Consider the following 72,089-nt stretch of genomic DNA (forward strand, 5'->3'; position numbering starts at 1 on the left):
GTTCTAGGAACTTTTTCTAAGGAGATAACCGAACAAGGACAAAAAGCTGTTCACTTGAGTTGTTCTGCAAACATTTACTGAGGACCTACTATACACTGAGCATGGAGCTAGGTACTGGGCAGAGTGTGATCAAGCAGCGGGAGCATGTGAGTGTGGATGGTGTATGTGTGCATGGCGGGGGCGGGGGGAGCACGGCGGTTATGAGAACAGAAGCCCAGCAGCAACCTGAAAGTCCATCCATGGATGGCCCACGCCACATTCTGATAGAACAGAATACTAAGCAGCCATTTAAAACGTTGCTGTGTTATCTGTAGTCACTGCTGGAGGAAGCTCTCTGTGACACTGTTGAATAAAAAAAATGCAAATTGGGAAACAGAAAATGTCTCATTATGTCAAGTGACACATAAATGTCTACATGAGTATATACATAGAGAAAGGTGTCGAAAACTTCACTGTCAGATGTCAGAATGTTCAAAGGATTTGTTTCTGGCTCATGGGGTGCTGTGTATGCTTCTTTCTACCTTTCTGTATTTAATTTTTTTACACAAGCTGGTACACAGAATGCAAATACTATCTTTGTAAACAGAATGAACAAGTGAATGAGTGAATGAATGAGTGAACGAACAAGGGAGAAAGCAAAATAGCATCAAAGCTCAACCAAAGAACCCACTGCCTGGGAAGGCAAAACCCTCACACTCCGCCCTGGAAGGATCTGAGCTCCTGGAGGGTATGGACTAGGGTGGCAAGTGGTAGGTGTGCATTTGTGTAGCTGCCGCCCTTCTCCTGTGTCCTAGGGTGACACTCTCACCCCAGAGAGCCTCACGGGTCTTCTCTCCTCCGACAACTATTGGACCCCATGATTTTCCTGGGCCTCTTCCACCTGGGAGGCTCAGAAAGGCTGCGACCCAGACAACAAGTGAAATAAATCCAGGCCCCATTGGGCTGGAGTTGGCTGGCTAGCCCCGGGTTGTTGTTTCTTATCTGCCGAGGTTCCATTGACCTGGCTGAGTGACAAGGCACAGCTGAGGCGGTTAAATCATCCCCGGCCACACATGTGCTGTCAGGATTATCACAGTGGCTTCGGTCCCCTGCCCGAGACCCCTTTTCCCCAAAGATACCCTTCCAAGCCCGACGCATGGCTAATAAACCCATACCCAAATTGATCTCCCAGCTGTTCTTCAGACGCGCTGCCAGCACCCTGATCCAAGCCAAGCTGTTTGGGCTTGCCACAAATCGGGGCCATTTTTCATCCGGGGCTTTTCATCAGTTTCAGAAACTGTTCTCAGTCAGCAAAGTCTTTGTGTTTAGGGTTTTTTGTTTTTAAGATTCCATTTTTTTAGAGCAGTTTTAAGTTTACAATAAGATTGAGAGGAAGGTGTAGAGACTTCCCATACATCCCCCCTTATCCCTCCACATGCATTGCCTCCCCCATTAGCAACAACACCTATCAGAAGGGTGTATATATATATATATATATATATATATATATGTATATATATATATATATATATATATATATATTTAGTAAGGATGAACCTACGTTGACACATCATAATCCCCCAGAGTCCATAGTTTACCTAAGGGTTCACTCTTGGTGTTATACATTCAGTGGGTTTGCACAAATGAATAATGACATGTATCCATCATTATGATATCATACAGGGTATCTTCACTACCCTAAGAATCCTCTGTGCTCTGCCTGTTCATCTCCCCCCTCCCCACCTCCACCCCTGGCAACCACTGATCTTTTTATTGTCTCCATAGTGTCAGCAAAGGCTTTTCAGTGGAGACAGTAACACATGTTGGCAACGTCATGGGTTTGGAAAACTGGTTTTCTCCTACCACCAGATATGCTGGCAAAAAAAAGACCCTCTCTATCTGTTAACGTAGCTTGGTTCTTCCATGGCTGTGTGATTTGCTCATGAAAAAGAAAAGGGCACAGTGAATGGCCCCTTCCCACAGCTTCCTTCCATCAAATTGAGGCAGAACTTCAAACAACATGGCCCAGATGTGAGAGGGAGGCTGGAAATTAAACACCATTGAACTGCTCAGTGCTAGGCCACTGGGGAAAGAGGAGAGGGGTGGTTCTTTGGAATGAGGTGTCTGGAGGTCCGTGAGGACAAGAGCTGCAGACCACACTAAGGCCAGCAGTGGTACAAGCCCTAGGACCTGTAGCCACAGTGGTGGTGGTAGCAGTGGTGGGAGAAGTAACAATTATAACAACACATATGTATGTAGAGCTTGACCTTTCATAAAGCGGGTGCCCATATATATAATCCCATTAGCTTCCATTGCAAAGCCAGGTTTTCCCTTAGATGCATAGCACCCAGTGGCCATGCAGGGTCCATTTATTCATTCATTCATTCCCTTATTGACAAACACTGAGCTCCTACGTTTTCCCAAGCACTCTGCTAGGTAATTGTATTATCCAGGGTATGCCAGAGAAACAGAGCTGATATGATCTTTATATATAAAGGGAGAGGTTTATTTTAAGGAATCTACTTATGATTATGGAGGCTGACAAGTCCAAAATCTGAAGAGTGGACAACCAGGAAGAGCTAATGTTGTGGTTCAAGTTTGAAAACCATCTGCTGGCAGAACTCCCTCTTTCTCAATGGATGTGAGTCTTCTGTTCTAGTCAACTGATTGGTTGGGGCCTTCAACCGATTGGGCGCGGCTCACCCACATTATGGAGGGCAATCCACTTTACTCACTGTCAACTGATTTAAATGTTAATCTCATCTAAAAACACCTCACAGAAACATCCAAAATAATGTTTGACCAAATATCTAGCACCATGTCCCAACCACATTGTCATCACATAAAATTAAGTATCATACTAATGAAGGCACTCAGCTGAGTAAACTCAGCCCTCAAGAAGATCATAGACTAGTAGTAGAAGCAAGAGTATGTACTAGAATAGTAGTGCAAGATGGGAAGTGATACATGCTTTAAAAGAGACATAGATAGTGCTAGAAATTGGAACTGCATTTCGTTTGGCCATGGGTAAGAGGTAAAGGAGCAAGGGGTTTACAGAAGGCTTTCTGGAGTAGGAGAATTTGAGTGGGCTCTTGAAGGATGGGTGGACTTTAGATGGGTGCACATAGAGGGAGGAACATGGCACTAGGTAGATGGAAGGGCATGAGCAAATAAAGAGATTCGAATCTGTTCATGGAGCAGCTAGGAATGGATTACAGGGGCGTAAAGAACTAACAAGCAATATTGCAATCAAGAAAGCAAAGGCATTGCACCTTGTTTGAAAGTGTTCTTTCTTGTCCCTTTCTGCCTTCCTGTTCCCTGCAATGACTTCTTTCTTTTCAGAGTTATAGGTAACTATGAGTAAGGCAGGCTGTGGGAGGCAGGCATCCACTGCTTGCCCCAGCAACCGCAAAACCCCACCTGCGATTCCTCTCGAGGGAACACTCTTCTCCAATCTCCAGCCCTACTCTTTAGCTCACACTCTGCCATTGGCTCTGAGACGGACCATCTGACCCAGTCCTGAACCAATCAGAGCCCCACACTCGCACTGCTAGAGTGATTGGTCAAGAATGGGCATGTGACACCACTGGGCCAATTATGCCTTGTGGGCGGGTTTCACTCTTAACTCTCAATGTGAGAGGCAGTGGGAGTGAGCCGAGGTTCGGGTGGAGGCTGAGCCTGAAGCCAGCACACTGGTGGGCAGCGCAGAGAAGGGAGAAAAGACGGGTCCCGGCACCTCCAAACACAGTCCTCAGAACACAGAGGAGGCTTCTGCGGGACAGACCGGGAGCTCGAGGTCCACAAGCATCTGGCAATGATGAAAAACCCTCATAGACATATGAGAAACAACGGTTTATTGAACACTTAGTGTGAGTCGAACACTAACACAGTCTGTCATTTAATCGTCCCACCCTTGAAAGGTAGTTGGTCTCACCCCCCATTTTATCGCTGAGAAAACAGCCTCCAGAATCTAAAGAACTTCCTCAAGGACCCCCATCAAAAGGTAGCAGGAAAATCAAGTTTCAAACCCAGGTCTACCCGGCCTGGAACCCCAAGCTCTTGCCTCCTCAGTGGTTCAGAAACACCTGGGAAGAATCTGAGAAAGTATAGAAATCCAGGACACACCCCCCCAGATATATGGGTCACTTGGCCTGGAGGGGGGCCCCTGGCACCCCTACCGGGCAGCCACTGCATGAGATCCTGTAGGAGGCAGTTCCTATTGCTGGCCATTTGCACAGAAGCATGTGACCCTGACCTCCCAAACTCCCAGCAGCCCAGGGCGACCCTAACTTTGACTAAGCACCGCCCTTTGGATTACATGATTCCAGTCACCCCCGATTCAGAGAACTGCCGTGTCATCTAGAGGGAAGTGAGGGGTGGGCAGGGGGTAGGGGGGTAGTGCTAAAACAGGAGACTGCTCCTTCTTTTTAAAATTGCCCTGTCGTTTTTAGAAAATAGGCTGTATATCCATGAAGTAAGGAAAAGCAGCTACAGTGGGAAACTCGGGGACGCCGGCTCCTGGCTTGTCACAGCTATGATCCACGTTCGGTTCCACTCCACTTACAAGCACAGATGTCCCTGTGATGTTCTGGGAGCAGGGTACACAGCTGGTCCCACCACACACATACCACCCAGAGGGCCAGGAAAGGGGCTGGCTAAGGCAGGGCATGCGCCTGACTCCATGTCTGGGGGTGACTGGGATGTTTAACTGTCGGGCAGGAGGGATGGGGGCGGGGGCGTGAGATGGGAGAGAGGTCAGGGTTGTTTGCTTGTTTTCTGGAGTTGGCCAAATGTAATCATTCAGGACTTCTTTTCTGAACATTCCTCTTGCTTAAAAAGAAAAAAAAAAAAAAAGCCTGGATGGCAGTTTTGCTTTTATGGCCTCTCCCATGGGGCCAGCTTTTATTTCAAGAGTAAAACCCCAGCACAAAGGGTAAGGAAGCTTACAAACCTTCTGAGGATGGCTGTATAGCATGAGCTTTCATTAAAATGCTTCTGTAACTCCCGTGTTATCAGGAAAAGACCTTTTGCATTTACTCTAGAAACTCCGGGTTCTTTCTGGTTTTATGATCCTGTGAGTCTCTTGTGCCTAGCACAGTGCCTGGCACATGGTTGGTATTAAGCAATTTTTTTTTTTCAAAGAACAAGAGCAGAAAAGAATTTTGACCAACTGGCTTTTGTCTTTGTCAGCAAGTTGCCTCAGGGACTTCAGTAGTACATGAAATGTGAAATTATTACCAAACTGAATTTTAATGAAACATTTCACCATTGGGGGAAATTTTAAGAAAAATGCAAACGCAAAATTATCCTATGTTTGTTACTACTATTTTAACATGATTTTACAAACAAACTTTAAAACAATGTTCAAAGGGGGGGGGGAACCAGAATAATAGGAGTAGTGCTGGAGAGCATGGTATCTATTTCTAAAATGCAATAGAGAGATGTTTGGACCCAGGACTCAGCTCTTAAGACCTTCCTCTCAAACTGGTCATTATTCAACATCCTTTGGCTACAACCAAAGACAAATCAACCTATCCGTGCTGTATAGCCAGACCACATTTCTTCTTCTTGTCCAAAAGGCTGTCGTTAGGGTCTCTGATAAATATCTCACAAGATCAAGGTCTACCAAGTCTTCAGCATTTCCCAGATCCATATTAATCCCAGCCCCAAAAGCCTTGGAGTGGGTTTGGCATGACTTGTTTACAGTGAACCCATAAGAGTGTCAGGTGATCACTTCCTTCTTCTAATCCAGGGATGCCCAAAGTGTCTAATATTTTTACAAGGGATTGTAATCCTACCAGTCTGGAGTTTCTACAATTTACCCTTTTCTCCTTAAAAAAAAAAAAAAAGAACCAGAAAAACCCTTTCCATTCCTGGCTCTCTCCCACTACTCCCATATCTTTTGATTCCTCACAGGATCCCAACAGCAGCTCTATGGCTACGTCAGCAAGTTTTTCAGGGTCCTAGGGTACAATTTAGCTGAGTCTTGGGAGTGGCACTAAAGTAGCTCCATATGCTTTCACTCTCTTCCTGGTCTTTAGAATCAGTTCTGTCATTCCCTGGACAATTGTTTAAAGGTAAGCCTCTCTGAAGAAGCTAGAAACAAACTAAGCGTGGTCATGGTCTGTTCTGGGCTTCCCCGCATGCTCACATTCTCTATAATAACAGCTACATCTGCTGAGGAACATGCAACATGTTGGACACTGTCCCAGGGGCTTTACTTACAGGCTCACAAGTGATTCTTTCAATAACTCAATGAAGAAGGTACAGTTATTAACCTTATTGTGCAGATGAAGAAACTGAAGCACAGAGAAGGTGAGTAATTTCTCCAAGGTCACACAGCTCAGTGGCAGAGCTGCTACCCAAACCCTTGTCCTTACCCACTATGCTATACTGATCTGTCCATTCTTTGTCACCTTTTCTGAACTTAGCTTTAAAAACCCTTTATATGATGAGATTATGGGAGATGATTTTCAGTTTTCTGTTAAAATTTTTTTTATCTGATGAATAGTTTATAAAGCCTGTTTAGGTGACTCTAGTATCACTGAACGGCCCTGCCTTTATGGAAGCCTGGCCCATCAGGCTCCTCTTCTGCCTCCTGCCTCATGCCCTGTCCGTCCTTTCAGGAACCACAGCCCCAGAGTAAGATGGTGGCAGGGACAGAAGTCTCTTCTCTGGAAGCATCAGCCACAAGCAAAGACTTGATGTTATGGTTTGAACTGTGTCCCTCTAAAATTCTTACGTTGAAGTCCGAACCCCCAGTATTTCACAAGGTGACTGACCTTGTTTGGATGTAATTAGTTAAGATGAGGTCAGTGCCGGAGTAATGTGGGCCCTAATCCAATATGACTGCTGTGCTTATAAAAAGAGGAAATTTGGACACAGACACACACGGGGAAAATACCAGGAGGGGGCTTAAAGAGGAAGACAGGGATCAGGGTGATGTTTCAGGAACCAAGGAATGTGAAGAGTTGCCAGCAAGCCACCAGAAGCTGGGAGAGAGGCACGGAACAGATTCTCCCTCACAGCCTCAGAAGGAACCCACACAGCCAACACCTTGATCTTGGACTTCCAGCCTCCAGAACTGGGAGACAATACAGTTCTGTGGTTTAAGCCCCCCACTTTGTGGCACTTTGGTACAGGACCCCTAGCCAACTACTACACTGAATATCAAACAATAAAGAGGGATGAAGGACATCCAGGTGAATGAAACGCTCTGACTCCCCACTTAGATGCCCCCTCTCTCAGGAAGCCTTCCCAAGGTCCTGACAATGGTCTACAGAAGAGGTGGGCTGGGGGTAGCTCCCTGGCAGAAGAGAAGGCCAGGGGATGGTGTGGAGGTGGGGTTGCAAAGGGTAACGTGCTAGCATGTTTATTTGTGGTGACCTTGGGTGGAAAGATGTGAAGACAGGGGTGGGGAGTAAATCACCTACGAGCCTCCCACGTGGGCTCCATCCCCCACCCCCCAGACTGGGGGAGGTACTCCTCCCACACGCTCCCATATCACCCCCATATTTGCTTTTTGGCTGAAGTCAGGCCCATACCCACACAGCCACTGGGACCTGCGTGGCCAACCACATGCCTGGCCCACAGTGTGGACTTTGAAGGTGGCTGGGTGGTGCTGGTGTGCATGGGGCGGGGGGGGGGGGGGGGGAGAGCCATAGAATAAGAATATGGAAAAGTAGAAAGTGGAGGAAAGAAGAAACAAGATATTTTTTAAAGGTAGGGGGCAAGAAGGGGGAGAAAAGAAGAGTCAGAAGAATAATGTTCAGCCATTTTCCTGATAGGGATCCACAGTTCTTTATCTGATACTATCAGAACCAGATGTTTTCCATACTCAGAACTGTGGGGTTTTAAGAAAGATACAATGGCTCTCTCCGCCTTTAGTGCCATCTTCTTGGAAACCATGCGAACCCAGCAGAGGAAGAAGCGAATGCCCAGGCTAAAGCGGAAAAGAAGAGAGGACGCAGAGGTCCAAGTAAAAGGCTGGCTTGTGCAGCCATGGAAGCCACAGGAGCAGAAATAAGGAAAGCCTGAGGCCAGGGACTGCACGCCTATTTTCTAGAACTTGATTCAATGGATCTAGAGCATCCATCACCATCTGATCGAATGACCACCTTTGAGAAACTCACCTTGCTCAGACCAAAGCAGTCCATTTTGGTCCTTTCCCCTGGACCTGTGATTTTTGGGATTAATTCTTTTTTCCTCTGTGGCTACATGTAATGGGTGTATAGTAAATCATGGATTCTGTTGTCTTAGCTGAAGAAAAAAATGTAAAAAAAGATACTGGGGGGCATAGTTCATGTGGGGTAGCATCCTGTATGCAAACATATGGATATCTCTGGAGCAAAAATGGATGAGTATTCACACAAAATGGAATAAATGAAGACTAAGAAGAGCCCTACATTCAAGTCAAGTCAGATTTTTTTAAGATTTTATTTATTTGTTTATTTATTTGAGAGAGAGAGAGAAAGCACAAGCAGGGGGAAGGGCAGAGGGAGAGGGAAAAGCAGGGTCTGCTGAGCAGAGAGCCTGATGTGGGGCTCGATCCCGGGACCCTGAGATCATGACCTGAGCCAAAGGCAGACATGTGATCGACTGAGCCACCCAGGTGCCCCAAGTCAGATTTTTTTTAAACTTAGGATTTTCAGAGATTCCGGGTCTGGGATGATGTTAATGGAGTGTGGCTCTGTTGTGGAGCAAAAGCCAAGCCAAGACTCACGCTTCTCATTTCAAAGAAGGGAGAGTGCTCGGGCAGAGAGCCTTTCCCTTGTCTCTGTGTTCTAAGGTCATAGTCAAGGTGTGCTTGGGGTGGGGTTCCCAGAAGCACCTATTGAAGACAAACCATTTGTTCACTATATAAAAAAGACAGTGCTTTTGTTCTCAATCAAAAGATGAGAGGCAGGGACAGAAGTCTTCTCAGTGAAACTCAAATCTTTCCTTTAGTTCCAGACTCCATCTTTCCTTCCCTAATAAACCTCATTTCCCTGGGAAAACGTTCTACAGACATCTTCCCAGCTCTGCAGAGCCCAGCTGTCCCAAGCTGCAGATGGTCTGGGCAGTATCTGAATGGAGCACTGGGGAGCCCACAGGGCAACTCCCGGGACCTGCTAAGCATTGAGAATGCTCCCCTCCTAGAGGATTTGCCCTTGAACCTGGCTGAGCTTATTCTTGCACGACTGAGGCAGCTGTCCACATAGATCTGCTGTCACTCAAGGATCACAAAGCTGGTCCAAGCTCAACTTCCTCTACCTCATCAAGGGGTGAGGGTTAGGACAGGGCAGAGGGAGGAAAATAAGATTCAAGGCCAGGCAGGTTTGGCCCTCAGGCTTGACCTTGCCACTTGCTTTGTGACCTTCGGCAAGGGACTTAATCTTTCTAAATTTCAGTATCCCCCCTCTGTAGAAGGGGAATAATGATTTCTCTTGTAGGATTGCTGTGACAATGAGACCAGATGGTATATGATAATATAGGAAAAGCCTAGGCCCTTAGTTTATAGCAGCTATTCCTACATTTGCTGTTCTGTGAACCACCCAGTGATATTCCTGGAACCAGTGGCCCACTGTTGCCCAGGTGGTGTGAGGGAGGTGGGGTGATGGGGGTGGCGGGCTTGGAAGATGTTTGGAGCAAGGCCCCTAGCTTCTCCTGCCCTGGTCCATACTCCCCAAACCTCAGACAATCCCACAGCTTTGGAGACCGTCGAGGGACTCTTCTTAGAAGGTTGTTCTGGGTTTAGGTCTGGTTCCTAGGTCAGGGTTTGGAAGCAGTCACTGATGCTCCCACCAGCACATCTTCGGGTGATCTTGGCTCCCTGGGGCTGGTAGACCTCTACACCTGGCCCTGCCCCAGTGCTGAGCACCCCACAAGCCTGGGCACATCTGGGCAGGGCACAGCCCCTCTGTTCCTACCAAGTCAGCCGGTGCAACGGTTGGCAGTTCTCAGGTCCATCAGCGTCAGGGAGGGGATTCAGCCAACACTGAGCACTGGGGTGGATGCCCAAGATAGCACAAAGTCCTCCTCAGCTTCCAATCCATGTTCGGTTGGGTTCTGGAAAGACTGACCACACATGTCCCTCTTGTCTGTGCTGTGCCCTCCGCTCCTATATCAGTTTAGATCAGTTTGGGCTATATGTAACAAATGAATTCATGACAATAGTAGTTTTAAAAGGTAGCAGTGTACCTGCCTCTTATGAAAAGTGCCTGGAAGTGTATAGCCCAGGGAAAGTTTTGTGAAGCTGTCATCATCAGAGGCCCAAACTCCTACTTAGCTACTCCACCAGACTTCGTGTGTCCACTTCATGGCTCAAGATGGTTGCTTGAGCTCCAGCCATCACATCCGAATTCTGTGTTAGGAATAAGGAAGCACAAACATGTGTATTGCTTCCCTTCCAACGAAACTTTCCAGTGGTCCCACACAATAGCTCTGCTTACCTCTCATTGACCTGACCTTTCTATGTGGCTACACCGAACTCCAGAGCAGGCATTGGAAGGGTGCCATGATTCCCAGTTAAAATTGGGATTCTAGGGGATATAGAAAAGAATATTGGGAATATTGAAAAGAAACTAGCAGTCCCTGGCCAATGCTCAGTAAATCTTAGACAGATGGATAAATGGTGTAGCCCTTTCCAGCCATGCCCTTGGGAGCCCCACCGACCTGAAGGCCAGTTGACCTGTAAATTGCACAGGGTATGACTACGGTCTGAGTCAGAGTCAGAAGGTCGGAGGCAGGCTCAGGAGAGAGGGTGCTGTGGCACACCCCCTCCTCCCCATAAGTAAGGTCCCCCCAGATCACTGCCAGAACTATCCCTGGGCACAGAGGAGGTGACTGTCTGGCAAGAGGCTGTCTGCTGGAGTGGGCATGGCCACGAGCTGACCTTCCTAACTTTCTCTTCACCCCAGGACTTCATCTGCTTGGCGACCGATGGTTCACCATCTACCACCCCAGGAGGCAAAATGTCACCGTGCAGCATGGTGTGCCGGGGTCCCCTGGGTACAGGAAGACGTTCCAGCGGACGAACAGGGAGCTTCAGGCCCAAGAAGGCAGACACTCCACTGAGTCTCTTGAGTCCCGAAAGCCCTGCTCTCACCTCTGGAACTGCATCCTCCTGGGCTCAGAGGTGTAGAATCATCTGAGCAGGTTGGTCTCTAGAGGATTCCAGAAATGGATGCCAAGCTGAAAGCCTCTGCTTCTGAAAGGGGAGGGGGGGCAGGCTTTGGGCAGATCTAGGCCAGCCGCCCACATGCTGAGCAGACAGACTCGGGACTTTTTCCTGGATTCAGCTCCTCAGCAGCTTTCTGTGCTCACAAGCATCTTCTGCCGGCCTCCATCCCGGTCTTGTCTGGGGACGCCAGAGCGCCATAGACGATGACTCCTGGCCTGGGTCTGAATTCTCTGGGTGATAAGATCAGAACGCTATTCCCAAAGTTCACACCCTCTCCGTCCTCAGGAATCAGAGGTGCATATTTGGCTAATAGACAATCCACCTACCACCCCACCATCAACACCAACCCTGGTCTATTCGGAACCTGAGCTTGGAGGTGGGCACTGATGAGGCACAGAACAGGGAGTTCACCTGCTCTGGAAGAGGGCTGACCTCATGCAAAGCACCAGCGTATGCACTTGACACCTATTATCCCATTTGATCTTCTCCTGGAGCCTAGGAGATAAAGACTATCATTATTATCCCCGTCTCACAGATGAGGACAGTAAGGCCAGAACACAGAAATCCCTTATCCTGGTTTCAGGTCAGGAGACCCCACAGGCAGCCTGTACTCATTTACTTTGCGCCTTTCTTGTCACTGATGAGAGGTTATTTTTAAGGGTCTATCTTTGGTTAAAAAAAGAAAGGAAGAAAGAAAGAAAGAAAGAAAGAAAGAAAGAAAGAAAGAAAGAAAGAAAGAAAGAAAGAAAGAAAGAAAGAAAGAAAGAAAGAAAAAAGAAAGAAAGAAAGGAAGGAAGGAAGGAAGGAAGGAAGGAAGGAAGGAAGGAAGGAAGGAAGGAAGGAAGGAAGGAAGAAAGGAAGAAAGAAAGAAAGAAAAAGAAAGAAAGAAAGAAAGAAAGAAAAAAGAAAGAATTTCTGTTCTGTGGGTATGTCTGGATTTCTCTTCAATACACAATCTTTCATTAGCACCAGGTGTGGAAAAGGCTGAGGTTGTGTGAAAGAGACAAGTAGATTTGGGGAGGACAAACAATTCCCCAGAATGTAGCATCATCGAGTTCTGGTACCTCCCATCCACCAAGGGCAGACTTCTAATGAACATTCTGAAAGCTTCACGGTCATGATGTTTCGTCGTCCAGTCCCTGCAGGAAGAAATCCTCATCTTTCCCACCTTGTAACTGAGGACACGGAGGCTTATCTAGATCATCTGGCCCAGATGACACACTTCATAAACGGCAGAACCAGCTCTAAATGGGCATCGGCACACCATGGCCCAGAGCGAGAGCCGAGCAGCCTCCTTATTTTTGTACAGCTCACGAGCTAAGAATAGTTTTTACACTTTTAAATGATTGAAAAAAAAATCCAAAGAAGACGAATATTTCACAACCCATGGAAATTATCTGAAATTCAAATTTTGGTGTCCATAAATAAAGTGTTATTGGAACACAGCCACGCACATCATTTACATATTGTCTGTGGCTGCTTTCGAGTAATTACGGCAGAGGCCGTATGGCCTGCAAAGCCTAAAATATTTACTACCCGTAAATTGACGGGAAAAGTTTGCCTGTCCCTATTGCACGACCCTGTTTGAAACCCCTGTTCCAAAGTGTCCAAGAAAGCTCTGAGGCTGGGGTCACAGTCCTGAGCGCTAGGGTTTCTAAGACCCTTCCCCTCAGAATGAGGCCACACAAGACATCTAAGTCGTCAAACTTCTCTGGGGCTTTGCAGCAAAATAAGGATCATCACGGGGCACCAGGATGGCTCAGTCGGTTAAGCATCCGATTCTTTGATTTTGGCTCAGGTCATGATCTCAGGGTTGTGAGATCGAATCCTGAATGGGCTCTGAGCTGGGCTGGAGCCTGCTTAAGATTCTCTCTCCCTCTCCCTCTGCCCCTCTCCTCGCTCACAAGCACACACTCTCTCTCTAAAAAAATAAAATAAAAAATAAATAAGGATCATCACCACGCCCTGCCTGGCTCCAAAGACTGTCAGAAGATGAAAATTCGATAATGTATGTGGAAGTATTTTGTAATCCGGAAGCACTCTTGAGAAATGGGAGGGATTACTGCGTTATTGGATTCAGAGAAAGGCAGTTGGTATGAGGGAAATAAGCCCGTGGGGTGGAGGGATGGGGGGGAGGGAAATCTACTTTGTTTTTGCATGATTCATTAATAAAACAGACCAAACCTGCTAGAAATGGGCTTTGTCCTAAAGCCCGTGCCCCTGGCTCACATGGTGGCTTGTTGGGCCTTGCCCAGTGGAATGAATCCACCCTCCGGCATTCATATCTGAGGCCGGTGCCCCTGCCCTGAAGTGGCTTCAGAGGGCTTTCCTAGGTCTGGCCTTCTCCCCAAGGAGTGGGCTTCCTCCCCAGGGGGCCTTAAGGTGCTAGGAAGACATCCCTGCCCCCAAAGATGCCCTGTTCTTTCTGCTCACTGGTTTGCCAGATTTCACAGAAATTCACTCCTATCTTTATTCCAAACTTGTTAAAACGTTGAACAGGCTAACAGTCAACCCTACTGTTTATTGCTCTAGTGTGAGCAAGTCAGTTGATCATCTGTTCAACAGATATTTACCAAAGCCCTCCCATGTGCCGAGGAAAAGGAGGAAAATGTCCGAAGTAGATCAATGACCGCCCGCCCCCCCCCCCCCCCCCCCCCCCCCGCAGAAAGGAGGCAATCCAGGGTACGGGCAGGGGAGGCTGGGAGGGCGAGATTGAATCTGGTGCGTCACCACTGTGTGCTGAATTGACCCCATTTCTCAAGGTTTCTAAGCAAGTGAAAGGCGGAGAAGAAAGTGCATCAGGGGTCTCAGGAGGTAGGGTTAGGCTCGAATAGTTTTGTAATACAGAAAGGCGAGGGCATGAGCCACATCTTGAGTGTGAAGGGCTATTTGGGGCTCCTGGTAATGCCGGGGTGGGGTCCATGGCTACAGGGAGCCCCCTCCCATGTACAGGAAACCTGCTGCCTTGGAGGCTCCCACACAAAGGCCAGGCTGGAGCCCAACAGCAGCCCTGCTCTCCGATCTGCGACCCCCACCCCCCGCCTGAATCCCCCCTGGCACTGTGCAGGCCTGACACTCAGCCGATCTTTTAAAAGTGAGAGACAAACAAAACTGTGTGCAGAATTGGATGTTTATTTGCACCATCTGCGTGGCAATACAAGTTCAAGTTGTAATGGCATCCGCTCTCCATCAGTATTAGGGGACCATTTAAACATCCACAGCCATTTACTGATTATAAACACACACTAAAAAAAAGGCGGCAAGGGGCACGTGGCCCCCGCACCTGCTGCCTTTGTGTGCGTCAGTCAATTTCATGCCTAGGAAGTGCCGGGCCCGGCGGGATGGCTGTATATGCAGCTTGGTTGGTTGTGAGTTGTTCTGTTTTTCTTTTTTTCTCGGGGAACAGCATAAACCAAGTTGGCCCCAAAATACTCTTATTGCAAATAGATGGGAATAAATGGAAAATAGACAACAATCATAAATGTAAACCAAAAAAATAAAATAAAATAAACAGCTGAATTTCCTAATGTTAAAAGGTCCATTTGCTTGTAATTAGTAAATTAAAACTAGAGAGTATTTTTACTGGCTTTCAAGCAAAGTCCCAGGGGACTTTTCAAAGGCTCCTGTCTTCCGCCCTCCCACCGACCCCCCCCACCTCACCCACACCCACCCCGGAAGGTTTGAGTCACCGGGCAATGGCCAATGGGGCATACATTGGACACGGTGAGGGCAGGCATGGGAAATTGAAGGAACAAAGAGAACCTGATGCATTTTACAGGGAAAGGAAAGTTTACCCCAAAGCTGTGCAAATGTTCTCTGGATCTTTATGTCTTGCAAACGATTTCTCCACCTCCTTCAGACCCACCCCTGCCCAGTCATGGGTCCATCAGGGACTTCAGCCACAGTTCTGACCTTAATTAGCTGCATGATTTTGGGTCACATTCTGGAAACCTGTGTTCTTACTGGGGACAGCTGAAGGGGCTGGGGTGGGGGTGTTCCATTCGACCAGTGCATTCCCGGAGACCTTTGGATCTCACCTTTCCAGGTTAACTTCTCCAAGGAGAGGAGTTTTTTGTTTGGTTGGTTGGTTTTGTTTTGCTTTGTTCTGTTTTTGGGGTCTCCCCGCGACAGCTTCCTAGCTGAAAGTACTTTCTGCATTTGTGGTATAAAGGACCCATTTATTGCCTAGGACCCGAATTTTTGGAGGGGGGAGTGTAGAAAAGCAGCACTCTTTCAGCTTCTTGCCAGGTCAAAAACTCCAAGTACTTCCTAAGAGTTCCTTTGTCTTTTCTGATGTCATACAGGAGGCACATGAAACCCAGGCCAACTATGGCCACCAGAGCATCACCCTCACTCCTCTGATCAATGCCCGGGGGCTTGTCTGCCTCCCTTTTTCTCTGAACGCTGGTTTTGGATGGCACCCTAGTTCCCACTGCTCATTGAGCCTGGCCGGCTGGAGCCAGCATAATGGCTCACTTAGCCTTCGATACATTTATTTAGAACAAGGCTTCCCTCTATATATCTAGAATGACGACCCCCACTGCCCTGAAGGCCTAATGCAGTTGGGGTTCTAATTCACAGCCTCATGCTGAGGAAGCTGGCGTTGAACTTGTACACGCATATGGACGGAAGTCCATTTCTTAGGTGAACCAGCAAAACTGGGAGCAGGTCCAATCGTAACTTCTCCAGCGTCCTGGGACGTCTTTAGGAGCCCACGCGGAGCACGAATCTCCTCCATGACTCCAGCATCATGTGTCCATGGAAAAGTTGTTAGAAAAACACCATCTCAAGTGTTTTGCATCTCCTCTCTCTGCACTGGTCACATTTTCACTGGTTCCTCAAGCTCCTTCTCACCTCTTTGCCCTTTTCCACTAAAATCTACCCCCAGGAAATCTTATTTGGATCCTGACTCAAATGTAAAAAGAAAGGTAACTAGAAAAATGGGACACTGGCTGCATATTTGATGATATCAAGATATTATTAATTTTTTAAAAGTGTGATAATGGTACTGTAACTTTTTAAAAAAAAAATGAGTCCTTTACTTTGGAGATACATATTGAAATGAGCTATCTGTGAAATGATGCCTGAGATTTAATTAGAATAAGGTGGTGTCGGGGACACAAAATTAGACATAAGTTGATAAGTGTTAAAGCTGAGTGACAGATGTGAGGCTTCATTATATCGTTCTCTCTGCTTTTTTATATGCCTGAAATTTTCTATAATAAAAGGTTTCTTTGTTTTTGTTTTAAATAACCCACTCCCTGGGGCGCCTGGGTGGCTCAGTCTGTTAAGTGTCTGCCTTCAGCTCAGGTCATGAGTTCAGAGTCCTGGGGATGGAGCCCTGCATCAGGCTGCCTGCTCAGCAGGGAGTCTGCTTCTCCCTCTCTCTCTGCCTTTCCCCCCCACCCAGCCCCACCCTGCTTGTGCTCAATCTCTGTCAAGTAAATAAAATCTTTAAAAATAAAATAAATAAATAACCCACTCCTAGGAAACATGTGATAAACTCATCTACACTAAGATGTTGCTAACTGATAAGGACAAATGGCAGCTATTTCTTGATGCATCTGCATTTTATTAAGATTTTATTTATTTATTTTGAGAGAGAGAGTCCATGCGCAGCATGAGGAGCAGAGAGAGAGAGAATCTCAAGGAGACTCTGGGTGCAGAGCCCAATGTGGGGCTCGATCTCACGACCCTGAGATCATGACCTGAGTGGAAATCAAGAGTCGGATGCCAACCAACTGAGCCGCGCAAGCGCCCTGATGTGTCTGCATTTTAACAGGAGAAAACAGACTTAAGACAGAGCAATGAATACAACAGTGGCCGGTCGGGCAGAAAGCAAAGAGCAGGCCACGAGGGAAAAGGCCATGTGAACCAAGAATTCAGAGTGCAGTTGGTCTCGATGTTCTGGTTTTCATCTGACCAAGTAGGATTTAATAAAGATCAGGGAAGCAGAGGCTGAGACAGATCCCTGCGTTTTGTACTTGAGTCCAAGAGGCTGATGGGGAGTAAGGCGCTTCAAAGATGAGCGGGGGGCAGGCTTTGGCAGGGAGAGCCAGCAGACTGCGATGCAGACCCCACCAAATTCAGCCCGCCCTGTGGGGGCTCTGAAGCAAAGACAGCCCCTTCGAAGAATCGTACATCAGGTGGACTCAGGCCGTTGTACCACTGCCTTGCTCAGAAATGGGCCAAAGGTGTGCCTTTGGCTCAAAAACTGAGGTTTGAGCTAACCTTGACCTTAACCTCCCTCATGGCAGGGAGGCAGTCAGCTAAGCACCTTCCCTGCAGCTGGGTAGCCAGTCCTTTCTTGAAGGGAGGTCCGAGCAGGGCCTCTGTGCCGGCCACAACGAACAGGAGTTTGGGGGCTCTGTTCTGGACGGAGTAGAAAGCCACAGAAGAGTTTCGATCAGGCGTGATGGGATTTCATATATAGTGCCTACCGAATCATTCTGACCACAAATATCTGAGGGTCTGTCACGTGCCAGGTGCTCTTTGGGTGCTTGGGATACATGAATGGACGAAACAAAGATCCCGCTCTAGTGGAGCCTATGTTCTAAGCCGACGGACAAACAACAGGACACAATAAATATGTAACTACATAGTAGGTGGACCACCGCTCTTGTGCGTGGTCCGTGGGATCAGTATCACCTAGGGATTTGCTAGAAATGCTGGCTTCACCCCAGACCTACTGATTCTAAATCTGCATTTTAACGAGAACCCCAGGAGATTCTTAGGCACAGTAAAACTGAGGCTCCACTCTCAATTTTAAGACTCTTTTCAGGGGTACCTGGGTGGCTCAGTCATTAAGCATCTGCCTTCGGCTCAGGTCGTGATCCCAGGGTCCTGGGATCGAGCCCCGCATCGGGCTCCCTGCTCAGCGGGAAGCCTGCTTCTCCCTCTCCCACTCCCCCTGCGTGTGTTCCCTTGCTGTCTCTGTCAAATAAATAAATAAAATATTTTTTTAAAAAAAGACCATTTTTAGATACTGTTAAAGTTGGGGGGCGGGGGGATAACCATAGTATTAAAAAGGAATAGTCCGGAGGCATCTGCCTTCAGCTCGGGTCATGATCTTGGGATCCTGGGTTGGAGCCCTGGGATTGGGCTCCCTGCTCAGTGGGGAGTCTGCTTCTCCCTCTCCCTCTGCCCCTCCCCTGCCGCTCAAGTGCTCACTTTCTCTCTCTCTCTCTCTCTCTCTCAAATAAAATCTTTTTAAAAAATAAATAAAAATTAAAAAAAATAAAAAGGATAGTCTAGGTAGACATCACTGAAAAGGAAAATTTTGATTAAAAACACGACGCAGGGGAGGCCTTTAGCCAAGCATCTGGGCTGAGGTATTCCCAGGCAGGGGGCAGAGATATCTGGAACGAAGGCTCGAAGGCAATGTGTGCCTGCAGTGTTTGAGGAACAGCAAGATGGCCAACTGGGCTGGAGCGGACGAGGCAAAGGTAAAGCGTTGGAAGAAGCGTTAGAAAGATAAAGGAGGCAGGGGTAGCATGGCCACATGCTGTTGAACCTCTGGGGAATGCAAGGCCTTGGGCTTCTGCTCAGCAGCACATGCGGAGCCACTGCAAGAGCCTGAGCAGACAACTGACAGGATACGTGTCTTAAAAGGATCACCCTGGATATTGCATTCCCAATAGACTGCAAAGGGGCATGGATAGAAGACAGGGAGGCTCTTTGGGGGGACATGAGAAGGGAGCGGGTACTGCAATAATCCAGACCAGAAACGCTGACTGTTCAGATTTGGCTGGGAGCAGAGGAGGAGGTGAGGAGGGGTTAGATTCTGGATAATTATTTTAAGGTAGATCCAATATAACTTTTTGATGAGTGAGACATAGACTGTGAGAAAGAGAGGAGCAGAGAACTCCAAGGTTTTTGGACTAAGTAATTGAAAAAGCAGAAGTCTATTCAACTGAGAAGAGGAAGGCTGTGGGTGGAACAGGTTTTCTGGGGAAAAGATCAAAGAATCACCCTTGGCATGAGGGAGATGAACGTCTAGTACATCCAAGAGATGATCAGGCAGTTTCATGAGTGTGGAGTTGAGGAAAGAGGTCTACTAAAGATGTAAATTTGGGAGCTGTTAGTCATTCTACTGAATGTGGAAAGTCATCTAAGAATAGGACTAAATATAATGAACTGCTATGCTTGTGGGTCTGCTGGCTGATATGGAAGTCACTGTGGCACAAACCATTTCTGTACATCTCTCCTGAGTTGTGATCCAAGTTCAGGTGCATAAAACAGTGAATGCAGGGGCGCCTGGGTGGCTCAGTCGTCAAGCGTCTGCCTTCGGCTCGGGTCAGGGTCCCAGGGTCCTGGGATCAAGTCCCACATCCGGCTCCCCGCTCCACGGGAAGCCTGCTTCTCCCTCTCCCACTCCCCCTGCTTGTGTTCCTTCTCTTACTGTGTCTCTCTGTCAAATATGTAAAATCTTAAAAAAAAAGTGAATGCATTTTAAATACGTTTCTTAAAAATAGTTCTCAAGTGTAAATGCAAAACAAAAAGAAACTCATAGAAACCAAAATAGCAAATAGAAACCAAAATAGAAACTCTGAAAATAAAAAAAAGATGGTCATCTAAAATCAACCACATACTTTTTAATTTCCACTGGAGAAGGGACAAAAACCATTGATGACTCCCCCTCAAAGAGTTCTACTAAATTAACTAGAAAATGAATATATTTTTATTTAAATCTAGTACAAATTAACTTGATGTAGAACATCATAGCAGTTATTAGCAGAAAGTGCTATCTCAGGTACTGAGCTAAATCTTTACATGTATTATCACCTTATCTAATCCTCAATCCTGTAAGATTGTACCCATTTCACATATGATGGGACGGATATTCAGAGGTTAAATATGTGAGCTCACATGCTTAATAAGTACCCGTGCAAAGATCCAGCTCCAAATCAAATGAGAACTACTTGCAAAATTCAAACAGCACAATTTAAAAATGAAATCTGAAGAAGTAACATTATTTTATTTTCAAATAAAAGATAAAGTGTTTCTTTTAGAAAAGATGAAATGTTTCTATGCATCCAACTTTCTATAGTCAATAGATCCTTTGCAAGAGGTTGCTGGAACGTCATCTCCTTCCTCTTTAAACAACAATAACAAACTAGCCCCCAACCCCGTGATTCATGATTTCCATTGTAAATAGGACTTTTCTTGCTGATTGGTACTGATGACCGAATCAAAAAATGAGCAAGTAATTTGGTGTTCATTATCTGTACTTTCAAATTTGATCTGCAGCAATGATTAGGTAAAATAAGGAAATGCACTGTCAATGATTAAAAATTTATTTCATGTAATAAATTACATAATTTTTATTTTTAAACAGTCTACACCAAAAATATTTTTTGAAACATTTTTTTTCTTTTGGTAAAATGTATAGGGTAGCCGGCTGACATCAGCTTCAATTCCAGTAGGTCGAGTCCCCTCACAATTACACAGTGAAACATAGCTTTTCTTCACATTTCTCTAAAAGATCAAGTTGACACCGCTTGATAAAAACAAAACAGTATAAACACTTCCAGATTTTGCCTAAGGCCTTAGGTTGACCTGAATAGTAGGTGGGATATTATAAAGATATATTCATTAGCCCTGAACTCATCACCTGACATGTGTACACAGCATACGGCCGAAGGAGCAGGAAGCCAAGAAGAAAGGCACAGAGGGATGCGGTGGGGAGGTCTAAGACCTATACACTAAGCGCGGCTATAGAATCAACACGTGACAGGAGAGGAAAAGCTGCTTCCGGGAATTTTTTTTAACTGCTAACAGCATATATACAGTTTTTATCAAATTATTCAGAGGGTACCTAACTTCTGAGATGACCAGGCTTCTGTGTATACAAGCCAGATTATTTTTTCGTTCCAATATAAAGTCAACCTCATGAACGTAAAACCTAACAAAATCATTTAAGGGCCTGGGAGAACTTAGGACATCTTAGGAAATGGGAGGAGAAACCCCAAGCTTTGTGTGCACCAAACGTGTATGTATGCAAAAACCTTTCTCTGAGTGTTACACGAACGAGACTCACCAGTTTGCTGTAGTTACTGTCAACTGTTGGCTATTCTCCCCTTTGAAAGGACACAAGAATTTTACTCTCACGATGAGCTATTAATTTCAAGATTAAAGTAACATCGCTGGTTTAAAAAAAAAAAACTGTCTTTATTTCATTCAAATTGTACTAAAGCCTCTCATAGGCGTATAGTGTACAAATGGAAGCAAAGCCCATGGCTCAGGCCCGATGACAGACACAATGGGGCGCTTACAGAAACAGAACCCCAGGAAAGTCATGTGCTCGGGAGAAATAGCAGAAAAAACTTCATTTATATTTAAATTTACCATTCTGTGCATCAAGTGCCTATTGGCTGAACAGAAACTGTATTCAATAATTCACATTCTATAACTTCATTCAACTAATACAAAAAGCTAAATAGAAAGATTTATGGTTGAACACTGAGCTCCTGAGGCTGGTATCACATATCATTCCCTGATAGAGTGAGAATTCATCAACAGAGGACATAAGAGCCAAACTGAGAGCTGGATTTTAAAATACCTTTCCCTGCTGTGCGTATAAGTAACACATTGTGTAGTGACCTAAAGAATATTTTGTGTTATTCAATTTTCTTTTCTGGGAAGGCTACCACAGTCCAATGACTTTAAAAACCAAACTCCAAAACTCTACCTGAGAGCCTTAATAAGGGCAGTTGGATCATAAAGACAGGTCATCTTAGTCGTGATTGGAAACTGGATCGCCCTGTTGCCACTCTGCCATAGTTCAAGGGTAACAAAGGCCAATTACTTTTTTTTTTTTACCGATTTTACCGATCAGTACTAGCAATGTAAAATGAATAATTGTACGTACATACTTTCTTACACTTATATGTGGAAGTGGGCAAGAGTGAGTAAAAACGACCCTGGGGTGGGAGCGAAGGCAAGCCTGAATGTGCAGAACCTACAGCACCCCTTCAAAAACTCATGAATTCCAGGACCTCAAGGTCAAATTTAAACCATCAGGAATAGCGCTATTCCAAAACCCCTGAAAAGAAAGAATAATAAAAACTGCAGCTGATTTTATGTGCCAGGAATGAAATGTTACAACACATCTACCATTCATATGTGGGTTCATGTAATTTATCTTCAATTAGAATTATTATCTATTCAGCAGCTGATGCCCAAGAACTGCTGATACACTGCAGATGAGAAAACATTTGCTGGTCTCTTGGCCCCGGCCTTCTCAAGCTAAATGATGATCACAAGGTATAGATCTCTTGTTCCAGAAATCCGGCCTGGCCCCCGCGTCCAGGAAGCTGTGCCACCAGCACTTAGTATCTGCAACATTGCTCCATTCCCTCCGGCAGACTCGGGTCTACAACTCGGTCCCAAATTCACATAGAAAACCCCACACCACCTTTTAATCCAGGATTTACTCCTCTGGAATGTGCTGTTATAGCTATTAGAAAAAGACATCTAAAATACTGGAACCCCAAAGATACAATAGTTTAAAAGTAACTTTTACAATATTGATAATTAAGTACCTTATCTCAACAGTCTCGACGTCCAAGGTGGTCAAGCTAGTGTCAAGAGTATTTTAACTTACACACTGACGGGAGTGCTATCTGTCTGAGTTCATGTGTGACATGGTTTACACGACCAAATCGACAGGGAAAAACACAACCCAGAAACCAAGGCTGCATTCTCAACTGCAGTGTTTTCAAAATCATGTTCAGTGGGATGTCACAGTAAGTATTTAATTGAAAAAAGGTTCCACCTTTAGATAGGGACACATTTAAGTAGGTTTCCAAGGAATTCTCAGAGCCTTCAATATGCCGACAGGCAGGTTTACGAAGGCCCAAAATGATCTGCCCGTGGAACACTTTATCCCCCGTGCATCTCATAGGAATACCACTCCACCGAGCACGTCTTGAGAAATATAGCTTTGGCATTTTGGTGTACTCAAAAGCTTCACTAATTCCTCAGGCTTTGAGACATTAGTCTATTTCTTAAAAATAAGCAACAAAAATTGTTATAGCCAGTAAGTCTGGAATACCAGACTAAGAAAGTGAGCATGTGGGAGGGGGGAGGACGGGAATACACCTGTTTAGCCTACTACATCATTTTCACCTCCCTAGCAAAATATACTCAAAAATACTCAGGTTAAGCACTCTTGATAATGGCTGTGCTCAACACTGGAACAAACTAACCAATATGCAGAGCCCGCTTAAAGCAAAAACAGTAGAATAAAGTTTTCACTGGCCCAAATGGAAAAATGCACAAGTGCCATAGAATCTCATGTTTAGAACGGGTAGCCCTGGTAATCACTTAAGAATCCAACGCTGTACAATCTGATAACATTTATAGAGCTTTCTTCTTTGAAGCACTACTGTTGCTGCAGGAAACTTTACTTGAGGAGTTGGTTCAGAGTAGTACTTCCTTGACCTCAGTATTACTGAGATCTGGGGCTTCGTTCTGGGAAGTTGTCTCGTCCACCGTAGGATATTGAGCAGTAGTACCCCTGGCCCCCACCCCTAGATGTCAATAGCATTCCACAAGTTGTGACCACCAAAAATGTCCCCAGATGTTGCTTAGATATAAGCAAATCATCCCCAGTTGAGAACCACGGCCACAGAGTGAAAACTAAAGCTTACGCCTGGACTCTGCTTCCCTGGGGAATGTCCATTTCACAGGCAGACCGTGACTTACACACATCAACATCTTGTAAATAGTTAGCACTAGATCATTCTAACTTCTCTGTGACCAGAAACATATGTAATTTGTGAATGGTAGAGAACGGTTAGGAGGAAGCAGTTTACACATTTCAAAAAGAATTAGAAGTAACTTTACTGTCACATTAGTAAGAATTATCTGAATCATAATACTTAATTGACAAATATTCTAACAATTAGGAAAATCCTAATTATATTTTATCTGTTAAGGATCATAATGATTGAGGCAGTCTAAGAATAAAAAAACATAACAGTCATCAATGGCTAGCTCAGACCGCATTCTGTATCTTGACCAAATATTCTCCATGACATTCTCAATTCTAAAAGCACAAGCCTTATCTTTAAACTGCTTATTTGTACTGCAGCCTCATCACTTCTTTCAAATGATCAAAAAGAAACCTTTCACATGTCATGAAGAATTCTGGTACGTGTCAAGAAGCACATTATCTAGTTTTAAAGCCATCTCTTCAATACCCACATCTTCAGTTTTGTCGTAATTGTCAACCCCAGATGCATTACTCTCTTTATTTTGTTCTTTTCTTACTATCTTTAAACACTTGTCAAGTCTCTTCATGAACAAATCCACATCCTGTGTCTTCATTCCGATGGCCGCTGCAGCATTGAGGTAAGAGCAAGGGTAATGGTTGGCATGTGACATAAAGCCTCGGAAAGTGTGGCCACTCACGGTTTGCACAGACCCAAGAGGCACAACCCTGAAAGGGAAAAGATTGAGTGTGTCTGGTGATGTTAACAGGGTATCACCAAAAACAACAGATTAGCTGTGTTCCTAAGCTTCAGATCTACAGATAAAGAAGTTTAACAACAGTCCATAAACCATGGCCTATGAAAACAGACTGTGGCAGCCTTAAAATAAAATTACACAATACACGGCTATTCTCCGTAGAAGAGTGCTGCCTGGAGGTGACCATTTACTATCTTCCATTAAAGAGCTATAACTTCCAGGAATCAAAGATACCTTAGCACCTTCTTCAGAGAAAAAGGAAAAAAAACTTATTTGTTTTTGTACTAAATATGGAATCTGACTTCACACATATATCCTTCAATGGGATACTGAAATTTCTTAAGTCAAAGCACGTTGACTAACTGCCTTGTATCACCTGCAGTAATCAACAAGCTGGAACTATACCTATCTGATCTGTGCTGTGCAACGGACGGTTTTAAAAGCAAGGATCCAGCAAAACTTCCGTGACTGCGTACAGCGGTGTGGTGGTCAGTAAGCAGTGATATTTGGCAATGGCACATGCATTTTTTTAAGCTTGATTTCTTTGGCATACTTGATATAAGCAGATTTCTAACAGTACTTAAAAAAAAAATGTCAATTAAATCAACCTAAACAAAAAGACAAATAGTGGCAACACTAAAAGCAAGGCCAAGAAAACCATTTTAGAAGCGTCAAAACTATGCTGTATATGGATATAGTTCATCAAGATAAAAGCTGAATTAATCTAAGATTTTTTTTCTTTTAAAAAATTGTCCTTTGATGTGAAATTTCTAATCTCTGGTAGTCACAGAGAAATTCTTTAATAGAGGCACGTAAAGAAGAGTACTTAGAGCAAGATATTTCTTTTCAAGTCATTTTTCTCTGACCTCATCAAATATAAAATGAAAAATGAAATTCATTTTTAAGCCATGTACATATAAGAGCAAAAAGCACATTTTTCAAAGGCAGTACTTAGACAAGAATGGCATAACTTTTTGGTTCAGGAAATGGGCTTGTCCTTAAAAATGTTTTCATCTGAATTTAGTAATGAAGATGACTTATTTCTAGCACCACAATGTGACACCACTGAAGATGATCGAACAAAGGAAAGTAACAATAAAAATTTGTACAGAGAGGTGATGAAACTTTGTTTCTGTATGTCCATGAAAACAGACAAGGTCCCTGTCCTTCTGAGACTGTTTCAAGCACGGGCCTTCCACAGGTGGGCTATCACAGCTTTACACACTCTCCACCTCATTGTTCCTCACCCATGATGAACTCTCAAGCTCAGCATATACCTGGGGGACAATTGTTCAGGAAAAAATACTTTATTACAGTTAACTTTTTGGAAAAGCCAAATAAATCCAGGCCTCTTTCACACATACCTACCTGGCTCCAGAAACCTGTCTGGTAAAAAGCATTGAGCCAAGCTGAGTGATAGCTCTGTCTTGGTGTTCACCTAGTGTCTTAAGTGTCACAGCTGAAAAAGAAAAAGGGATCCCAATGTACCTTGGTTCACCAGCACAAAATCACTCAAAAAATAAATACTTAATGATGGAGACCCTACTTTTGTGTGTGTGTTAAAATACGCATACCATAAATTTACCATCTCAACCATTTTTAGGTGTACAGCTCAGTGATACTGAACACATTCACACTGTTGTGCAACCATTACCACCATCCGTCCCCGTAATTCTTTTCATCTTGCAAGACAAACACTGTACCTACTCAACAGTAACTCTCCATTCTCCTCTCCCCCACCCCAACCCCCTGGCAACATCCATTCTAGTTTCTGTCTCTAGGATTCTGACTACTCTAAGTACCTCAGACAAAAGGAATCATACACTTTTTGTAAATGGCATGGAGACATTACTTTTTATTCATGGTCAAGTGGCATGATTTCATTTTAATGTACCTAATAAATTATAGTAAGGATCTGTTTGCATGTCAGACAAAAAGATGTTAATACAAAGTAACCTACTCAGAACCAGAACAGAATTTCCCTCTCACCTTTCTAAAGAGTGAACTTTCCAATTAAAGATGGAACACTGACACGATCAATATGACAGTTTATTAAAATTCAACCATGTTTTAAGACCTTATAAAATGAAAATGTGGGATATTTTCAGTATATATGTAAGACTAAGTAAGATCAACTTCTGCCCATGAAAATGAGAACTATCTTTCTGAGGTTATGTGGGTAAACTATATTCTCACCACCACCACTAGCTACCATCTCCTGAGGATTTACCATACTAGATACTTTATAATCTCAACCATTTTGTTTTGTTTTTTTTTTAAGATTTTGCACTGAGTGCAGAGTCCAACCTGGGGCTTGATCTCACGACCCTGATATCATGACCTGAGTCGAAATCAAGAGTCAAACACTTAACCAACTGAACCACCCAGGTGCCCCTCACCCATTCTGTAACTATGTGAGGGATCATTATCTCCATTTTATAGATGCGGGAAAGGAGGTTAGAGGTTAGTACATGGCAGAGTTGGGATTCAAACCACACCGTATCATCTTCTACAACATCTACATAGATTATAAACCAGCAAAGGACTAACTAGGGTCGGCTTTATTATAAATCAGTGGTAAATGGTTTTCCATGGAAGCCGATTCCTGAAAAAGGCTTCAGTTACAAATGATTGATTCCTCACTTTCCTTAGATATACATAAAATATGAAATATGTTATACTGTATATATTCACAAAAGGGATAATCATGAAACTTAAAAGTTAAATAGGGGCACCTGGGTGGCTCAGATGGTTAAGCGTCTGCCTTCAGCTCGGGTCATGATCCCAGGGTCCTGGGATCAAGCCCTGCATCGGGCTCCCTGCTTGGTGGGGAGCCTGCTTCTCCCTTTCCCTCTACTGTTTCCCCTGCTTGTGCTCTCTCACTCTCTCTGTCAAATAATAAAATCTTTAAAAAAAAAAAAATTAAATGCATAAAAGTCAACATTCATATTACCTGTTTAGTAGCCCTTGTACTATGTGACAAAAATATATAGTCCTTATACAAAGGAAATTATCATAAATACAGAGTTCTCTAACATAAAGGCACTCAGGAAAACAATCATAGCATTAAAAACAATATAGATTTAATTTCTAATATTATGGTATTTTGCTAACTGGTAGAAACTTTTTAAAAATTTTTATAGAGTTCTTTACTAGTGACTAAATTATTTTGGTTAGAAGCAGGAGTTAAAGTGTAATTTTCTGTATATGCATTATAATACTTAATATTGATTTGGATTCTTTTCAGTGTATACTTTTTATCTCAGAAATACATTAAAGCATTCTTAAAGGCTAAACTTTCTCAATTTCCAGATTAATACTGTAATGAATTTAGAAATATCATTGTAACCAGAAAGAATCCATACTCTTTCTAGAAATACCAGCTCCCTGGGGAAGGTTAAGAAGCACTGATTTTTTTTTCCTTAAGAAAAATACATTACCTAAAGATATGGGATTGTGAGGTGTATGCAACAGCCTTTCATTGTAGTTTTCTGACAGCTTCTTTAGTTGGCTGGACAAGTATGAAAACATCTCCTGCAACAATAAAATGTTACATTTAAAGGAAATCAAATAAATGCTTACTGCCACCTGCCAGATTAAATAAGACAAAATCCGTCTGGTGTGACGTCTGTGCTGTAAATTAACTCATCTACGTGCTCTAGGAGCAATTCTTTCCTTTGATGACACAATATAGTGAGATTCGAAGCTGCCACAACTATCAGAAACCACAGGATTTAGGTAAAGAAGGCAAAGGACCAGCACATTTCCTGCCTGGGGGTTATTAGGTATCTATCACAAATCCATCTCTTTTCAGAACCTCCAGGGTGACCACTCTAGTCCAAGCAGCCATCAACCTGTTCCCTGGACCACAGGCAAGATTCTAAACGATTTCTCTACTAGCCTTCCTGCCCCTCTACAATCTGTTCTACATGCAGAGGTCCTGTGTAGTCTCTGAAAAGCATAAAGCAGATCATGTCCCTCCCGATGACTGACTCCCCTCTGTAAGGATTATCCTAGAAGGCCCCAGATGAATAGCACGGCCAACATAGCCAACTGGGCAACTGTCACCCCCCCACTTAGGATAGCGCTGGCCACATCAGCCTCCTTTCCAACCGCTGAACACGCCAAGCTCCTTCTAGTGTCAGAACCTTCATGCCTGCTTCCCCTGAACTCAGACAGTTCTTCTCCAGCAACATTCCATGGGACCTCCCTTTATGACTTCCCTATTAATGTACTCCCAATCTCCCTCCAACCACTATGTATTCTGGGTTCTCCACTATACTTATCACAGTCTAAAATTACCTCATTTACTTGCTTAAATGAGTACTCACTGTGACTACCTACTCAAAGGAAAACTTGAAAGCAGGGACTTGGTGTTCTTCACTACTGTTTTCCAAACACCAAGAAAAAATGTGCCAGACTTTTCGTATGTAAGTAACTTAGGAAAAAGTTTAAAATGCATTTCCTTTAAATTGCACAAACTCAAAATTAACAATTCCCTCAACTCAAAAGAATATAGCAACTAAAAATGAAAATTTGTATTCTTGGTCCTACTCTGGAAAATAATGTATATCTAATAGTAGAAAATAAAATAAAAATATTTTACATACATGTGCACATATATGTAAGTAGTTTAACAAAGTTTAACAAAATATTGTAAATAAATATTAAATTGGCAACTGTTTGACCTAAAATTATACTTTCTTCTAGTAAGCTCTTTATAAAGTGTTAAAATAAAAATCTGCCCAAATAAGTCTTTCCTGAAGAAGCCCATTTGCACTGACCTCCTCCAAGTCATAGTCAAAACACATAAAACTCTAAAGATACACCAAAGAGCCAATGGCCAACAGAGTTGGACCCAAGTAAAGACAGCAGGAAATGATATTTCTACTTCAAAGGCCACAAAAACTACTTCAGTTTTCTCTAAGGTAAAGGTTAGACAGTCTGATCCTACTAAATCCTTCTTTTGTTAAGAATAAGAAGAGGAAAAGTCTACCAAGTTTGTTAATTATTAATTAGTCTACTTAAGACCACAAACATTTTTACCCTTGTCAACATGGTATATTTTATACTCTGACCTGAAAAAATATATAGTTATACCAGTTATATAATATATAGTTAGCTATTTCCAAAAAAAGAGGAAATGTTTCCTTAGTAACACCCCTAGAGGGTGCTTTTAAACTTACTGATGCACATATGGCTATTAAAAAACTGAGATTTTCATAATATTCCATTGCTAATAACAAATCAGTTTTAACTGGTTCTAGCAATCACTTCCTAATGCCACTAGAATTGTTTTAACTGCACCTAATATCTTTAGACTACAAACATAATGCTAAGGTAACTAAATCTTACACATCACTAGTATATGAGTAATTAGACAAAAAAGAAAATATTTGTGAGTCAAATTCACATCCAACTGCAAATACTCTGTGTGAAAGGTTATGAGAGGTAATCCAGTAAGCAAAGAAGCTTAAATATCTTAATGCACAATATACTGAATCCTACGATATTTGACAGCTTAAGGCCCTAAATGTTCTCCCATTAATATCGTTTAGGAGACTACCACTATTTCCTACACTACTACTTAGCTAAGCAGTTTTTCCCTGATATATTAAAAATACTACAAAACTTGCACTATTTTTTTGCCACAGTTAAATCTATAACTGACATTTATTATAAAATACTTCTGTAAAGGGAGAAATTTATAAGCACCCAAAGCAAATGTATATAGAAAGATCTTACTTAAAAGAAATGAAATATTATTGATTTTCTATGTCTTTTGTGCTGTATTTAACTTAATTTTAAAAGAGTCTTCACCAGAGATAAACTGAACTGCACACCTGAATGCTAATGTCAGCTATATTTCTAGAATAAAAATACAAAACTTTACACCATAGTTCAAGATGTTAATGGAAGGGAAGTTGAATTATATTAAGGATTATCTTTCACGTGGCCTTTCACAAACTGATTTGCAGTCGTAAATCCCAACATTTAGCCTATCCCTCCCCATAACCCCCAAATGTGCGTAATTCACTAAATTTTAAGGCAAAATGTCTTATGTATCATGTTTTCTGAAACATACTGTTGCATGTTACAAGACCAGATGAAAAGAGAACTTCGCAAATTATCATAATACGTCTTGGAGGGTCAGTAATAAATCAAAAGGGAAACATAACAAGTGGTCTAACATGTCCACAATACCATGAAAGGGCAGATGGACAAGAGACTGCGGGTACAGATCCACACACACAGAGGTCCATATGCGCAGACACCAGTACTAAATGCAGTACACGTTGCTCTGCCTGTGACCAGCCGACAGGACCCAGGCATTCTCAGCAGGCCGTGCATCTCAGGCTAAAGCACGGCTTCCAAAAACTCTTCTGTCGAGGTCCCACAGCCAGGCCTGAAATGCCACCCTTTTGTTGAGATTCAAGAACTCCACTTCTAGGGCGGCAAATCTCCTCATGTTTCCAAACTTAGCTTTGTTATAGGACAGTGTTTGAGGCTGTATGTCTGATGTTCTTCTAGAACTTAGCTTGTCTCCCAGAGCTTCAGCTAACAAATGCTAGCCGCTGGAGCAGCCATCCGTTGTCATTCCTCTTCTGCACTTGTCCAATTCAGCAGATATTTGCAACAATGAATGATTACCTGCTTGCCCTGTTCGGCAAAGCACTCTTCTAAAAGGAAAGCTAAGCAGAATGATGGCCTTCTCCAGAAGCAAAGAGAAGTGAGGAGAAACTTCTAAGACTGATCTTTCTTTTTGCAGAGAGAAACTCATAGAAATGGTGTCTTAAATTTTAACCCCTTTTCTTAAAGGCCTCTTCAGTTAAATTCATGGCCATTTCTCCCCTCAGTGAAGATGTGTGGATCGGGAAGGGGCTAAGGGCAGAGGTTCAACTCACACACACAGTTCCACTCTCTCTGATCCTTTCACCCTTCAAAAAAGAAGGCTTGAGAAGGAGTGGCTTCAAGCTGAGTTCTTGTCTGCCTCTACTGTGAAAAGATAAAGCCCTTTCTGAAGAGATATACTAGATGAAATAACCTCTAAAAATATCATTGTGATGAATAAGGGCACAGAATTAAAAAAAAAATCCTAAGTTTTCTTTTAACACTGCTTTTTTAGTACGCAATAACACTGATAATATAAAAAGGAGCTCTCAGTGATGGTATATAAATAGCTGAAGCAAAATAGCTTTACCTCAGCTTCTCCAGAGCTGAACCGATAAACTATCACGATTAAATTTTCACAGTTCAAGAGCAAGTCCATTTAAACAAAAGAGGCCCTTACTTCTGCAACAAATCCAATAAAAAAACAATATTTATGCTACATATATGCAATTACAGTTTATCGAGGACAACCACATTTTTCAATGAAAAGATCTGCCTGTTGAATGAAGTTGTTAAAGAGTAAACTTTTATTCACTTACAATGAGAGTTCTCAAAGGAGCACTTTAGTACTTTGAAGATTACTTCAGGTAGTCTCTAAGTAAATTCTATACAATGAATTTTAAATATAACCAATTAATATATTAGAGCCTTTGGGATTTTACATACCTCCAGTAGCTAAGAATAGAGGGTCACGAGATCAGCATTTTTATGGCTCCAACGCCCAGCCCAGAGTGGGAAAGCACTCCCTCAATGCTGGATGCGTGATTGGAAGCAGCGAGAAGAGAGTGGTGAGACATGAAGCGCAGAGGCTTTAGAATCACACAGACCTAATCAGACAGTGGCAGTTCTGGCACTTTTTGTGCTCTTTGGCTAAGTACTTAACACCTCTGAGCCTCAATTTCATCTGTAAAATGGGGATAATACCTACCTCACAAACTTGCTTTAAATAGTCCATGAAATAATGAGTGTAATAAACCCCGCAGAGCTCCTGGCACACAACAAACATTCATAAAAGTGCTGCTCACTTTCCACCCACCTACTTTTCCCTCCTAAAAGAGTTTTCAGGTTAAAATAACTAACATTAGTGGAGCGTCGGGTGGTGCAGTCGGTGGAGCATCCGACTCTTGGTCTTGGCTCAGGTCGTGATCTCAGGGCCGGGAGATCGAGCCCCAAGTAAGGCTCTGCGCTCAGTTGCACAGTCTGCTTGGATTCTCTCTCCCTCTCCTCTGCCTGCCCCCCACCTCACACTTGTACACTCTCCCTCAAATAAATTTAAAAAAAAAATAACTAAAAAATAATAACTAACATTAGCTGGCAGGACTCTTACAGACACATGTTAATGCCCTGTAGCTACAATCCTATTCTTGTCCTATCCCTGTGAATCCTACTCTACTCCATCGAGATAAAAGGAAAAGAACAAAGTTCTGGATGTTACAAAGAGAAGTTACCTCTTAACATCTGAGATGGAGCCATCCAATTCATAAATATCACTAGAATATAAAATCTGGCCCATAAAATATTTATACATTGATGAACAAAGTCCCAATGAGAAGCAAAGCTGGGCTACCTGCTGGATCTATTTACCAGTTAAGCTACATATTTCTACAGGTCATTCCCAAAGCAGGTGGATTTTCTTTTTCATGCTAAGCAAAATGTACACATGCATGGATGTCTGGAATCCTCTAAAAGTAGCTGAAAAATTTTAAGTCAAAACCTAAATGTCAAAAATCAGAAGAACCATGGCATCATGGAAATTCTTAGATTCCAACAGAGCACCCCTAAAATCAACAAGTCCTAAATCCTAAGGTAAGGAAATTATTTTGGAAGAGGAATACCTGCTAGAGAGGAAGACCTACTCCCAGAAGTATAATACCTGTTACACACAACAGGTCATCACCTTTTTAATTCACTTCTTTTCACAAATTTCCAACTATAACCATATAGAGAAATATTTCTATGAGAACATCTAATTCATAATGTAAGTCAGTATCAAAAAGTTAATTTGCTCTCTAATTTTCCAGAAAGATACTTATTCTGTGTAAATAAGAGATGACTATACAAAACTAAACCTAGGTGTTCCCAAATACCTTCCACTAGTTCATTCAACAAACATCTGATGAGCATCTACTATATCAAGCAAAGGACACAAAGAACAGAGGGATGAATGCAAACTCCAAGGTGGACACTAGTCTCCCAGACTACCCATAATCAAGGACCAAGTTTCATTTCAGACACCTGATGGTGATTTTTGGGGGCATGCACTCAGATAATCAGCTTAATTTGCTAGTTAAATAAATTTAACGACAAAATCACTCTCAAGACCTATAGTAGTTTATTAGAGCAAATATATAACTATTATTAGTTATCATATATAGTTTCAATTCAAGAAGAACAGAAATAGGAAATACTAAATAGTACACTTGCTTGATACGATAACAGCATATAAAAAGTTTTAAAGTTTCTATCTACATTATAAAGAATAATCTTTAAATGTCTAACTTAAAGCTTTATGTAATAGTCTTATCAGAGCTATTATATATTCCAAAAATCTGCAGAGGGATCATTGAAAGGTAAAGAGCAGCAACAATATAAGAAAAGACTATAGGGCGCCTGGGTGGCTCAGTTGGTTAAGCGACTGCCTTCGGCTCAGGTCATGATCCTGCAGTCCCAGGATCGAGTCCCACATCGGGCTCCTTGCTCAGCGGGGAGTCTGCTTCTCCCTCTGACCCTCTTCCCTCTCATGCTATCTCTCATTCTCTCTCTCTCAAATAAATAAATAAAATCTTTAAAAAAAAGTAAAGAAAAGACTACCACTAGGATAATTGAAAAGATCAGATAACTAACAAGTTATATTATTTTTTTAACGAGTTATATCATTAAGCTTTGATATTTGGGGTATTTATGCAGTCTCAAACTCCATAAAATATTATCTACCTATGTATTAAAATGCTAGGATATTGTTATGTTTCTTCTCCAAGTTTCTGTTAGAGATACAAGTGACCTGTGTGCCCCCAAAACAATGGTTTTCAAACTAGGATGTGCATCAGATTCATCACAGAAGTTTGTTACAAATGCAGTTGTTTGAACCCCACTCCAGACTTCCTGACTCTGAATTTAGCTAAAGGAAAGCCAGTTTGATGAAGTGATGTGGAACAGACTCTCCAATAACTGGCACAGTACTTTGCTTTCTAGACTCAGTCTAAAATACCCTTTACGAGTTCGACAGTTATTTTGGCCATCCATTCTAGTTTATGATGACACCATAGGAGTCTAATAAATGGATGAGTTGTACTTCTGCAGAACAGATGTCGCTTCCTCAGGGCGGCCTTTCCCAACCCTGCCAGAACTGGCTTACGTGCCCCAGCTGGGTTAGGTGCTACATGGTCCCATACCTTCTGCTTGTCCTTTCATAATGCCAAACAGATTTATAATTGTTTATTTAATATCTAGATTTCCCCTGACTATAATTTCCATGATGGTAGAGATTATGTGAGTCTCATTGTGAATTTACTTTAGGGCCTATGCATAAACATTTCTTTGAATAAATGAATGAGCAGAGCAAGGTCCAATACTGCCAAAGTAATGTGAGACCAGACTATAAAGGATCATGATGGCAGGCTAAGGAATATGGACTTTGTCTTACAGGCAACCAGAACCCAAAGCAGAATAACTTGAAGAACTTGAAAATATTAATCTGGCACTCTGCTATAACATAGCAAATTAGAGCAGACTAAGACTGGGGCTCAGGAGAAGAATTAGTCAATTACGGTAAGCATCTAGCTGTGATATGGTAAGGGCCTGAGTTAGGGTGGTGGCAACAGAAGTGGAAAGGAGGAAATGAATGTTGGGACACATTACAAAGGACTCAAGGGTGTAAGAGAAATCAAAAGTATCAGTGTTAGAAATCTATTTTTTTTAAAGACTTCATTTATTTGAAAGAGAGCAACATAGCGAGAGAGGGAACACAAGCAGGGGGAGCAGGAGAGGGAGAAGCAGACTTCCCGCTGAGCAGGGAGCCCGACGCAGGGCTGGATCCCAGGACCCTGGGATCATGACCTGAGCCGCAGGCAGACGCTTAACCGACTGAGCCACCCAAGCGCCCCAGATAATCTAGTTTAAAACGGAAAAGGGAATTTGTTGGTTCATCTCACAGCCAAGTCCACAAGCAGACATGTCTGGATCCAGAGACTCAAATGACTCTTCCATTTTCCCTCTCATATTCTCGAGTCCCAGGAAGGCTTTCTTGGCATGGCCAGAAATATGGCAGCTGAGTAGTTTACTATCTGCAAAGCAGCAAACCCTCTCGCTCTCTAAAGGACCTATCAGACCTGCTGGAAGGACTCTACCTCCACATGCCCACCTGTAAACCACGCTAGCCAGATCACATGCCCACCCCTCTGAGCAAAGCAGGAAGGGAGGCTGTGATTGATAGTCTCAGTAGGATCACCTGGAGTCAGGGAGGGGCCGTTCCCAACAATAGTGATTCTGCACAAGCAAATGGCTTATATCCTTTCTAAAATATAACTGAGTTTTGGCCAGGATCACTAAATTTATTCATTTTTTTTGCCTCCTCTGGATATTAGTAGACCTAAGTCTTCGGATTTAGAGCTATATAAGGTAACTACATAGCTACCAGGCTAGACTATTTATCCATGTAAGAAAAAAGCAGAAGAGTAGAGGTTAAGACAGAGGATCAGAGGCCCAATTGCCTAGCTTTAAGCCCATGTCCCACAATTTACCTCATATATGTTACTTCTCTATCCTTCCATTCCCTGTAAAAATGAGGACAATGGAAACACCTGACAAAAAAATCTGTGAGTTCAAGTATCTTTTCCACAGTGAAACAACCAGTGATAGAAGAGCTAAGGCCCACTGGCATCTAATACAACTAAACTCTCATATAAACAATATAAACCCATGACCATTTTGCTCATCTATAATCAGGCTTCATCTGTCATATGGAAAAAAGGTTCCTTGGAGCATTTATTGAGGTCTTCTCTTAGCTACAACAATCTATGACCACGATGATTACCTTTGGGAGTTTATCAAACGCAGTTTTATTCTAATCATTTGAAAATCTTAGTTAGGTTTATTGGGGCATAATTTACATATAGCAAAATTTCAGAGGCCCAGTTTTCAAGGGGCCCACTTCCATGAATTTGGACAAACATACAGTTATGAAACTACTCCCACTATCAAGATACAGACCATTTTCCCATTCCATGGGTCCCCTCCCTCAACCCAGGACTCTGGAAACCACTGATCTTTTCTCTGTCCTGATATTTTTTGCCTTTTCCGGGGTGGCATATAAATGAAACCATACAATATGTAGCCCTTTGAGTCTGGCTTATTTCATTTAGTATAATGCATATGAGAGCCACTATTTTGTTGCTTATATCAGTAATTTGTTCCTTTTTATTGCTGAGTATATATGTACCCAGTTTGTTTATACACCAGATGATGGACATTTGAGTTGTTTCCAGGGTTTGGCAATTATGAATAAAATCACTATAAACATTGATGTATATAGGTTTTTGTACAGACATAAATTTTCATTTCCCTTGAGTAAATAGCTAGGAGTGGGGTGGCTAGTTTATATGGTGAGCATATGTTTAACTTTATGAAAACTGCAAAAGTGTTTTCCAAAGTTACTGTACCATTTGTGTTCTTACCAGCAATGTCTGAGAGTTCTCTACTTGCTTGAGATCTTTGCCAGTTTGGAGGCAAAGGTTTCCTTATATTAGCCCTTCTAGGTGTGTAGTGGTAACTCCCTGGTTTTCAGGTGCATTTCCTAAAGACTGATGTTGATCCTCTTTTCCTACATCACGTAAATCTTAAGAGATGTCCTCATAATACAAAGTAAGCAATTACTTTCCTATGGACTGAACTGGTGGGGGGAGAGGGGTGACTAGAGGAAACTAGGGAACAAAATTTTTCAACTTCTGTTCCATGTTCATAAGGCTATCAGAGAATACATGTAAAATATCTTAAAATAAAGTACTATTATAAATCTAAGGGACTTTAATTGCTACTAAATGTTAGAAACTTACACAGATACAAAAACTGTACAGGGGCCTCTAGCTCTCCCTGATGGGAGATGAATAAAACATTTTAGTCTGACCCGCCCTGCCAACACTGTCTCTGTCTACAATTTTGGAGTTGTCCTGAATTAATTAAAACAGTTTTTAGTGTTGGAGACAAAGTCCAGTTTTCAAGCACAAATGTCACTTTTCTTTTCACAGCCAACATAATCAATGAGTTCAGCATTCCAGTAATGACAAGGGATGAATTTATTATTTTAGAATGAGAAGCTGGCCAACTTCTGACCGTTCTTCCTCCTGTGACTGACATCTCACACCTATACAAGTCTTCAGACTTCCAAAAACAGAAAGAAAAAACTTGTCCATTTGTCTCTCAAGATCCTCTATCTTTAAGTGATACATGAACTGAATCTTACTAAACTAAGAAGAATCTCTAATGTAGGAGTTTCTCAAAAAAAAAAAAAAAAAGCAAACTCATCTGCCCAAGATCCCTCATAATATCTGAACACACAGGAGACAATGATTAATTGAAAACCAACTGGAGTGATTCCAGATCAAAGTAAATCCCCTAGGACCACACTAGCTATCTATACTCTCAAACTGGCAAACCAAAAGGCAAAAACACCAATAATCTGGAATAATTTTAGTCAAGGGTATTATTTTACACCTGAAGGGAAAGCTTACCTTCCTTTCTTTTAATAGCTTCTTATAACCATTTGATCCAAGTGATAATAAAGTAATAAGGACATCTAAAGAAGGTGAAGCTGAAGCTCTTCCTGAAATAAGATAAACAAGTTAACATTCAGGAAGGGGGGGGAAAAACCTTTAGAAATTAAGATTTATTATAGTAGCCTAGTACAAATGGATTTTTGGTTGTTAGTTATTTTTTCTGTAGAGCAACTGATTTATTTACCTGGATACATTTTGCTGATTTCCTGAATGAAGGAATCATTAAAGCCAGCAATTATAGCGCCACCTACCGGAACCATAAAATTTTTGTCCAAGCTCTGAACAAAAGCATCTATTCTGCCAACCCGAGCCCCCTAGAATGAAATAACATGTAATGTTACATATTGGCTTCTAGGAAAAGAAACAACAACTGCTATTAAGAAGTAAATACCATTAAACAATGCATGAAAAATCGGAAGTAGATCAAATATCTTGTTTTCTTTGTAACAGTGCCAATAAAGGATTTTTAAGTATGAAAATGAGTTTTTAAATGCTGCTCCTCTTATGTGAAAGAGCACTTTATTTGCAAACTGCTTTCATACCAAAAAAAAAAAAAAAAAAATCATTAAATCCTCACAACAACCTTGGGAGGAAGGCAGAGTTTCAACATTAGTTCGGGTGGGAACTCAGCTTTTCACCTTAACGTCGGCTAGGAGAGTAGATTCCTCCCCACGCCTCTCATCTGTGATCTTCCATTTGACAATAAATGCCAACAGTGGGTCCTGCAACTATTAAGTAATTTTAAACACCCTCTGTGAGTTCAAGAGTGGCCACCATAATCTAAGGGACAGTAGCCACTCATGTTGCCAATCAATCAGTTATACATTTACGGCCTTCTCTTTGATGCTGGGATAATCTACTACCTGCATGACTACTTTAAGCAACAAGCTCTGTTCCCACCACCACTCAGATCACAAAAGAGAAAAATAAAGCTTATTTTTAACATCAACTATGGAATTTTTTTGTATACTCTTGGCAATGTTTCTATATAACTCACGTTTCCTAATGTTATAATCTTAGATGATCTCATTCCACTGCAAATGAACTCCAAGTGAAAATCTAATATTTCACTGAAAAATTGAATACTTACTTACCAGAAATGTAAAAACTAAGTTCTAGTCCCCATCCAACATAGTCTGTGACCTTCTATCCAATGTGCTTCAATTTTCTCCTCTTAAAGATAGAGATACTATCTAAATTTCAACTAAGATCGTTTTTTCTTTATCTGTAGCAACAGATTTTCAATCTGTATTCACAATCTACATTCCTATTAATATTATAACCACATTTGACCTTCATCTTCACACTTTCCCTCCACATCTATATCTCAGGGAGAATAGAAGGAGCAGATAGCTGGCCTAATCTGAGAGACCAGATCCAGGCAATAGGGAGAAGCACAAAAGCAGGAAAGGGAAGCCGACTACTCTGGAAGCTACTGCATGATTGTTTAAATCTTAACCTATCCCTGTTGCTCTTCTAATTTCCTCAGAAACTATGATCAAAGAAACTCTCACCATATCACAGGAAAACAGAAAGAAGCATATAACTGGTAGAATAAATAACCAAACAGCACACAAAGTAGTAGAACGTAAAAATAGAGAGGAATTCTTAGAGTTGTCTTTTATTAACATTTAAGTACTGAGATGTGAGAGAGAAATGTGAGAGAAATGTGAGCCTCAATCAGGAGCAGAAGTATTAAGAGAACAATCAATGCCAGACTTTGCTAGAACCCTTCATCACCAAAACACAGAAAGCATAAAGGGCAGCACACGCCGTGTAAAGAAAACAAACAGCCTCACAAAAAACAAATGGTTTTATCAAAGAAACAGAGTGAATAAGCCCCAATTTATACTAGCATATGTTTTAAAAGAAAAATAAAACTGCAAATAAATGTGGAAGGGAAGTATGGAGTTTTTTTTTTTTCATTTTTTTTAAATGAAAACACATTTTTTGCCAGTTTTATTGATATAATTGACACATTATGTGTAAGTTTGAGGTGTATGATATGATGATTTGATATATGCATACATAATGAATGGATTACCACCATAAGTTTAGTCAATATCCATCAAGTATGGCTTAATAAGTTAACTGCTTAGCAAAAAAGAAAAACAAAACAAACAAAAAACAAACAGCAAGCTGGACCCACTCTCACTAAAGTCAAAGGAAAAAAACCCCAGAAGGCTGAAAGGGCTTAAATAAAATAGGGAACATAGGGGCATGTGCTATGAAGGAAAGGGCTGCCATTTATCAGTTCATTCGTCTCCTTGTTTACTCACAAAAGAAGTATCTGGGCACCTATCAGCTGCCAAACATTGCTTAAGGTTCTAGGGATAGTGGTAGCAAATAAAACAGATAACTTCATATAATAATAACTTCTGTCGGAATTTACTGAGAACTTACTAAGCACCAGGCACTGTTCTAAGCACTCTACATTCTTAACCCATTTAACCCTCATAATAACCATATGAGGTCGATGCTACTATAATAGCTATTTTACAGATGAGAAAATTAAGGCACAATAAAATTAAAGTGGCCTGCCCAAGGTCAGAAATGTACTTAATAGCACAGCTGGGACTCAAATCCAGGCAGTTAAAGCACCTTATTGAAAGTCATCCAGGCAATCAAAGACACAGCAGGAACTAAAACTGAGGTAATCTGGAGGAAGAACCCATGTTTATAAAATAAAACATTATTCCTGTGGCATTTCCATTCTTCCAGCTACCCAAGCCAAAGCCCTGGAGTCCCTGAATTCTCTTTTCCTCATACCTCACGTCTGTCTGATTCATCAGCACACCCTGTAAGATCCACTCTCAAAATACATCTGAATCCAACCATGTCTTAACCCTTAACAGCCACCACCCTGGCCCGGGCCACCGACACATTTCACGTGGGCTCTGCAACAGCCTTCCACTCTTGCCTTCCTACAGTCTATTACCCACACAGCAGCCAGAATGAGGGCTGAAAAATGGAAATGACATGTCACTCTCCTGCTCAAAACGACCATACCAAGGATAAATTCCCCAATCCTTAGCACACCTCAAATCTCTTTACTACCATTGCTGTCCTCATTTGTCCTGATCCAGCCATACTGGCCTCCTTCCTTCCTTACAACCTCCGAGCACACTCCTGTCTCGGTCTTGGCACTTGCTGTTACCTTCAGTCTGGACTCTAGAGAGCTGCAGGGCTCACTCCTTCCTATCACTCAGGGTTCTGCTCAAATGTTACTTCCTGGGAGAGGACTTCATGGATCACTCCATCTAATCAGACACCCCCTCCTCAATCCAGAGCATTTATCAAGACCTGTCATACTTATTGTTTACTGTCTGCTTCTGCTCCATGAAGATAAGGATTCTGCTGTATTCACTACCATATCCCCAGTGCCTAACCTGATGCCTGGCACATCAGGGGGAATCCTGTAAATATCTGTTGAAGGAACCGACGAGTAGGTCTGTGAATAAGTGCCCCTCATCCTACTCTCGTGCTCTTTCTCTCTCTCTAATAAATAAATAAAATCTTTCAAAAAAACAAAAAAAAAATAAAATCAGTAAAGCTGAAACATTTTAGTTACAGCTTTCTCCACTGATTGTTTGATTACTACAACACTATCTTCTCCAGAAAGTATTTCTAATTTCAGCACTTTGTTTTTTAAGAGAAAATATGAGGCTGTGAAGTCACACTGAACTAAATGGGCCATTTTGTAGCTATGGGACCTCGGGCTAGTCACTTAATCCTTCTGAGTTTGTTTCTTCATTTGTAGAAAGGAAATAATAAGCGCACCTTAAATTGTTAGGATTAAGCTAATAAACTTTAAAGGTCTAAGCAGGATGCCTGACAAATGGTGGGTACTCAATAAATGGCATTTATTACTAAGAAGAATTATTTTTTTTAAATTGGTTTAGCACCAGGTTCCCTATGAACATCTACTTTTTTTTTTTTAGAGATTTTATTAATTTGACAGAGAGAGACACAGTGAGAGAGGGAACATAAGCAGGGGGAGTGGGAGAGGGAGAAGCAAGCCTCCCACCGAGCAGGGAGCCTGATGTGGGGTTCGATCCCAGGACCCTGGGACCATGACCTGAGCCAAAGGCAGACGCTTAATGATTGAGCCATCCAGGCGTCCCTGCTAAGAAGAACTACTGAGATGAATTAAATCTAACTATAATTTTTTAGAATGTCATGAACAGCAACTAGCACTCAATAAGACCCGAGTATTTCTTTGGTTTAAAGCAACAGTACCGCTACCTCTTCTCTTCAGGGGCAATTTGGTAAAATTAAAACATTCAAGTACTGCTTTTTTTTCTTTTAAGAAATGCTCATTTTGGAAGGTAATACAGTATCTGCAACAATACAGTAACTATTTAAATATCACTCACCCATCTTAAAGTGTTATTTTCTGGTTAAAATTTTAGTAAAACCACTTCACAAATGAAGAGAAGCGATGACCAAGTAGGACATTCGTGACGTACAATTCCAACAGCACCTTTTACATCAGATCCTGGGGCTCACTGTCTTTGTCTTAATCTCTCCAGTTATGCCGCCAAAGTTTCTAGTATTCAAAATTATACTGTGAGCACAACAACACTAAGGACTTCTGGGTTAAATATATAATATTTGAGTAAATGTTTTGGAGCCACAGTAAAGATCATTATGAAGATTTTATAGAAATGTGGGGAGTACAGAAATATAATCTATAAAAATTAAATATATTTTTTGCACAAAGTTTAAAAAAAGTAACATTAAATGTACACAATGGCTTTCACTATGTAAAAAGCAATATACATATAAAAAAAGAGAAAAGAGTGAATACATAAATTATCAAGGGTATTTGTTAGGGTACAGGCTGAGTGATCTACTCCATCCTCACTTTCTGAACTTTTAGTAATGCTGATATATTAACTTTCAAAAGAATCGAGGCTGCTAAAAATTAAAGAGGAGAGGGGGGAAAGGGAGAGGAGAAATAAAAACAAATCACTGAAATAAAATGCTTTTCAAGATTTCCAGTATAGAGGGCGCCTGGGTGGCTCAGTAGGTTGGGCAGGAGTCCTGGGATCAAGCACCGAATGGGGCTCCCCACTCAGCTCAGTGAGGGGTCTGCTTCTCCCTCCAACCCTCCCCCACCCCGTGCTCTCTCTCTCCCACTCTCCCTCTCTCTCAAATAAATAAATAAAATCTTAAAGAAAAAAAAAGATTTCCAGTGTAGAGAATTATACAACCTTTCTCAGCTATCATTCTCATTGGAGAAAATCTAGTCTAGAATTACAATGAAAAAGTTCCTTAAAAACTTAAGGAATAATGGAAAAGGATACAAAAGAAATGATAAATAGTCTTCCTCTGACATAACATGCCTACCAGCCACTCTACCTCTGGACTTCTTACGTTATGTAATCTACTTCCTCACTGGTTAGGCTGATTTGAGTTGGGTTTCTGTTACCTGAAGCCAACTGCATCCTAACCGGTACAACCTTTGAGTAAAGAAGTTAAGCAAATCAGCTAATACTATCATATAAACTACATTTATATGAGAAATGATACTAGTACACTCCAAAAAAAATTTTTTTACCAGCTAGGATCTACAGGGCTAAGAAGCATTCACCATTGCACTGGAGAAGGCCACAGATAATCTCTGAAAAAGTCTTGCCCACATAACACAGACCACATGTGTATCCAAACTGAGTATGTGATTAACACCATTATGCCCATAAATTATATAACTCATACATGGATAATATCTATCCACATCTCAACACAGTATAAATAATCACTGCAAGTAGATATTTCATTTATTCATCCAATTTTTTTCAGGAACCAGTTACTGAGTATCAATTATGTGCCAGAATCTGTCTTAAGTATTGAAGACACAAGAGTGAACAAAACAAAGTCCTTTCCCTAACAGAATCTTAATTCTAGTTACTACCAATAACTAGACAATAAAAAAAAAAAATAAACATCAAATGGTGAGACATGCTATGGAGAAAAAGAACAAGATCAACATCAATTTTAAGAAGCAGCCAAATTTTCCACACCAAGTAAGAAAAAACATTGTCAATTAACATTATAAGATACCACTGAATCTAAGACACCCCAGTTGTAGAGATATTATAATGTGGAAAAACATGTACCTTAAAATAAAGGAGTATGATACAAAATAGGAAAAGGGAGACAAAATGCAGGCAAGAAAAAGGAACCTGTAATTTTAGATAGGGTGTCTTAGAGAGGTAAGAAGCCATGCAGCTCTCCAGAAGAGGGTTTCGCTGTGAGGAAGGAACAAGAGCAAAACTAGGGCAGTGGGCACACCCATGACACAATGGAGGAACAGAAAAAATGTGCCCAGAGACAGCAGGTGAGAGAGAGAGCAGTAGTAAATGAAACTGGAGAAGCTGCAGAGGCCTGAATACACAAAGGCTTGCAGGCCATGGCTATGACTCTTATTCTGAGCACGATGGGATGCCCTGACGTATTTTCAAAATAAGAATCTAAAACAGGGGTGCCTGGATGGCACAGTCTGTTAAGTGTCTGATTCTTGGTTTCGGCTCAGAGAGTGATCTCAGGGTTGTGGGATCGAGCCCTGCGTCAGGCTCCACGCTCAGCACAGAGTCTGCTGGAGATTCTCTCTCCCTCTGCCCCTTCCCCTAACACGCACGCGCGCGCTCTCTCTCTCTCTCTCTCTCTCTCTCTCTCGCTCGCTAAAATAAATAAATAAATAAATCTTTAAAAAAAAAAGAATCTATGAGGTGCCTGGGTGGCTCGGTTGGTTAAGCATCTGCCTTCAGCTCAGGTCATGATCCCAGGGTCCTGGGATGGAGCCCCACATAGGGCTCCCTGCTCAGCGGGGAGCCTGCTTCTCCCTCTCCCTCTGCCTCTGCCCCTCACCCCCCTCCTGCTCTCTCTTTCTCTCTCTCCCTCAAAATAAATAAATAAAAATTTCTTTAGAAAAAAGAATCTAAAACAGACTAGGATCTGGTTGATGCTTATAAGAACAAAATCATAACATTTTTTTAAAACCCGCCAACTCCACAGTTAAACACTAAAATGTTTATAAATGAAGCCATTTCCAGCCTAGGATAATAAGGTAAAGTGATTCCTTAAATATGGAATAAATCATCAATATAGTTTTAAAAATACAATAACACAGTATATTAGAAAAGTGAGAATACTGGTAATAAAACAATCTCAGAAAGTTAAACAAATAAGCTACTAAGTATTTCTATGTTGGTCCTGACCAAAGCTACCAGTCCAATTACCAGCAAGGAAGAGTGACTTCTACTGTATGGATATTAGATGCCAATTTCTAATGCTCCATGAAGGTGGAGATGCCAGAAAGTTGATTTTACTCTATTAAGTAGTAAGAAAAACAAAGGAATAATCTTGCAATATGTTAAAATCATTTTTTCTTGACATATCTTTTTAAACTCTCTTACCTGCTGGATGAGGTGCATACACTTTGAAGACTGCACTCCATAAGCATTGTTGACTATATGTGGAATGCCATAATTAGCACAAATCACAGCCAGTTCTTCTAATCTACAAACATAAATATTCAACAGAAAGACATATTCCTACTGTGCTTTTATAAATTACAGTGTGAAAACTTTCTTAATTCAATAGTTATTCTTAATGTACACTAGGAAAAAAATGGGAAAACTGAAATTTCTACAGCAGTTTAGCATAAAATTCAGCAGCAGGCACTTTAGGATAAACCTAAAAAAGCTTTTAAATTAATGTTACCAATAAATGGGAAAACGGGTATTTATAAAAATCTGTATAGATGGTAGCTTTTAAATCACTTTAAAATTTCCTATATAAAAAGCAAGAAGCAGATTATACTGACCCCTTAACAAGGTGGTATGCTCATTTTTAAATGCTTTTGGTTGCTTATACTAAAGCTAATAGCTGCAAAATAATTAGCATGTCTTGAAATCTTAAGAAATCTTACATTTAACATCTCATAAAGTAAAAAATACATTTTCAAGTAGACTTTAATGTATTAAAAAATACAGAACATTAAAATGTTTCAGTACCAAAATAACATTTCCCAACAACTTGCAAACTAAAGAATCTTTTAAATAGCTGCTGGTTTTAAATTCACTCTTATTTTTCATCTGACACTCCTTATATTAAAACAATTTGAGAGTCTAACTCTATGCAAAGTAAGGTAATAAATTTCAACTGGAGTGTAATAAATGATGTTCCTTTGCAAAACCAAATACTACTTGTGACTGAGGCCATTTCTAATAGAAATGTCTTCACATGCTATGAAGCTAAAACTAAATCCTATGATTTAATAAAGTTAAATTTTTAAAAAAATGTTCTTTCTACAATATAAAGAATTTGGAAGCAAAGCAATAAAAGTTCTTTCCCATAAGGATGTACTTCAAATATATATTATATAGTTTTATTATTTGTTTTTGCAAAATACATTTTCTTTTTTACATGCACATTATGTTTTTAAAGTACAGATAGGAATGACATTATTCATCTATCAGAAGTTTTCAATTTACTTCCTTAAAGTATTATGAACTAAAAAGTCATTTTATCATTCATTTTCATAAACCTCACAAATTGACAGAGAAACCTTTCTATTACTCAAATTAATCAGATATTGTTTTTAAAAAATAGACTTTCTGGGATACAAACAAGTATTTTCTTCATAGAAGTCACTTTTATGTTTGTGTACTAATAAAAGCATTTCTTAATAACAATGCTCCTTGAAAGTAAGATGCTATAATAACATAAAGTACTATTTTTAAAAGGAAAAAAAAATCACTTGTGAGTTGTTTTAAATATTGAGAATTCATCAAATCTGCTAATATTTAAAGGATGTATAAAGGTATTAATGAAAGGCAAGGAAAGACAAAAAATATTTTCCATGTGGATCAAATTGTATTATAACTTAGCAGCCAATTTAAGATGTTTGTCAGGTAGAAATGATAACCTTTTTTTTTTTTTAACATATCCTTTGACTGATTTTGCCCCACAATACTCTGTCCAATTAATTAACTGATAAAGACAACATATATATACATATACCTATTCAAGTTAAGACTATAAAGAATAAGCTTAATGCAAAGAAATCAAAATATATTTTAAAGTTCAATAAAATCAGAAACTCAAACATATTACTAATAACTGTGCATCACTATCTTCCTAAAGCTCACTTTTATCAGAAACATTCATTATATAACACAACGAAAAAGTGGCATATGAGAATTTTGCTGATAAAAACCTTTGTGATTTTTTTCCAAAGGAGAGATAATACATGTAAAATACTTAAACCTATACCAAGTATACTGACATCTAAAAAAAAAAACAAAATGAAACAAAACTATCCTCAAGCATAAACAATCTAACACAATACCCATATGCTGTTTTTGGAAATGTGACCTATTTCTATCACATTAAAATTTTTCGAGATAGCAAAATCATCAATGAAGAATGAACAGAGATGTTTATATAATATTATAATGCAAATTTAAAAACTGATTGGTAAGTAATGAATAAACAAGGAAAGCATATGCAATATAATCTTAAAATAGAATTCAGAGTCACAAATGAAACAAGGTAAATTTTCAAGAGCATGGTCTTAAAATTGTCTCTTAAAACATGCCTATAAAATAACAAACAGTAACATACATTCATTAATGCCAAATTGTGTGATTCCATGAATTAAAACTAAAGTATAACTTGATCTTAAAAAATAGCCCAAAGTCCATATAGTTTTTACAAATTATTAGCACTTACTTTCAAAATGTTAAAATGAAACAAAGAGCTGCTGTCAAAACTAGAAATCTGTATTACTATACCCAAACCTATTACATTTTCAGAATAAAATTTGTGGATATCCTTTAAAAAAGTAAACATTTGCTTTTTTTCTTTTTGCTTTTATTTTCTTAAATATATGCATTTTTCTCAAAATGCAAAGACAACCACTGTGTACATTTAAGTGTACATGTGAGTTAATCTTCCAATTAAAAAATTCAAAAGGCAATAAATAACCCTAAAATTTCCTATTCAAAAAATCTGTTAATCTTACACAGGAAAACTAACTGTTCTTACATAGGAAAACTAACTGTAAAATCAAAGAAATGGAGATAGCAATGAAAACAAGTAAATCCAACATTATGCTTAGAAACTTCTACTTAAATAATGAGGAAAAGGTGCAAAGAGATCAGAAATAGAAAAAAGCAAGGAAACAGAGATGCTCTGTGTCTACGCAGGTGATAAACGGATCTCCACTTGGTATTAATTTTTTTCCTTCTTCTGTACCAAATTTTTATTTTCCCAAACCACCATGCTGTTTCTCCACTAGTCCATTCACCTATTTACTGCCCAATGTTACTTAAGCATCTTTGAGAATGAGTATATCTGCATTTCGTTTAAAAGACCCGATGAACACCTAAAGGACAATATTTGCAAATGATTTACCTATCAGGCACCCTTGGAGCAAAACAGGATGTAGTGGAATGAACACACAGAATGGAATCAGGCCCAAGTTCCCGAACTTTAGCCTCCACTGCTTTCAGGTCTGTGCGCAGCTCGTCACCTTCTAAAACATTCTCTATCACCACAGGCTCAAAACCTAACCAAGCCAATCAGAAATCAAAATGTTAGATAAACTAAAATAAGGGAAGATCCTGGAACTCTACAAAGCAGTGCTATTCCACACAAGAACTCTAAGTCTGGTCAGTGAACCCTCCCCAAGTAATAAAGACCTGGCTCAATATTGGTAGGAGTCAAAAGCAGGCCAAAATAACGTGAAGGACTAGTAGACCACAATTAGGACCACAAATCTATTTAACACTTTGATATGACTAGAAAGACTAATTCTGGGAAGGAAAACAAATGCAAATAGAGACCTATAAAAGTAATACACAGTCACTGATGACAAAAAGGATCTGGTACAATTCAATTTCAGACCACAGAAAAGTAAATCTACTCATTTCTCTGGCAACATTTCATTTTTAAGTTCACTTTATTTCAGAGATGGACAAGAATGATAATATAATTCAAGTACTAAAACAAATCACAATCATCAACTTAATATTTTACTCCTAGAGAAAAAGTAATGAATTTTAGTAGCCCAATGATTACTGACCCATCCCATAGTTTAAAAGGGCCTTCTATAATTTAAATATAAAAACTATTTCTCAATTTTCAGTTGAATTAGCACATGATCAAACTAGCACCTGATCAAAGGTCTGCCCGAATAATAACTATGTAATCCTGTATGGTGAATATTTAGGTATCCATAAACTTCAAAAGCGTTGTATGTGCAATATATACACTAAACAATGCACAAAGCACTTAAATAACTAAATATTTCATAATGCTAGTAAGTACTTAGGGTAAAAGTAAAATCTAATTGCTTGAGTCTCACAAACTGGATAGAAAATAAACTTGGGAAATTTTACATGTAAAGTTATTATGTAGTCACATCTTCAGTCTTCCCAAATAGCAAATCTATAGCAGGCTGGACTCATACATTTAGGGGCTATAAGAGATTTAGAAACCATTTAGCTCAACTAACTCATTTCAAAGATAAGGGAGCCAAAGTTCAGGAAAATTAAGTGGCTTCCCCAAGGTCACACAGCAAATTAAAGCACAGTTATGAGCAAGTAGTTTTCTTCTATGTGTTATAATCCATGTCAAGTTGTCTGCATTCTATCTACAGAAATATAAAAACCTGGCCACTATAAAATGATCAATTATGTTGGTTCAGAGATGTCCAGGTTTTATATCTATACCTTCATAGCTTTTAAAACAAACAAAACTTAAATAAGTAGTGCTTCCTAATGACAGCTAATTTTCTATTATTTTTCAAATTCTCTAGACCCAACCCTATTTTTGCTTTCGAACATTTATAATGCAAGTTTTTTTTTGAGAATATAACTATCTTGCTTCCTAAGAATATAGGCTATCCTAAGAAAGGATAAACTGTAAATTTAGTACAAATCCTAATATCTTTTGGAAAATTTTCCAATTTTTCAATATGGCAATCTTTCCCGTAAGTTTGGTAGTAGTTCTTTGGTTAACAGGATGTAAATAAACAGACTTGACAACTTTATACCACTTAAAGTAAATGAGCATATCTTTTAAAAGTCTATCAGTTTCTACTATATGTCCTAATTATGAATCCCTTTACATGAATTTCTTTAGGACTATTTATGCGGTTTAATTACAGGCCAATATAGTTCACTTCATACAACATACTGAAGCTATTCAAAATTAACCTTAAATTCTCAAATTCACCTTGACTTAAGCAAGCTAAATACTAAAATACCAATGTAAAGTTTTTGTCTCACGTATATGTAATGATGCCTGGGTCCTTACACTTTGATTTATGGTAATAATTTATATGTATTCCACTTATGTATATACAACCACCATTCCTGAAGCCCCTTAGCACCCTTTATGCTCCAGGGATTACTGTTGGGTATTTCATAGGTCATCCTGCTTAATATCAAAACAATTTTATGACAGGTAATCATATCCCCATTTCAAAGAACAGGGATATATGATACAGCCATCCCACTTCAGAGTATATATCCCAAAGAATTCAAAGCAGGGACTCAAACAGGTATTTGTGCACCCATATTCACATCAGCATTATTCACAAGAACCAAAAGGTGAAAGCAACCCAGGTGTCCATCAATGAATGAAAGAAAGAAAACGTGAGATATAAATATATACAGTGGAGTATTAACCTTAAAAAGGAAAGAAATTCTGATACATGCTATAACATGGATGAACTTTAAAGATATTGTGCTATATGAAATAAACCAATCTCAAAAGGACAAATACTCTATATTCCACTTACAAGAAGGACCCAGAGTAGTCAAATTCATAGAGACAGAAAGTAAAATGGTGATTGCTGGGAAGTGGAGGTAGTGGGGAGGGAGGAGCTATTGTTTAATGGGTAGAGATCCAGTTTAAGAGGATGAAAAAGTTCTGGAGATAGTGTTACCTAATGATTGCACAACCTTGTGAATGTATTTAATGTCACAGAACCATACATTTAAAAATTATTAAAATTGGGGCGCCTGGGTGGCTCAGTCAGTTAAGCGTCTGCCTTCAGCTCAGGTCATGATCTCAGGGTCCTGGGACTGAGCTAGCATTGGCCTCCCTGCTAAGCAGGGAATCTGCTTCTCCCTCTCCTTCTGCCTCTTCCCCCTCCCCTGCTCATGCTTGCTCTCTCTCTCCCACTCTCTCAAATAAATAAATAAAATCTTTTTTAAAATAAATCAATAAATAAAATAAAACTGATTAAAATAGTAAATCTTATTATGTATATTTTATTACAATAAAAAGGTGGAATAGGAACACAGTTTCTTTTTTATTCATCTACCTCTACATAAAAAGGGGGAATTTTCTACATTATATATGTCACTTCTCTTCTTTTACCTGCAGTGATCATGGATTTAAAGCAGGACTTCTGGTCTATTCTCGGCCATATAATATACTTTGCCTTTGGTCTTTTGTGTCGTAATGTTAAGAAACACAAGGTTAGACTCATACCAGTTGCCATGGGAACTACAAAGCAGTTGGTCACTGTAGGGACACCTAAAAACAAGAAGTAAAGGAGAAATTAGTTATTCCACTGAAAAACCAGCATCCTTCTTGAAGAAATGATTGAATTCTTCAATCAAATGTAAGATTTTTAGACAGTGCTTCCTCCGTACTTGACCTCAGGAAGCTCACTGCCAAATTCATCCTCCAGGCTTATGGCTCTGATTTTCTATCTTTTTCTAAAGGGTTTTTAAAAATATGTCTTTTCAAGAGCCATTTAGAACCTGTTTGGAAAGAGGCATTAATAAAAGATATTAAGCAAAGGTGTGTGTGGCTGGTCACCCAAAAGTATTATGATAATATAATACATACCAGCCAACTTTATGATGTCCAGGACCAAAGAATTGGTAATTTTGTTCAAAAGGCTAGACCCTGCAGCTTTTGGCTGCACAGCAGAAATATCACCCGATCGTCCAATTCCATGAATGAACCTAAGCAAAAAATGGGCCAAAAACTGAACAAAAATACTCGGTGTTCTAAGTAATCCACTGTATAAGTATACAGATGCAATAATCAAAAAAACACCAGAGGCAACACTTGACTATTACAGATACATTTCATAAACTATTAATAATGTAAAAATACCCTAAATGGAAACAAATTCATCAATTACATTGTGGTAGCTAGGCTCCAAAGATGGCCACCATCAAATCCTTTTCTCCCTATACCCACACGCTACTGCCAACACCAAGAGATGGAATCAAATTCCTCTTCACTTGGATCTGCACTGGCTTTAGTGACTTGCTTGGCCAGGAAGAATCTAGTGGAAGTGATGTTCTGGAATTTCTGATTTAGCTCAAAGAAGCCTTAAAGCTTCACCTGGCCTCTTGAAGGGCTTGCTCTTGTGGGAGCACCATCCTATAATCCAGATGCCACGATGGGAGAGGCCAAAGCCACCTGTGGAGGCCATCTGAGCTCCCAGCACTCTATGTGAGTCAACCTGGATAAACTGCCCAGTTGAACCTAATGACTAAACTCTCAGCCAGCATCTGACTACAACTGCATGAGAGACTGGAAGCCATAATCATCCTGCTTAGCCCAGTTAACCCACAGAACTATGAGAGATAATACTAAATTATTGTTTTAAGCCCCTAAGTTTTGAGGTGGTCTGTTAGCAGGAATGGAAAACCAGAATATATGCAACATTAGATTCCCTTCTTTCTTTCCATTTCCTTAACTAGAGCAGTGGATTAAGTTCCAATGGGGATGAGCTGCTATTTCAAATACAGCCTTAATTTAAAAAGTACTACAGGTGACCCTTGAATGGGGAGGCTAGGGTAGGCCTGCACAGTCAAAAATCTATGTATAACTGATTCCCCCAAAACTTAAACTACTAATAGCCTATTGTTGATCAGAAGCCTTACCAATAACATAAACAGTTGATTAACACATATTTTGTATGTTATATGTATTATATACTGTTTTCTTACAATAAAGCAAGTTAAAGAAAATGTTAAGAAGATCATGAGGAAGAGCAAATACATTTACAATACTGTCCTGCATTCATTGAAAAATATCCACATGCAAATGGACCTGCACAGTTCAAACCCATATTGTTCAAGGGTCAACTGTATACACTCCTTGAAAATCAGTGTGCAAATCCATTCATTTTAAATTAGATGACATTATACACACTCAAGATACCTCTGAATATTTTAAAAGTTTGTACTTTATAGTTAGATCAGAAATCCGTCACTCTGGGATTATCACAGAACACTGGTGTCATACTTCATCACCACTGAAACCTAACGTACAAAGCATTTTTTTACAAATATTATAAATCATGTTATCAACCCATTTTAACCATGAATTTTTCATCCAAGTTCTAGATTCATTATCATTGGTTCTGACAGCAATGGTTTTGATTGAAATAAAATTCTACTATCCCCAGGAAAATTTCACCACTGAAAATTTCAAGACAGGAGTTTTTAAAAGTTTACCTATATTTCGCAGAAAACTGGAAGAACAGAGAAATGATCATATTTGGAAACACTACCAATTAAATGGTTAGCAGACTGATAAAAAGCTTTCTAAAATACTGCAAAAGAAAAAGTGACTTAATAATCTTTTTTTTTTAAGATTTTATTTATTTATTTGACAGAGAGGAAGACAGTGAGAGCAGGAACACAAGCAGGGGAGAGGGTCAGAGGGAGAAGCAGGCTTCCCGCCGAGCAGGAAGCCCGATGTGGGACTCGATCCCAGGACCCTTGGATCATGACCTGAGCCGAAGGCAGACGCTTAACGACTGAGCTACCCAGAAGCCCGTGATTTAATAATGTTAAATCAAGTTTAGCATAACTTTCTTGCATCTATTGCAACAAAGAAAGCTATTTATAAAATAGGACTCGGTTTAGATACTGATGAACATTTTAAAGTTCTACCTACGTATCATTCTCCAAAAAAACTTGCAGTATCAGAAAAGAAATACAGCAAACTATAAACAACCTTAACATATTTTAAACTCTTACAACCAAACAGGTTTATTATGTTAAATGTATAGGCAGTATTGTTAAACACCCAGAACATGACAGGATAACTAGAACCTTCACCGGACTGTCTTGAAAAGCAACTACTCAAACTGTTTCCATCTCCCTGTTGCATCTGGTTTATATACCCATTTGAGTAGGGAAGTAGTAGGTCACCAACAGATATTTTATAATTTAACATGATTAGTATTAACACCATGGTTTTTAACAAACAAACAAAAAAACAAAAGGGAAAAAAAGAAAGGCTTTCTACTTTAAAAAAATACCTGTAATGACGCCGAGCAACTAAGGCAGATGCCACTCTCCCTTCCCTTTCTCCCACACCACAATTGCCCAGGAAATTGTTGCTATCCATGATTGCAAGTTCATGTAAAAAAAGTTCAAGTGTACTTTCATCCCAACCATCCTCTGGACACTTGCCCTGGAAAAAAAACAAAAACAAAAACTTGTATTTCAGAAAACCATCCCCTAGAACCGTACTTCAATGAATTTTTTTAAACTCTGCAATGTGTATTTTGCCATGCTTCTTGCTTTCTAAACTTCAGACGTAAATTCAGCACAATGAAGAAACCTCGAAGAGACAAAACATTTGTACACTGCATTACAATTATCTGCAGACTCCCAGAAGGGATAATAAATGAATACGATGACATTTACTCAGTTGAAAACCAGTAAGCCGTTATCTTCAATGAGGATTCTTCAAACCGGACTGCTAAGACTAAGGCTTGTCAAACTTGAGTGCAATGAAAATTCGGGGTACTGGCAGGAACGAGACCTGGGAGGTTCCGCAGCAGTTCTTGGTTCGAGTTTCTATATCCCCCGGTTTACAAACACAAAGCGTTCCCCTTGGGAGTAGTGAAAGACAGAAGATGCGAACTTTGCCCTTCTCGCAAACAAAACAGTAAAGCAACTGGGACTTCCCCTCCCTTCCACATCCCGAAGTCAGGGAAAAACAGTACTCAAAATCCTGGCTCCCACAAGCTCCCTAATAACACTCTCTGGGTTTTGCTGGTTTATGGTGAGGCTGAGGAGCTGAGCCAAGTCAGCACAAGGCACGCCAAGCTGCGAGAGACTCCGGGGACAGGTCTCAACCGACAGACAGGAGCGGGTGGGCAGGACGCAGGACTAAGGGGCGCTGGGCGGAGCCAGAGGCTTCGGGGGGCGCGGCCGCTGGGGAGGGACCCGACAGCCCGGTACCTTCTCCAGAAGCAGCCGTATGAGGTGCTCATGCGAGCGGCGGGCCTCACAGCCCTGTCGCACATAAGCCGGCGACACCAGCCGCTCGCCCGCCGCGAAGCTCTCGCGGTTCATTTCGGCGGTGGCGACAGCGGCGAGGGGACACTCGACACACGCCGTACACGCTTACTGAACCCAGGATGCAACTCGCCGCCCCGACCGTACGGCAAGGCCTTGGGTCAAAAATCTTGTCTCGCTTCTGCACATGCGCAAACCGCCCTAGCTTGTGCACCAGAAACCGTGGACTTGATCGTGTGCCGGGGCGTTCGTTGCGTTTAGCTGGTGTTTGAGAGTGTTCCTGAGACGGACTTGGAGGAAGAATTTTGCACTTGTGCAGAGGGGCTGAGGAAAGTAAAGGGGAACTGTGTGGGCTTCTCCGCAGAAAAACTTCCGTAGCTTGCTCTGTGTTCCAACCCCGTTGAATGGTGAGATTTGCGCAGTCTGTGCTTCAGTCTTACACCATATTTCTCATATTCTAGAATCTTTCCATCCTTACTTTTCGGAGGTCTCAACATGTTCTATTGCCTGACAGCCCGCTCTGAAATAGCAGTGCCTCGCTCCTTTCGTCCTCTGCACTACAGAATTTTTAGCCCCAACACTTATCACCCACCACCTGACTTTACATTTTTTTGTACCCCACACCCACACACCTATGGATGTAAACTTCCTAAAGATACGGACTTGGTTTTCGCTGCTATGCCCCCCAAGCGCCTAGAACGGTGCCCAGAATATAGCAGGAGCTAAAAAAAAAATGTTTTCATACTGAATTAATGAAGAGCTTTGACCATTCAACAACCTAGCGCTCGGTATGGGAGATACAGAAATGAAAAGGTAGGATCCCTGCCTCCAGTTTCCTTGCACTCTTCTCCTTAGGTGAGCCTCCAGTAATTCCTGACCTTATCCGTGTTCAGTGGTGTGCTAGAGTCCACTCGAACTGGTTCATACTTGCTTTGCAAGAGCTGATTGTTAAATGTTCAGTAATTTTGTGAGCTGGTTTTTAAATACAGCTGCTTTTTAACAGTAGATTATGTAAGTTTACAGTAAAGTTAACTATATGAAAGGCAAACGTGGTAAATACACAAACTTATCACTTCCTACTTATGTTTTCTACATTTTACTGTTATCCGCACTTTTGAGATCGTTTACATCTCTTGTATCTGGACAGTGGAAATACAGCATAATGGTGTACTGCTGCACATGGCTTTCCAGCTCCCTTTTTGGTGGCATCATGTTAGAAGTTTGAAATTGGCCATGGTGGGAGTATTTACACCGTGAAAATCAACAAATGCTGCAAATCAGGCTCTGAGCTCCCTGCCACTCCCAGGAATGTTTAGCTACATGTTCCCAGGGTATCGATACCCACCATTTGTCAGCCTGGCACTTGTCAAACTGCATTCCAGATGTTAATTTTCTGTTTTCCTCAACTAGACTGAGCCCGTTTGACAAAGGCAATATTTGATATCTGTGTTCAAAGCACACAGTTCAAAGAACTAAACACATAATAGGTATTCGACAAATATTTATTGAATGGTAGACCATTTGAGAACTTTGTTAAATTACATAGAAAGATAAACCACAAAAATAATGAGAATTTAGCTTATTTTTTTAAGTAAGCATCAGCCTTTAAACTTTTGAAGAGTTCTTATTCCCCAAATAACAACTATTCTTGCAACTTCTCCTTTGGGAAAGTCTTCAAAGCTGATTTGGCGATCACAGGCAAATGTGCAAAAATCACAAGATCCATCTCATTACTGAGTGGACACACTAGGTTTCTGAGCCAGCAGTTTCTCTCACCTTCTTTACTGGTCGTAATTTTGAAAAATCTTTGTTTCTAGAAACTAAATCCATCATCAAGCTCTGCCTTCATATAAGTTATTTAAAAAAAAAAATACAGGCTCTGAAGGCAATTGCGAAAGAAGTGTTCTGAAATTATTTTCATCCATTCTCTCACCCAGGGAGTACTTAGTGAGCATCTAATATCTTTAATAGGGCAACATCAAAATAATTTCATTGCCCTTATAAGACGTAACATGGTTAAAAATAGATCCAACATTCATAGGTCTGAATTTTGCTTGTTACTAGTTGTATGACTTTGGATACGTTACTAATATTCCCTGAGCTTTGCTTTCCTCACTTCAAAAACAGAGACATGGAGGAGATCGTTATGATGATTAAATGCAATGTAATTGCTCAATGCCATCTTCCCCTGATAGACTGGACAAGGACCAGACCCTGTCTGAGAGGATAAGTACCCCCATCCATAATCTCTGCAGCAAGTAGCCCAGGAAGCCAAACCAAAACCCCTGCAGCAATCTTGCCAGAACAGTTAGGACTCAGTTGATGCCTGCCAGCTTCCCAATTTTTTCACTCGCTTCCAACTCAGGACCAAGCAGGGAAAGCCAAATATGCTCTCCCTAAACCAACGATCTAAGATGCTCTTTTCTAGTTAGCCTACCTCCATTTTCCCCTTGCCAACAACCCCCAATCAGAGCACATCTGAACCCTTCCCATTTTTTCACCGTTAAGCTTTTCCACTTCCCTGGCTGCCCTTGAGTCTGCCAAATGCAAGTGATGGTGACTAACTCCCTTGCTCTGGCGAGCTCTGAATGAATAGTGTGTTTATTATTTGGGTGGTCTTTGTTTCTTGCCACAACTTTCCTGGAGACTCCACTGAGACACGGTCTGCGCTGTCCATCACCATGGACCCCAGCCTCTGACCCGATATGGTCCCCACAGACGACCCTTGTACCTTGCTGTGTGTGGCTTGTCACGTCTGTGCCAACATCATCAGTGCTGGGTCTGAACTCTGCTATCTTTGCATTGAGTTCCTCAGCTATTTAGTCTACTTACGCTATCCTTGGTGGAATCAGGCTATTCTTTTTCATCCTTTCTGGGGGGCTCTCTTTTGTAATTTATTTTGTATTGTGTTATCTGAAAGTACTATTTGTCATAAGAAGGAGAATACTAGGGTAGAACACAGACATACGCCCTAAAAGCCTGTTGTTGGAGCCAGCCTCACAGACCAGTGAGTTTGCAGTTCTCACCAGATGGGCATCCATTTGGACAAACGTCACCGTCGGTCACTAATAAAACTGGGTGAGGCACTCCTTCCACCTTGATTTTTTTTTTTTGTCCTGAGAATTTGCCTTTAATTTAGAGAGAGGGCTCACTCTAATATTCTACCTGCCAAGGGGTCAGTGTTTGGAGGGGGCCAGCCCTCAGGTGGGGGGGCCTGACACACAATGAACACAAGCATCACTTTCAACCAAGCTTTGCCGGCTCTCCTGGGGCTGTCCAAGCCTAAATCTGCTCCTCCTCCAGGAAAAACTGCTGCTGCTTATATTCGTTGTCATTATAATCCCAGTTCTGGGGGCCAGCCCTCTAAGTGGCATAACTTCAGCTGTGAGGATTTGCGCCTTCAGTGGCCACTCTGTGGAACATTTGACTTGAATAAATTTTGTATTTAATAGGCACCCTAGAAAAGAAGGGGAATTAGGATTTCTTAGGTCAATGGGCAGCAGTTTTTAATTGGTATACGGAAGACTCCAAAAGAAATTCTGGTTCAAAAATTATTTCATTAAAAGATACTTTGGCCAAAGCTAGTGAGCAATTTGACAAACTTAAGCAACAAGGAACTAGACTCATTTCCTAGTAAATTCTCCCTCTTCTTGTCCTCCACTTGCCTCCCTATATCCAATATCCCTCTTCCTCTTTATCCTTCTCTGTCTTTCCTCACTTCTGTCAACTACGTCTGTCTCTTCCTCTTGAGCAGACCCTCTATGTTTTCCCAAGGACCTCCTAACACCATAAAATGTCAGTTGCCTCTAATGATCCATCTCTCTTATGAGCCAGGTATGCAGGCAACTGTGGAATTTAAACTTTGGACCCAAGATGAATTAAGAGCTATAGTTAAGGACCTCCCTACAAGACCCCCAACAAGACCAGCAACTATTCCTAAAACAATTCTTTTGGGTGCATATGATTCAGGGTTACCTAACCTACATCAGCTTACACACATGTTGGTCAGGACCACAGATGCTAAATCTTGAACAGCAAAAGCTGATTGGATTGACCCAGAGAGGGATCTATAGGATCTTGTTTTCCATAATGAAGCTAGGGTCAAAAAAAAAAAAAAAGGCCTGAAAAGTAGGGCAAAGCCTCTCACCCGTAGTATCCCTAAACATTTCCAACAAAAATTGATTGGACCATAAATTTAATCATGAAAACAGAAAAATGGTAAAAAATATAAGAGATTTTTATGCTAGACTAGAAAATCCCTCTGACAACATTCGGGAGTTCACAAAGGTGTCAGTATAAAAACAGCCCTTTCATCTCAGTCTGTCAATGGAGTTAAACCTGAAGCTGAAGCCTGATTCAAAAATAGAATAGGAAATAGCTCCTTTGCTGAACACTTGTTGGAACATTTAAGAAGGGTTTAGAATAAATGGGTGATGGGTATTAAGGAGGGCACTTATTGTGATGAGCAATAAGATGGGTGTTGTATGTAAGTGATGAATCACTAAATTCTACTCCTGAAACCAATATTATGTTAACTAACTAGGATTTAAATCAAAATTTGGGGGAAAAAAAGAAGGGTTTAGAATAAAAATGAGACAGAATCTAAAACTGTGGTCTTGCAAATCAAACAGCTAGGGGGCACAGCTCCCAAGCAACCATTTTTGACAAGGACATTGTAGGTATTGTAAACAGAAGGGACACTGGCAAAAAGAATGTCCGGTCTTATAAAAGAGAAACCAGGCACAAAGAAAAGCCCTCAATTCTAATCAAAGAGGGTACTCTGAAGAAGGAAACAACTCCCAATATCCTGACTTACCCTTAAACACTCAAGTTGAATAAACATAGATGGTCAACCTAATCAATTTCTGGTAGATAGGGGTGCTACTCTTACTACATTAAACCCCTTGCCTTGCTCAACCTCTTCCTCAAGAGTAAACATACACAAGTAGTAGGTCTTTCGAACAACCCCTAGATTTTTTTCTACCTGATAGCCCTTAACTGTAGCACTTGCACCCTTGAATGAAAAACATTACCTTTTGCTCTGTGATAGCACCCCTGCAAATTTAATAAGGAGAGACTTACTCTGCAATTGGAATTGTAATATTAAATGCTCAACAGAGGAACTATTGAGGTTCCTTAATAGGACTCCTCTATTTATAATCAAGTTGTTATATATATATATATATATATATATATATATATATATATATATATGCCTTTGTCCTCCCAGATAAAAATCTTGCCATCATACCTGACATTCTATGACCTTCAAAGTCCCCTGATGCAGAAAAAATAATTGGAGCAGAAGCCAGAAAGTAGATAGATCCTACCAAACTGCTACCCAACATCTCCAATATCCCTTGAAGCCAGAAGCAAAGGAAGGATCCAAAGCTATAGTTAAAGGTCTTATATCCAGGGGCACCTGGGTGGCTCAGTTGGTTAAGCATCCGACTCTTGATTTCACCTCAGGTCATGATCGCAGGGTCGTGAGATGGAGCCCTGTGTCTAGGCTCTGCATTCAGTGAGGAGTCTGCTTGAGATGCTCTCTCTCCCTCTCCCTCTGTCCCTCCCCTAAATAAAATCTCTGAAGGTCTTATATCCGAAGGTCTTCTCAGACTGTGCACTAGCTAGCCCTTCTAACACTCACTCTTGCCAGTAAAGAAACCAAACGGGTAAGGATTATCAATTTTTTCAAGACATCAGGACAATCACTAGAATTTTTGTTCCCTGCTTCCCACTAGTACCTAACCCAAATATCATCTTGGAATAATTCTACCTAAATTTAGTTGCTTTCTTGGAGTCGATCTTTGCTTTGCCTTTTCCAATGTGCCAATCAAGGAACGCAGATTGCATTCAGTTATCATGTCTCCTTTGTTTCCTTCAGTCTATTACAATTTCTCAGATTCTTCTTGTTTTCATTGACTATGACAATTTTGAGGAATACTGGTCAGGTATTTTCTAGAATGTTCCACAATTGGAGTTGGATATTTTCTCATGGTTAGGCTAGGGTTATTGGTTTTGGAGAACACCACAGAGGTGCAGTGCCCTTCTCATATCAGGTGTACATGATATTCAAATGACTTAATCATTTATGGTATCCTAAATTGGATTCCGAAGTGGAAAGAAGACACTAATGAGAAAACTAGAGAAATCCAAATAAAGTCTGAAGTGTGGTCAAGAGTATGTGTCAAGTTGGCTTCTTAGTTTTGGCAAATGTATTATGGTAAGATAAAATTAACATTAGGGGAAACTGGGTGAAGAGTATATGAGAAACTTCTGTTTTATCTCTGTAATTCTAAAATTATTCCAAAATAAAAAGTTTATTTTTAAAACATTAAGGGGACATTTTCAGATAAAAACAGAGAATTTTCACCAACAGAACAGCAGGAAAGGAAACCCTAAAGGGTGTCCTTAAGGCAAAAGGAAAATGGTTTCAGATGGAATATCAAATGCAAGATGGGTAGAAAGCAACAAAAATGGCAAGTTAATTATGAGTGAGTGTAGGTTAATATTATCTATATAAAAAACTACAGTAACGTGTTGAGGGGTTTATATATGTATGGGATGAAAGCGCTTAATTGACATTTAATTACGGAGGGGCTTAGTAAATAGAGTTGAAGTGTTCTAAGGGCTTTGTACTCCTAGAGTGGCCCATGGAGGTTATTAGAAGGGAGAATCTTGGGCCTTTCTCCAGACTTGCTAAGTCAGAATTCCCATTTCAACAGAGTCCTCTGTGATTTATACACATTAAAATTTGGGAAATTCTGTTACAAAGCTATTTGTATTGTCTCAAAAGAGAGTAAAAGTATCAATTGCCATTAGATTTTTGCAAATGTAGAATTTATTTTGTAATCTCTAGGGTAAGCGATAAAGAAATAGTAAAAGATTACATAATTTCCAAATGAATACAGGAAAAAAGAAAAATAATAAAAAATGATAGGTTCAAAAGAAGGCAGGAAAGAGAAAAAGAAATGGGTAGGGCACATAGAAACCAGTATTAAATATAAGTGAGCTAAATATTCCTTTTAGAAGATGATGGTTATCAGACTAGATTGTTTTTTTTAAAGATTTTATTTATTTATTTGACAGAGAGAGAGACAGCGAGAACAGGAAACACAAGCAGCAGGAGTGTGAGAGGGAGAGCAGGCTTCCCACCGAGGAGGGAGCCCGATGTGGGACTCGATCCCAGGACCCTGGGATCACGACCTGAGCCGAAGGCAGACGCTTAACGACTGAGCCACCCAAGCGCCCATCAGACTAGATTTTTAACAACAAAAGCAATTACATGCTCTTTACTGAGAACACATCTAAAACCAAAAGCTATGAGAAAAAATAAAAGTTGAAAGAAAAAGAATGGGAGAAGATATAACTTGCAAATATTAACAAGAAAGCCAGCATAGATTACTAATATTAGATTTTAAAAGTAGACTTCAAGACAAATGGCATTATTAAACATAAAGAGGAAACTTCATAATGATAAAAGATTCAATTCACCAGGAAGATAGAATATTTCTAAATTTGTCTATACATAATAACATAGTTATAAAATACATAAAGTCGAAGCTGACAAAAGGAAAAATAGACAAATTTACAGTCATACTGGGATATTGACCTGACAGTAAAAGTTAACCCCAAAATTAGTAAAGATACGGAAACACCATGTTTAGTAACTTGACCTAATGTACATTCATAGAATACTATACCAAACTGCAAAGCGTACGTTCTTTTCAAGCTCACATGGAACATTTACCAGAATTGACTATATCCTGGGTCATTCAAGTCACAACAAATTTCAAAGCTGTGAAATCATGCAGAACACACTCTCTGACACAATGCAACCTAAGGATCAATAACAAAAATAAGGCTTATTTGGAAGTTAAACATCCATATATCAAAGAAAATGTATAGTAAAAATTAAAAAGACTTTTGAACTGAATGGTAATAAAAACACCACATATGAAGATTTACAGGAAATAGCTAAAACCACACTTAGAAGGAAACTTTAAAAGTATACAGTAAGGGAGTGGGGGAAGTAGGGGGAAAAGCATATAGTAGGAAAAAAAAGGCTTAAAACTTTCTGAGCTAAGATTTTATCTCAAAATCTAGTAAAAGGACAGAAAATAAACCCAAGAATATGGAAGGAAAGAAATAAGAAAGACCAGAAATCAGAGAAATAGAAAACAAAGAGGAGATTAGCAAAACCATTAGTGGTTTCTGTGAGGAAAAAAAAAAAAGCCACAGGTAAAGTGAGGAGAGTCCAGGTCCAAAGGCCAGGGGAACTGCAAGAAGGCAGTGTGGGGGGAGGTTGATGGGCAGCGAAGGGCCAGGGAGGGAGAGAAGGGGCCAGATTTTCAATGAGGGATTTGAAGTGAAATGCAGTACGTTCTAGAGGAAATCCCCATCCTCCATCTCCCTGTGAAACGCTTAGTAAAATCGTCTTTTCTTGTTAATCCACTCTAGGTTTGGGTCTATTTGGGGGATGCCTTGAAGCACTAAATCCTGCTGTCAGGGCGGTCCCAGAGTGAAATAAAGGCAGTTCAAAAGCACTTGGTCCTTTGATTTACACTAATAAGCATTCCTACGGAGCCCCTGAGCTAGGCGCGGCTCTAACTTTACCTGCAGTGGCTCATCCAATCCTCCCAGCAACACTACAATGCCCGTGTGAGTATCCTCTCTCCACTTCACAACTGAAGAAGCTGAGTGTCAGAAAAGCTGGGCAGGATGGCGCCACTGGTCAAGGGAAATAGCCAGCATTGTGAGCAGGCTTCTGACTCCAGAGCCTGTACTCTCTCCCACTCCCCCACCCTGTCAGTATGTAGTGTCAGGGCTCTGTCCACTGCGATGTGGTTGGAATAACAAGAGTAGAACCAGAACGGGAGAGAGGGCAAGCTGCCCAGAAGTGTACTGAGTCACAAAGCCCGTTAAACTGCATGAACAGAAGAGCACCCCACCATAGTGGTGCCGGGATTCCTTGAGGCTGAAAGTGCAGAAGGCATCATAGACGCCTCTGCTCCAGCATCACTCACACCTCATCCATCAGCAATGTCATCATGCCTCACCCCACCCATTTCTCCCCACCTCCCACGCCCCCAACGTGGACCAGGCCTCGGCCATCTCTCCTTGGACAAATGCAGTGGTCTCTCTGCTTCCACTTTGGCTTATCACCCCTGATCCCACTCCAGTCCCCACTCAGCAGCGAGCAGTACCTTTTAACTATATATCAAATCACATGCTTCCCCTTTAAAGTTTTTCCCATCACACTGAGCATGCAGTCCAGACTCCTGATCTTGACCTGTAAGGCCCTGCAAGGTCTGGGCCCCCACTGACACTGAGCACTGTCCTCCCTCAACTGGTGAGCTCCCACCTCACTGACCTCTCTACAGACCCTGAAACACACCTGTTTCCTTTCTCACCTCAGGACCTATCCACATGCTCTGCCTGCAGCCCTCAGTGATTTTGCCCTCTTCATTTTGCATGGCTGGCTTCCAGTTCCCCTTCGGTATAAATGTCACCTCATCTGAGAGGGCTTCCCTGAACGTCTTATCTAAGCAGGAACTTAATTTGAAGTAAATGCTATATATATTCACTTAAAATTCTTTTATGAATTGCTTATGTAATGTCTAGATGGAAGCTTCTGGAAGCTTCTATTTATTCACCTACTCTTCCTAGCACTTAGCACAGTGCCTGGCACATGGGATGCATTCACAAACATTTTTTTTTTAAGATTTTATTTATTTATTTGACAGAGAGATAGAGAGCACAAGTAGGCAGAGTGGCAGGCAGAGGGAGAGGGAGAAGCAGGCTCTCCGCTGAGGAGGGAGCCAGATGTGGGGCTTGATCCCAGGACCCTGGGATCATGACCTGAGCCGAAGGCAGCCGCTCAACCGACTGAGCTACCCAGGTGCCCCTCACAAACATTTTTGAATGGAGAAATGATAAGAATGGGTTCCAAAGATTGCTTATCATTTGGTGGTTGCTGAATGAACCCAGGTGAGGAGAGAGGACAGAAGGCAGACACCAGGGAACAAATCGGTGACATCTCAGATTATGAGGGCATTTTGAATTGTGGAGGAGATATTTTCCATTGGCAGCTGCAAATAAATAAGGACCGTGCCATTTTGTCATTCCATTCACATGTGTTCCAGAATGTTAGGGGTAAGGGAAATGACAAGTGTCTTAAAGCATGGCAGGACCTGGTTGTCATCAACCTCATTAACAAGGCCTCTTAAGCAATTCGAAGCAAAATAACTTCCACGCCAATGTCAAGCTTCAAAGAGCAGTTGGAAGGAGGGAGGGGATGGGGGAAGAGCAGCATCAGTAACTAGGTTGCTCAGAGAAGTCTCCTGTGATTAGGGGGAAAAAAGTAGTAATTACATTTTGCTGAGACTCAGAATTCAGAAAGCTTGGTCTCGCCTTCATCTTCTCTACTTCAGATAGAGAGAGATGAAATAAAAGTCAATGTGGATGTAGCAGAAGGTAATTTAAGACCTTCCCTGGGATGAGTAAAGCAGTTCTCTCTCCAGAGGGTGGAGAGGTAGGTAGAGAAAGCTGCCTCTGAGCACTAAAACTGCAGAGATGGAGATAATCCCCTGTAAAAGCAGGAGCAAGAGAAAAGCTGCAGGAAACTTATCAGGGGTCTGTGAACTGGTCCAGAGCCTGGGGCTTGCTGACACTTGAAAGAGAGTGAGGACGAGTTTCCCAGGCCTTTGGCACAGAGAGAGAGTGGGTGGTAGAGCCGGGATAATGGTGAGTGGTCAAGCAGCGTTGGGGACAGCAGCTCTGGAATCAGACAGATGGAGTCCATAACTGGCTTTTTCTTTCCTCCCCGCAAGTTTGTGCAAATTACCCAATCTCTCTAGGCCCCAGCTTGTGTCTCGGCGAAAGGGGCATCATAAAAGTGAGGGGAAGGCAATGAGGAATGGCAGGGGCTCAGCCCCGCACGTAGCCCAGAGGAGCGCTCAGAAAATGTGACACCATGATCTCTGCTATTACAGCTAGTCGTGGTCATGGTAGTGAGGAAGCCACTGGACCCCGAGTGTGGACTGGCTCGCTCAGCTTCCTTCTCGACGACCTTACCTGAGGCTGGATAACTACAAACTACATTCTCCAAACTCCTTCCCAACGAGCATTCTAGAAGCCAATTAAGTGTAGCCCATTAGATGTATGTGCATGAGACTTGGAAGGTGGAGGGCATTTTCTTGCTTCTTTCCACTGTGTTGTCATTGGCAAGCAAGGCAGCAGAGACGTGAGGGTTTTTTTGACCTTTTAGGGTCCGTCCTCTGGGTGTCCAGAGGCAGTATGGCTTCCTGACACAAGAACAGTCTCAGGGATGGCTTCTTGGCACCATTGCCCCCACGGTGGTCTTAGAGGTGGTAGCTCCTTTGGTGCATCAGTTCTGCAGTACTCTGGGAGTCAGTTCTAGAAGCCCAGTCTAGAGTCCACATCTCTAGACCTCCTAAAGGTTTTGTAAACGTCTTACTCCCTACACCAAGTCCCTTCATAGTTAAAATACCTAGACTCTTGTCTGTTTCCTGCACTCAATCCTAACTGCTACTCTAGGAGTTTGCATTTCTTTCCTTCAAAATCTCACTTATGTACCACATTTTTTACAAGTGAAAAACAAATTTAAAGCATCCATTCACTTCACCTAAAATAAATAATTATTTTGCCTGTGTTATTCACACCTACAGAAAGACTGACGAAATGCCCTATCCTTGAGTAACTAAGCCTAAGGCATTGTCATCCCCTATGACAGCAGCCCAAACTGCAATCATAATGCTGGGAAGGGAATATCAGAGTCAGCGTTACCAGAATACAGCCAGCTTCACAATCCTAAACCAAGGAAGTGAAGCCCAATCAATACTGACTTTCCTATGGAATGCTGAAAACAGAGGCGTCGAGAGAAAAGAATTTGTCCGGTATTGCCCGAGAAAGATGGAGCACTGATGACTCAGTATGAATCTTCCCATTGGCTTGGCAGATTCAGCCTTTTCATCAAGAATGACTCATTATGCCTCACTGGTGACTGTATTACTTAAAAATAGCCACTCCCTTTGCAATGGGCTCAGATTGTTTTTGGAAAGGGGCAGGAACTAAACACAGCCTGCAACCTTCTCACCTTAGTTTCCCTATTGATAAAAGATCGTGCTGACCATCTGACACCTATGTGGTGTGGTTATCACTTCTCTATCTCCCCAAACACTAATAAGTTAGCATTTGAGACTTTTTTCAAGCCTTGTGAGTCTGAGATCATCATATCAATGATTCAGTTCTGCAGAGCCTGAGAACCATTTCTACAGAGAACTGAGAACCGTTTGTGAACCTATAGACCTAAGTCAGAATCTGAGCTTGACTCTATGAAAGCCCATTAACTCTGGGACTGTCTTCTGTCCTCAAAGCCTGACTTGCATTCCCAAGAAGACAAACATACACTCTTTGGTCAATTCTTAATTATCCGCATGTGGCTTATTCAAAACCACGATTTTCATTCAATTAGGAGACTAACTGAAAAGACCAAGCTCTTGGACTTAAGGGATATGGGTTCAAATCCTGAATCTACAGCTTCCTGGCTCTGTGCTCTTGGACAAATTATTTTACTTCTCTGTTTCACTTTCCTAATCTGTAAAAAGGAACCAATATGAATACCTCCTTTGTACGAGATGACAGATATACAAAAGAACTACACTCAATAAATAGTAGCACTCAATAAATTGTATCAATTGATATTATTTGCTGAATGTTGCAAGAATACAAACATGGGCAAGCCACAATCAAAAACTCTTTTGAAATATCTGATCTAGTAGAGGAGGATGCCATCTGTATTTAGGTAACTATAATAGTCTGAATGAGATGTGCTATATGATTGAAGACCCCATTCAATATAAGACATCAAGCTTAAGCAGGAGGTAGCACTTGAAAGTGGATTAAAGCTCTGTCCAAAAATAGAAAGAGTGCTCCAGGAGAAGGGAAGGGAAAGAGCAATAGTGTGGAGACAAAAACAAGCCTGGTAAGCCTTTCTGGGGAAGGCCTTCAAGGCCAATTTGAACTTGAATAGTTGGATTGCAAAAGCAACCCCAAATGCCTCTGCCTCCCAGCCTCCATACCCTTAGGTAACTGTCATACTGATGCTGAAATTGGTCATGCAATTTCCTTTGACCAGTAGGGTGGATGGTAGCAAATGTGATTCAGGTAGAGGAATGAAAAGGCCTCACACATTTGGACTTACCCTGATGTTGCACATGGAATCTTTCTGCCAGCATGTGAACAAGCCTGCTCTATCTAGTTGGATGATGAGGACAAACACATGGTCCAGTTTCTCTGCATTGCCCCAGTCAACAGTCAGCACTGCTGGGGGAACAGCGACCTGGTGCCCTGCCGCTGGCCCTAGATGCAAGCCTCAGCCCAGTGAAGACCAGCAAAAGAATCCTCAGGTGGGCCCAACCCAAATTATAACCCACAAGACTGTGAGCAAAAGTAAATGGTTGTTGTTTTAAGCCACTGCATTTTAGGGTGGTTTGTTAATGAGGCAAAATCTTGCTGATAACGTGGAACCATTAAAAGGTAGTGGCAGGTGAGAGATAGGATATGCTTTCCGGATAGAAGTACACTTGGAAAATTGGAGGCCTGACATAAATACTAGATTGGGCAGAATAATTATTAATGTAAATAGGCTTCAAAATAAGTAAGTTGATAAGTGATTATTGAGTATGGAAGGTAGCAATTCATGATATCCTACACCCTCGCTGCTCAAGTGTTGTCTACGGGCCAGAGGCAGGAGCATCACCTGGAGCTTACTGGAAATATGGAATCTGGGCTCCACCCCAGACCTGTTGAATCAGAATATGAATTTCAGCAACATCCCCAAGTGATTCTTTGGCACTATTAAAGTTTGAGAAGCAACTATCCTATCCTAAAAATGCAAACTGAACCCACACTGAGCACTCACCCAATCTTTCCTATGCTCGTCAGATTGTTTTACTTCTTTAGATATTTCAGTGTGCCCTCTTCCTTACCTGCTTCCTACCATAGCTTTAGTAAAAAATGAAGAAAGGCAAACAAAAAACCACCTTTATTATTACTAAGTTATATTATCAAGAAACTCATGTGTGTGTGTTTTTCTTGGGAAATTTGATACGGCCCAATAAATAAAACTGCTTTCTCCATCCAGGCTTTGAACCAATTAAGAAATAAGACAAATGATAAGGCAGATAGAGGCCAAAATATCATTTTTATTACTGATAAAGTCTATATCAGAAACATCGCCAAATGGACTTCCTATACAGCATCCAGAATTAGCCAGATTTATCCACAATCAGTGCCAGCCAAGGGCAGTCTCCCCATAGAGAAGGAAGAAGAAAGGCCTGTTTGGGACGAGGGAGAGGAGTGAGGGAGGGACTGGAGAAAACCAGGAGACTTACTCCTATGTAAAAGGAAACACTGAGAATGGTGATATGCATGTGTGTGCTGGTGGTGAGAGAGATATGTTCTGCAAAATGTGGTCAATGCACCTGCTTAAAACCCCGATTCTTTAGAAATGATCTTTCATGATGACTGATTGATGGTATGATCTTCTAGTAAGAGGAAATAATGAAGATTGTAATTTGCAATTTTTTTAATGAGATCCGAGTTTAGGTTGGACGGTAATAACAAAGAACCTCTTTGAAAGTTTATGAACGACAATAGTGCTGAAACTGAGATGAAACCAGAGCAATGTTGATGTGGGAGAAGCAGGGCTTTCTCTATGAAGATTGATATTTGGCTCTGGAGTGGAGAGAACATTCAAACACCACCATGTTGCCCCAGGACCTTAAGTTGCCCCAAGACACTCTACTATTACTACTAATAATGGTCATGATAACAGTGGTGAGGGCTTGCGAGCACTTACCGTGTGCCAAGTACTGAACTACAAGAACAATATTTTATTTAAGCATCACAGGAAGCCAGGGAGGGCATATTTTCATCACCAGTGTTCTCATTTTATGGATGAAATCAAGACGTAGACAGGTCAATAACTCATCCAAGGTCACAAGCTGGTAAGTGGTAGCGCAAAGATTCAAACCCAGGTCACCAGTTCAGTTCTGTGACCTTGTTCTTTTTATCCTTGTTTTATGGTCACCTACATCAATTCCCTTTTTCTAAAAAATAGCTTTTTATAATTATTGTTTCAAGTATGACACATTCTGGGGCACCTGGGTAGCTCAGTCGGTTAGGCACCTGCCTTCAGCTCGGGTCGTGATCCCAGGGTCCTGGGGTGGAGCCCCGCGTCGGGCTCTCTGCTCAGCGGGGAGTCGGCTTCTCCCACTCCCTCTCCCTCTGTGCTCTCTTTCTCTCAAAGAAATAAATAAAATCTTTTAAAAAATAAAAAACATTATTTAAAAAAGTATGACACATTTTTGTTACATTTCAAAAAATTTAGAAAATACAGATTAAAAAAGAGACAAAAACAAGAATCAGCTGTAATTTCCCACAGAGGGATAACCACTTGTTAAACTCATGGTGTATGTTCATCCAGCCTCTCTTCTGTGCATTTATTTACTGGTTTTGTTGTTGTTGTTTTCCAAAAAAGGGAATGTGTCATATATATGTTCTGTTCCCTGCTCTTGACACTTAACAATGCATTATAAATGTTTTCAATGTACTTCTAAACCATGTATTCTTCTAAAATACCATTTTATTTTTTTAACATTTTATTTATTTATTTGACAAAGAAAGACAGTGAGAGAGAGAACACAAGCAGGGGGAGTTGGAGAGGGAGAGGCAGGCTCCCTGCTAAGCAGGGAGCCTGATGCAGGGCTCGATCCCAGGACCCTGGGACCATGACCCGAGCCCAAGGCAGGTGCTTAAAGACTGAGCCACCCAGGTGCCCCTAAAATACCATTTTCAACATCACATTTTTTTCTGTTGTATAAATCCATTATGATGTATTTAGCGAGTCTTCTATTATAGCTTATTTAGGTGGTTGAAACATTTTCATTCTTACAAACGATTCTACGATGAAAATTTGTAGGCTTATCTAGGCACTCATCCTTATTTCAGACACTAGGTTTTGCCTACTCCAAAGCCATTCCCTCTCCCCTCTCTTCCCCTTAAGAAAACCTCCCTTTTTGGGAATCAAAGAGAGAGAAACTTTGGTCTAGACAGCTTTTCTCATCCCCTGTTGCAGTCGGGTGTGGCTACAGGACTGAGTTCTAGCCCATGGAACATAAGCGAACATGAAATGTGCCATTTTCTAGTCCAAGCCAGAAGAAGCAGCTGTGTCTTCTGTTCCCTCTGTCCCCAGCTACTAGAGAGTTGAAACTGCAACTACATTGTGGCCCTGGAGGGTGACTGTATTAGGCAGTGTTCTCCAGAGAAACAGAACTCATAGGATGTAGAGAGAGAAAGAGATATACTATGAGGAATCGGCTCACGTGATTATGGTGGCTGAGAAGTCCAAGGTCTGCCGTTAGCCTGCTAGAGACCTGGCAAGCGAGTGGTGCGGTGCCAGCCCAAGTCCAAAGACCTACGAAC

General features: G+C 41.1%; 1 protein-coding gene across 2 annotated transcripts; it reads right to left on the reverse strand.

Moving 5' to 3' along the window:
• Positions 1–20,418: 20,418 nt before the first annotated feature.
• SEPSECS (Sep (O-phosphoserine) tRNA:Sec (selenocysteine) tRNA synthase) lies at positions 20,419–55,716 on the reverse strand. 2 transcript variants are annotated; one of them, XM_027599375.2, is made up of 12 exons: positions 55,524–55,716; positions 54,593–54,747; positions 52,153–52,271; positions 51,676–51,834; positions 48,700–48,853; positions 45,696–45,798; positions 38,459–38,588; positions 38,230–38,321; positions 28,054–28,147; positions 25,982–26,072; positions 25,861–25,890; positions 20,419–24,584 (listed from the first exon to the last, which is right to left on the reverse strand). In XM_027599375.2, the coding sequence occupies exons 1-12, from the start codon at positions 55,635–55,637 to the stop codon at positions 24,281–24,283; spliced, it is 1,545 nt and encodes a 514-aa protein (XP_027455176.1). In that variant the 5' UTR covers positions 55,638–55,716; the 3' UTR covers positions 20,419–24,280. The 2 variants fall into 2 exon arrangements, with proteins under 2 accessions (XP_027455176.1, XP_027455177.1); XM_027599376.2 differs by lacking the exon at positions 25,861–25,890.
• Between the last annotated feature and the right edge of the window lie 16,373 nt (positions 55,717–72,089).

This window comes from Zalophus californianus, chromosome 2, assembly GCF_009762305.2.
Source record: "Zalophus californianus isolate mZalCal1 chromosome 2, mZalCal1.pri.v2, whole genome shotgun sequence".
Lineage (NCBI taxonomy): Eukaryota > Metazoa > Chordata > Mammalia > Carnivora > Otariidae > Zalophus > Zalophus californianus.

Bases quoted from the DNA above. Each gene is read 5' to 3' on its own strand.
- SEPSECS (XM_027599375.2), bottom strand. From the start codon at position 55,637: ATGAACCGCGAGAGCTTCGCGGCGGGCGAGCGGCTGGTGTCGCCGGCT. The intron at 52,272-54,592 runs GTATTTTTTTAA...TTTTTTGCTTAG, and splicing joins GTTGCTCGGCGTCATTACAG to GTTCATTCATGGAATTGGAC. The intron at 26,073-28,053 runs GTAATGTATTTT...TTTCTTTTTCAG, and splicing joins TCACAATCCCATATCTTTAG to CTGTGACACTTAAGACACTA.